Source organism: Tachypleus tridentatus, chromosome 2, assembly GCF_004210375.1.
Source record: "Tachypleus tridentatus isolate NWPU-2018 chromosome 2, ASM421037v1, whole genome shotgun sequence".
Lineage (NCBI taxonomy): Eukaryota > Metazoa > Arthropoda > Merostomata > Xiphosura > Limulidae > Tachypleus > Tachypleus tridentatus.
The window spans coordinates 69,915,072-69,977,578 of record NC_134826.1 but is presented as its reverse complement, the minus strand read 5'-3'; the positions used below and the strand labels follow the sequence as shown (position 1 = coordinate 69,977,578).

Here is a 62,507-nt window from a genome sequence, read left to right as displayed (position 1 = left end):
GTCTTCTTCCGGTATTGCTACACAACTTAATGTGGCGAAATCTACTGTTCAAAGCATAATTGCCAAGTTTAAGCTTACAGGATCAACTGCTAACCTCCCTCGTTCCGGACGCCCCACCAACATTCCAGAGAGAACCAAGAGGAAGGTTCTCAGGGAAGTTAGTAGGAACCCTCGTTTAACACGTAATGACATAGAGAAAGTGGTAAAGGAAATTGGGGTTAAAGTAAGCACCTCTACAGTTAAGAACATGTTACGTTCTTCTGGGATCAAAGCATGCCGTCCTCGTAGAACTCCATATTTAAAGCCTGTTCATTTAGAAGCACGATTGAGGTATGCAAGAAAGCATGTAGATAAACCCTTTACCTATTGGAAGAGTATTCTTTGGTCAGACGAGACTAAAATCGAGCTTTTCGGCCACAATGATGTTCGCAATATTTTTCGTAAAAAGGGGGAACGAAATCTTACAAAGAACAACGACCCTACAGTTAAACATGGAGGTGGTTCGATCATGCTATGGGGTTCCTTCAGCTCTTCTGGTGTAGGCAGCCTTCACCGCGTCAACGGAATCATGAAAAAAGAAGAGTACGTTGATATATTAGGCACTTATATCAAGAATGATGCTCGGAACTTGCGGTTTGGACGTCGTTGGATCTTCCAGTACGACAATGACCCTAAGCACACATCGAAATATGTGCAATCCTGGTTGCAGAGGAACCATATAAGCGTTCTGGAGTGGTCATCGCAGTCACTCGATCTCATCCCAATTGAAAACGTTTCGCATGAGTTGAAGACCAGGGTTCATCAGCGTCATCTGAAAAAGTTGCAAGAGTTGGAGGCCTTCTGTAAAGAAGAATGGAAGAAAATACCAGTCGAGTACTGTCAAACGATCATGGAGGGCTATGAGGAAAGATTGCGCTAAGTAATTCACCTGAAAGGCTACACAACTGACCATTAAAGTAGACGCACGAACACTTTCTGACCCTCCTATGTTTGTTTATTTGTTTATAAACAGTTTATTTGTCGTTCAATTTACATAAAAATTTATGTAGATGTGTGTTGGTATAATATTTATAATATACTGTACTTTCATTATCCTAATCGTGATACTTTTTAAGTTATGAGGAAAAACTACGCACGACGCAGGGGTACGAACACTTTATGTCGTAACTGTGTATTGTAACGTCCCCATGGCTGAGAGGACGAGCATGTTTGGTGTGACGGGGATTTGAACCCGCGACCATAAGATTACTACAACTCGAGTGCCAAAACCACCTGGCCATGCCGGCCCCAGTGAGTATTGGTTAAATATATTCTGTTCTTTTTTCTGCCGTCATTATTTTTGCAGTTAAATTGGATTTACTATTTATAGAAATATATTTGTCTTTTAAGTGCAAAATTCTTCTCTTTAAATAATTCTCATGAAAAAATAAATTCCTGTCTTTTTTAATATTAAAATTTTGGAAACATTTACTAAATACTCTCACTTTTTTATATAAAAAAGGTGTTAAATATGCAGGTAATCTTTTAATGAATTTAGGGTTAGGGTCAAATTATTACAACCCAAAGAATATTGGAAATGCAGACAAATCAACTTTGTGTTTCACAGCTCTTCCCAATAAAACGTTGCAGATTAAATGAGAAAAGTGTTCCGGAGGTCGCTATTCGAAAGAACGATTGACTGTACTTTTGGTCGCATTTGCTGATGGAAAACTAGAAAAACCATGGGTAATAAGTAAAAGTGAAAATCCGCGGTGTTTCAAAAATTTAATAAAGAATCAACTTCTTGTGAAATGGAAAGCGAATAATAAAGTGTGGATGACAAGTGTTATATTAAACTAAAGAATAGAACAATAAAATTGAAATATTCTACTTTTCCTAGATAATACAACTTGCCACCCAAAAGTTCAAATTTCAAATGTTCGTTTAGTCTTCCTACCTCCATGTACAACATCAGTTCTACAGCCACTAGATAATGGAATTATACAGTGTATAAAATTGAAATACAGAAAATTAATGCTTCAGCATATTATTACAAACATGGACGACTGTGAGAGAACATCTGAAATGACCATGAAAATTGACGTGCTAGATGCAATTGCATTTTTAAGTCATTCAATCAAATGCGTAAAAGATGAATATGTAATAAAGTGCTTTTGAAACTGTGGATGTATTCTTGATAATGGCAGAGATTGTGGAGAAGTTGTTTGTTATGACGATTCTAGTAAAATCAAAACTCTGATTGAGAAAATTGATGCAGATGATTCTGTGAACACGAAAAGTTTTGTGAACGTTGACAAGAATGTTTTAACAGAAACTGATGAAATTGATTTAAAATTTATAGTAGAATCACAAGATTGTAACAGTGTGAGAGATTCATAAGGTGAGCAAATTGGAAAAGATAGTGAGGAAATATAAATTCCTACTTCATCACACATGTTAAGTTATATTAACACTATCAAATTGTATGCAAAAATGAAGGGGGAAAATGAACTTCATGAAAAGGCCGTAGAATTGGCCTTCTCTTTTAACCACACGAAAAAGACCATTGAAAAAAACGAAACAGTTGAAATTGGACACTTTCTTCAAATAAATTTGATTAAGATTTTGTGTACATATGTATATTTTGAATGTCTATTTTTGTTCTTATTCTAATAAATATTGCATAAACAGTATAATAACTTTATTCACAAACGTCTTACTTTCATTGAGTCAAGCAAGTATAACGTTCTGCTAAAATATTATATATAATTAAGGAAATGCATGATCACTGTCTAAGTCGGAAATTTTACTCGGTTCCGTGCGATTCAGCCTTAGACAGGTTTTACTGTATGTGTGTATATATCAACATAGTTTACAGAAGTATATATATTCGATAAACCTTGTTGTATATGATATAAGGAACTTTGTAATTTAAATAACCAAAGAATTCCAAGTGGGTAACTGAAAATTATTAGGTTTAGGAATAATTCGTGAGCGTTTTTAAATAATTTCATTCAAGCATTACATGCAAGACTATACAATACTTCAATGCATGAACACATTACACCCAAAACATTTATTATGATACTTTATTTCATGTAATACCTAGGTATATAGTATGCATTGTTGTAAACGAAATTCAAGAAATTAAATGCGAAAAGCAGATGGTGTCGAAAATGCTCGATTTTGTCCACTTGACATTCCATTTAATGAGCTGAAAATGAAAGCAAAAAGTAAAGACATGAAAATCAAACACACCATCTATTAGAGCAAAAAATTATCTACCAAATGACATGAAATAATTTGCGAAAGCGTTTCATTTATGAATATATTTTTTTAACTAGAAAAAACGCTCACGAATTATTCCTCAACCCAATAATTTACAAATATCATATTACTTTTCATTTCATATATAAGCGAAATGTCTTATTTGTGGGTGTACACTTAAGGAATGTATAAACTAATAATATCTGTTAGAGTTTCAGTGAATCAGAGTTACCATCACATAGTTATATCAAACTTCCAAAAACTCGGTCGATCAATATGTAAGTTCATGATTCTATAGACTGATGAAACTTTATGTACTAATTAGCTGTTCCAAGTCCCTGTAGTGCATGGATCATGTGCTGGACTTCTAATCCAAAGGTACTGTATTCGATCCTTTGCAGCGATGAGTTATTAACTTTTAATGTAACCCAAAGCTGGTAAACTGTCTTATAATATGTCTTGGGGAACAATTATTAGTTAGGTTAGAACCTAAAATCAATTACCTTATAGCTTCAGATAACTTGCTTGAAACCAGTGGTTCGTGTACAAGAAGCAGACTTCGTCAACAAAATATTGACACATGACAATGAAAAAATAGTTAACAGTATCTGAACTTCTAATTCCCCAGTGTACACTTTATTGGTTAGTTAATACAAAAAACAATAATTTCACGACTAGACGAAAACCAAGGTGTTTCCGTCAAAAGGTGTCAACTTTTCCAAATGTCGAATAAACCATTGAAACTAAATGTTCATAAGTTTAAATTATCAACTTTGTCACTTCGTGTTTAATCGAAAACAAATAAACTTTGTAAAGATATACAAACTACCTGTGCTCTTTACCTTTAATGCCGTAAATAGAGGAACTTCGAAATACAACAATATATATACACAGCACACATTACAAACAATAATACCACAGACACATAGGTTGTAGCTTTAGTGATAAATATTTATTTATATAAACTAGATGTACTGTCGCAGGGTCCCTGAAAGTGTTCTGTTTCAAAAGTAAATAAAAAATTAAGAGCAACAAATATTTTTATTTCTAGCTTTTGAAATTCATACGTCATGCTGTGTCGTAGCTTACAGAGTGCATAATTCTTCACGTGATTCATGGCATGCACACGTTTTACTGACGTCATACAAATTTCAACGTTCAGCGTCCCTTATGAGACGTCATTTTAGTGTTTCTGACTGACTGGGAGACAACACACAATTGTATAAAGGTGCGACTGGTTAAAACAAGTGACCCTGCAGGTGGTCTTTGGCTCCCTATCGGGGAGTTCATTCATTGATGTCAGCGCGTGACCATTAAAAACAAATTATTATGACTAAAGACGATCATAGAAATTATGGTTACACAATATATATTCATAAATTCAGTGTGGATATGGAAATACTAGCTTTATATAAAGATACAGGTTTAGGTATTCGCTATCTGTATACAGTTGAATTGTAAGGTTTGTAACCTTTAGGAGTATACAGTTCGGTTTTTTTCTCTCAGTAAAAAGAGGGCCTGCTAGTGATATTCCAATACGTTTGTACTTTCCATCCACTTGTATTTTGTAAAAGGTACAACAATAGTTATTGTACACGAGAAATCCTTTTTAGTCGTTTTGATCCAGCTAAATGACATTTGTTCTTGACCCTCGTCAATGTCATCACGAGCTCCACTACCACAAATAGCCCTAACTAACCAGGTGTTTGCTTCTGTCGGAAGCAAGCACTGAAACGTCATCAGAAGATACAGAAGTGGCCACGTGTTGGATATTGTTACATGTCACCATTGTAGCGTCATCTACAGATCCTGAAGACACAGTGGTAGCTAGATGTTTTTTGCCATCAGGGGTCACCACAATCGCACGGCTCAGAGTTGCTTCCTTATCTGAGGACCAATTCCTCGTCAGTCCTTCTGTTCTGTAGGTTTTTCTTCCTTTTGAATCTATGAAAAACATTTTCGTCAGTAATATTCATAACAACGATTAACAGTGGTTGTTAAATACATTTTTATAAACATTTCAATTATTAAAACAATATTATCTTCGTTATTAAATAAAAAAATCAAATTTAATTTTCCAATATGTTACACTTATTGTGAAATGTTGACCAAATACATATCATACTTAGGTTACATTTAGTTACATTGTGAAATGTTGACCAAATACATATTACACTTAGGTTACATTTAGTTACACTGTGAAATGTTGACCAAATACATATTACACTTAGGTTACATTTAGTTACATTGTGAAATGTTGACCAAATACATATTACACTTAGATTACATTTAGTTACATTGTGAAATGTTGACCAAATACATATCACACTTAGATTACATTTAGTTACATTGTGAAATGTTGACCAAATACATATCACACTTAGGTTACATTTAGTTACATTGTGAAATGTTGACCAAGTACATATTACACTTAGGTTACACTTAGTTACATTGTGAAATGTTGACCAAATACATATCACACTTAGGTTACATTTAGTTACATTGTGAAATGTTGACCAAATACATATTACACTTAGGTTACATTTAGTTACATTGTGAAATGTTGACCAAATACATATCACACTTAGGTTACATTTAGTTACATTGTGAAATGTTGACCAAATACATATGACACTTAGGTTACATTTAGTTACATTGTGAAATGTTGACCAAATACATACTACACTTAGGTTACATTTAGTTACATTGTGAAATGTTGACCAAATACATATTACACTTAGGTTACATTTAGTTACATTGTGAAATGTTGACCAAATACATATTACACGTAGGTTACATTTAGGTACATTGTGAAATGTTGACCAAATACATATTACACGTAGGTTACATTTAGTTACATTGTGAAATGTTGACCAAATACATATCACACTTAGGTTACATTTAGTTACATTGTGAAATGTTGACCAAATACATATCACACTTAGGTTACATTTAGTTACATTGTGAAATGTTGACCAAATACATATCACACTTAGGTTACATTTAGTTACATTGTGAAATGTTGACCAGATACATATTACACTTAGGTTACATTTAGTTACATTGTGAAATGTTGACCAAATACATATTACACTTAGGTTACATTTAGTTACATTGTGAAATGTTGACCAAATACATATTACACTTAGGTTACATTTAGTTACATTGTGAAATGTTGACCAAATGCATATTACACTTAGGTTACATTTAGTTACATTGTGAAATGTTGACCAAATGCATATTACACTTAGGTTACATTTAGTTACATTGTGAAATGTTGACCAAATACATATTACACTTAGGTTACATTTAGTTACATTGTGAAATGTTGACCAAATACATATTACACTTAGGTTACATTTAGTTACATTGTGAAATGTTGACCAAATGCATATTACACTTAGGTTACATTTAGTTACATTGTGAAATGTTGACCAAATGCATATTACACTTAGGTTACATTTAGTTACATTGTGAAATGTTGACCAAATACATATTTCGAATTTATACAGACACAGAAACTTTTCTCGCTGGTGTTTTTAAAGTGGTCGTGTACTTCAAGTGTTCTTAATAATTCAATGATCCGTTAAGCAATTCAAGAATGAAATAAAACTGAATGTTAGATCAATGAACTAAATACAGTGACGGATTTAACTCAGTAACATTACTATTTAATATATTAGTTATAAACAACTAAGATTTCAGTACGTGTTTCATACTACAGAAACTACTTGTTTCACACTAAAGAACCCGCGTCTTTCATATTAGAGAACTCACGTATTTTATACTGAATAAATCACGTGTTTCATACTAAAGAACTCGTGTTTCACACAAGAGAAATCACTTGTTTCTTGCTAAATAAACCGCGTGTTTTATATCATAGAACCCACTTGTTTCATACTAGAGAACCTATTTCATTGATACTAAATAACCCACGTGTTTCATACCAGAAAAAAACACGTTTACTACTAAATAATCCACGTGTTTCGTACTAACAATTTACGTTTCATACTAGAAAATCCATTTTTATACTAAAAAACCCACTTGTTTCATACTAAAGAAATCACATGTTTCGCTACTGGAGGAACTTGATTGTTTGTTAAATGATTTTCTTTCTAAAGATAGTTTTAAAGCTGCTTGTTGTCCACATTAAACTTCCATAAAGAGATCAAATCGTGACATATTAAACTCATTCAGATATTTAATTGTATATTCTTGTTTTGAATTTCGCCCAGAACTACTTCAAGGCTATATCTTCCAGTTGTTCCTAACTAAGAAGTGACAGACTAGATGAAAGACACCTAGTCAACGCCACCCACCAACAACTCTTGGGCTAATCTTCACCAATAAACAGTAAGATGGACTGACCACTACATTATATAATGCTCCCTACTTGAAGGGAGAGTATATTCTGTGATGGAACTCGAACCTGTGACCTGCAGATTACACTGCTGGATATAACTTTTGTTTCGATATTAAAGGAACCGAGTGTTGCAATAATATAGCTAAAGGAATGGAATAAGTAAACACATTAATAAAATCCTTCTGAACTGTATAGTTTGAAAACAATGATTATAGTGCAGGAACGTAATATGAAAACAAAATTACCAAAATGTTCTTCCACGATTTCCTGGACAATCTCCTCTTTTTTTCCTGTCAACTCTGAGTCACGAAGGATCCTTCTGATGGTTCTCTTAGTTATTTTACTTGGTTCTTTGGGGAAGGCTCCCGTGGTAAAATGTTTATGTTTCTCCTCTTGAGAATTTGATTCATTCATCTTGAAGTGCTCCACATCTCTCAGGAGGAGATCATTTTTGTCAAAAGAATGAATAATTTCGGACTTCTTTTCCTTTGTGGTCTCATTGTCAAAATATGCACTTGCTCTGGTATTTGATCTCATGCCAAATTTCTTTTTTTCTTTATGAGGGAACTTGATGAAGTTAGTTTTATGACTAGTCTGTACTGCAGTATCAACCTTTTGAGAAGGGTTTGAGACACTCTCTGCACCGTTTTTTACATGATATTCTTTGGTCAATGGATTAAAATGTTGATTTCCTGCGTGTCCAGTTGATAAAAGTCGTTCAAAGAAAGCTCTTCTGGAATCTTTGTGGTTTGCAGTGCAGCCTGAATAACTGTAAGGACCATGAGGAAAATTAAAAACGTGGGAACCAAGCTGATGATCACTCGGGATTTCTTCAGTTTTCCCCACATTTTTTTTGTATGACTTTATTACATTCTCGGGCACTACTGTCGTTTGTTGTCTTTCGAGGGCAGCCTTTCTCACGAGAGACGATGATGTACCAACAGTACCGATTTTCTTTCTACAATCATCAAAGTAAACCTTCTTTGAGGTCATGGATTTATCTTCATTTGAAGGTTGAGTGCTGAAATCGAGAAGAGTCAGATCAGGGACTGAAGCGGAAATATTAAGTAACAAACCAGAGGATGTTTCAGTAGAGTTATCTTCTGCTTCACCAATAAAATCTGGATTTGACAAAGAATCAACAGAACTAAGGTTGGTCGATGAAGGACTCATATCAGGAAATGACAGAACTGATGTGGAATTTTCAGCAGCTCTGCTGAATTGTTTTCGTAAATCCTCAGTACCACCCAGAGATCCTACAATACCTTGTATTCTAGAGGCTATTTTTGCACCTTCTGGGTCATCATCTGGTGCATTTATTGTAACACTGGACTTTGTTAAAGGGAATTCAGGAGTTAAAGACACGCTCATTGCCTTTTCAGTAGGTCTAAGCTGAAAAAGGGTGGGAACCTCTTTGGTGTCTTTTGACTGAAAATGGGTGGGAATCTCTTTAGTATCTTTTGTGATATTTTTTTTTTCAAATATACTCTTATATTCCTGAGAATAATAATTTTCGTTTCTCGTGGAAGTTTCCTGGTCACCTGTCCAGAGTGATTCATCCTCTAAGGTGATAGTAGCAGTAGACAAAAAACAGGTATTGTTACCAACCGGAGATGTTGGGATCCTGAAATGGTTCGACTTTTTTGAGCTATTTAACGATGTAGGACATGTTTTATCAAAATCAATCAGCTCTTGTGCCTGTTCATTTACAGAACTCGCACTGATTTCTAAAGCATCAGTTTTATTTTTATTTTCACACATTTCTTTCTGATTTGAGAAGTTTTCAGAAGATTCCGTGACATTAGAAAAAGAGGTTTCAAAGTCCACTAGTAACAGTTTTACGTCTGCTTGAGATGACCCAGACTTTTGGACGGTGTCTGAATCATAAACAGTAAAACCAGAAAGTGGTTTTGTCAGACATAAATCTCGTATTAGTTCTTCACGTTCAAGATCTGTACTAGCAGGAGTTTCTAATCCAAGAGAATGTTTATCCTCTTCGGTAATGGCAAGATCATCACCTTCTTTTTCCAGATTCCTTTTAAGTGAGAAATCTTCTATTAAAGAGTCTGGGTCATATTTCACTAACTGAGGGGTAAAGGTTTCTGTCTCGCTAGAGATATTGCTTCCATCTCTTCCCATATCCATTAGTACATCAAAATTTAGTTTTAGTTTACTACTAACGTAACGTCTTGGATCGCTGTCTTCACATAACCAGACTTTCTCTTCTCCACGCTGACCTAAAATTGCAAAACTAAATGAATTAGAAATTAAAGTGCTCACAGATATATGAAAAACAAGATAGAAAAAGTAAACGTAGATACACACTAAAACATTAATAAACATCTTTCTTAAAACTCTATATATTTTTACCTGAAATATGGCTAAGTAAATGAGCTTTCTCCTTTTTCCTTTTTGTACACTTTATTCCATCAATCTTACTACAGTCGCCACCGAGATCGACACTTGTTTCATTGGTGTAATCTATTGAATTTAGATGTCTTTTTGTCTTTTTTTCATCAAACACTTCCATGAGATCTGGTTTCGACGACGACTCTAAAGTGGGAGCATAGAGAAATTGAGAACTGGATGATTCGTTAAGCCCAGGAAGATCCTGCAGTTGGTCATCTTTAGAAATCTCTTTTGCTTGGTCATCCACTTGATTAGTGCCTGTTTTGTAAGACTTAGTACACTCAGCATCACTATCTAACTTAAGAACCGGCAACCATTTTGTAAGGGAAAACTCATTATTAGGACTTTTGTCTAGGTTTTCGTCTTCAATCTTATTGAAGTCATATTTTGTTTCGAAGGCTCTTTGAAAAGGATAATGTTCTTTGTTAAACTTTTCTTCAGAATCATGACGTTTTGGTCGATTATCCGATTATTGTTCTCCTCATAAATTCTCAGTGAATCAGTATATTTTTGAATCTCAAGATGACTTGGAAAGTCTTTAATTGAGCTTTCCTTTAACTTATGATAGTTTTCTTACTGGTATCTTCTATCTGCCACACGTTCAAGTCAGAAACTCCTTGAAATCTCACCAAACAACTATTTTCAGACAAATCGTGCGCTGCATTTGGATCTGGTTGTTGGAAAGCGTCTATGGGCTTTTCTTTCCGCCCCCTTGCACAATCTGGTTGTTGGAAAGCGTCTATGGGCTTTTCTTTCCGCCCCCTTGCACAATCTGGTTGTTGGAAAGCATCTGTGGGCTTTTCTTCCTGCCACCTCGCGCAATCTGGTTGTTGGAAAGCATCTGTGGGCTTTTCTTCCTGCCACCTTGCACAATATGGCTGTTGGAAAGCATCTGTGAACTCTTGTTCCTGCCATTTTGTACAATCTGGTTGTTGGAAAGCATCTGTGGGCTTTTCTTCCTGCCACCTCGCGCAATCTGGTTGTTGGAAAGCATCTGTGGGCTTTTCTTCCTGCCACCTTGCACAATATGGCTGTTGGAAAGCATCTGTGGGCTTTTCTTCCTGCCACCTTGCACAATCTGGTTGTTGTAAAGCATCTGTGGGCTTTTCTTCCTGCCACCTTGCACAATCTGGTTGTTGGAAAGCATCTGTGGGCTTTTCTTCCTGCCACCTTGCACAATCTGGTTGTTGGAAAGCATCTGTGGGCTTTTCTTCCTGCCACCTTGCACAATCTGGTTGTTGGAAAGCATCTGTGGGCTTTTCTTCCTGCCACCTTGCACAATCTGGTTGTTGGAAAGCACATGTGGGCTTTTCTTCCTGCCACCTTGCACAATCTGGTTGTTGTAAAGCATCTGTGGGCTTTTCTTCCTGCCACCTTGCACAATCTGGTTGTTGGAAAGCATCTGTGGGCTTTTCTTCCTGCCACCTTGCACAATCTGGTTGTTGGAAAGCATCTGTGGGCTTTTCTTCCTGCCACCTTGCACAATCTGGTTGTTGGAAAGCATCTGTGGGCTTTTCTTCCTGCCCCCTTGCACAATCTGGTTGTTGGAAAGCATCTGTGGGCTCTTCTTCATGCCACCTTGCACAATCTGGTTGTTGGAAAGCATCTGTGGGCTCTTCTTCATGCCACCTTGCATAATTTGAAACTTTTCGCAGCTGAATACCTGATATCCAATCAGGCTTACTGGGTTCTTGTGTAGAACGTTTGTCTAAGGAAAGCACAATTATAAAAGGTAAATAACATTTCGCTTTAAAAATGAACTTTTATAGCTGTTTGTACAATAAACTTAATAACGACTTAATAATGGATACTCTAAGATGACTATTTGTTTGTTTCGTTGTTAAGCACAAAGCTACACAATAGGTTCTCTATGATACCATAGGTATCGATATAGGATTTTTATCATGGAAAACTCCTATCCTTACTGTTGAGCTTATAGAAGTGGGGAATTACAAAACTAGTACATCATCCTATGAAATTAACTTTACCGAAGAAATGAAAACTTACGTTGGATGGGATTCAGTCTGACAAGATACTTTAAATAGTTATACAACCACGCTTCGAATGCTACAAATCTAAGCTTTCACTCCATTGACCGAAAAATGACTTGTCCCTTGAGACATGCCAAGCAAAACACCACTTACAGCATTCAGCTTTTCCAACAACAACGACATAAATGTGATATGGATTTTGATATATATGTAAGCTTGATGAAACAATTGAAACATCTAGTCAAGTTCTGTTGTTCAAACTATATAAAACGTAAAATCTAGAACTGTAGAAATCAAGACGTTTGAGTTCAACTGGCTAAAGGATCGAAATTCTAAACCATTTGTATGTATTTGCTATATTGAATTTACGACTGTCTGTCTTAAATAACTGTTCTTGAAAAAATTAATATCTCATAATAATAATAATAATAAAACACCCACTACAATAAAAGATAGTGCTTTTAAATTCCATGGAATCTTATTTTTAATTTCTTCGAATATGTATGTATGTATGCTATCTTATAGCAAAGCCACATCGTGCTATCTGCTGAGTCCACCGAGGTGAATCGAATCCCTGATTTTAGTGTTGAATTTCTTCGATAAAAATCAAAACCTGGATACCATGAGCCGCTTTCCTAGTCGTACACACAAAATCTATCTTTAAATAATTATGTGGGAATTTATCGTATCTGCCTATCTGAGAAACATTATTATTGTGCTTACATTTTTAACTCATAAGGGTTATTGAAATACGTTGTTACTTGTGTATCTAATTCTGTAAGACAAACATCTTAGAACACTCATAGAACAAATTAGAAGGTAATAGTGTACCAATCTAATAAAGTAAGTAGAAAAGTTAACTTGAAGTATTAAACAAAATCCTCCATTTACACACCAAGGCTATCCCAGTCAATGCTTCTTCGTTTGAACTTGGAAAGCTTTGGAAGCCACAGTGGATTCTTAACTACGTCTTTTGTCTGCTCTGCTACTGTGAAGGTCTTTCTCTTCCCACGTTGCGTGTTTGAGACTGACGTGGACTTGTTTTGACGCCACTTCAGGAAGCTCTGGTTATGATCTATTGTTTCTCCTGTTGTAAGCCTCCCACTTGTCTTCGGTTGTAACAAACTGGGTTGCTTTGGTTTTGAAGCCCATGAGTGGTTTTTTGTAGGGTTTTCAGGTTTACAAGTAGCTAAATAAATAAATTAGTAAATGAAGTTAGAGGAAGCTGAGTAGCAGTAAAACATCATTAGAAATTCTAAAATATTTGTGTTGGTAACGTGGACGTTTTTATTTGATTATAACGAAATATCATAATAAAGACACGACTTATCTATAACAGGAAAAGTAAGATCTGGTTGTTCAATGATGAACACTGATGTACTGTTACAGAACTGGTTAATCAATGACGAACACTGATGTACTGTTAGAGAACTGGTTAATCAATGATGAACACTGATGTACTGTTAGAGAACTGGTTAATCAATGATGAACACTGATGTACTATTAGAAAAGTGATTAATCAATGATGAACACTGATGTACTGTTAGAGAACTGGTTAATCAATGATGAACACTGATGTACTGTTAGAGAACTGGTTAATCAATGATGAACACTGATGTACTGTTAGAAAAGTGATTAATCAATGATGAACACTGATGTACTGTTAGAAAAGTTATTAATCAATGATGAACACTGATGTACTGTTAGAGAACTGGTTAATCAATGATGAACACTGATGTACTGTTACAGAACTGGTTAATCAATGATGAACACTGATGTTCTGTTAGAGAACTGGTTAATCAATGATGAACACTGATGTACTGTTAGAAAAGTGATTAATCAATGATGAACACTGATGTACTGTTAGAGAACTGGTTAATCAATGATGAACACTGATGTACTGTTAGAGAACTGGTTAATCAATGATAAACACTGATGTACTGTTAGAGAACTGGTTAATCAATGATGAACACTGATGAACTGTTAGAGAACTGGTTAATCAATGATGAATACTGATGAATTGCTAGAGAACTGGTTAGTCAATGATGAACACTGATGAACTGTTAGAGAACTGGTTAATCAATGATGAATACTGATGAATTGCTAGAGAACTGGTTAATCAATGATGAACACTGATGAACTGTTAGAGAACTGGTTAATCAATGATATACACTGATGTACTGTTACAGAACCGGTTAATCAATAATGAACACTGATGTTCTGTTAGAGAACTGGTTAATCAATGATGAACACCGATGTACTGTTAGAAAAGTGATTAATCAATGATGAACACTGATGTACTGTTACAGAACCGGTTAATCAATAATGAACACTGATGTTCTGTTAGAGAACTGGTTAATCAATGATGAACACCGATGTACTGTTAGAAAAGTGATTAATCAATGATGAACACTGATATGCTTTTATGGGACTGGCTGATCAATGGTGAACCCTCATGTAATTTTATGGAACTGGTTAACCAAGGGCAACCAACAATGCACAGTTAGATATTCAATTAACCAATGACGAACAATAATGTAAGTTAGAGAACAAGTTAACCAGTGATTAACAATAATTTATAGTTAGAGATGTGGTTAACAAATGACGACCAACAATATATAATGAGATATCCAGTTAATAAACCTCTATCAAGAATGACCAGTTAGAGTTATGGTTAACCAACGATGAATTTTAAAGCGCTGTTGCAGATATGGTTAATAAATGACTAGTTAGAAGTCTGGTTATTCACTGTTTAGAATACCGTGATTGTCTCTACACAGACCTGATGATTCCCACTTCTGGCTAAATTTCTCTACTTTAATCATCCACTCAGGACGATCAGAATACCCAAACTGAGACCTGACCTTGAGGTCAGGTTCAGGAAAGGTCCGACTGGACGCAAGTGTTACCGATACTGTTTTCTTCAACTCCTGCAAGACGTCGTCCATCTGGGGCTTACTTAACTTACGATCACAAGTTGTTGACTTGGTCGTGGCCTGTCTTCTGGAAGAGTGTTTGTTAGTGCTTGATAAAACACTCTTTCCTCTTGTCCGTATCTCTTCTAGTAGCTTCTGATGGCCAGGAGTTTCTGTAAACACAGAGAAACATTCCTAATAACTGTATACACTGTGGGAAAATAATTAATTTGTTACGATTAGTATTGTATTCATGATGCCTAAAGATTCTTACCTTGTTGTTTCAAAGCTGATAAAGAGCAGGTAAAATCGGCTGAGACTTGGTTGCTCACAGTGTTTGGTGCTTTAAGATCAAAGCTTTGAGAACAGTAGGTATTGGAACTAGTAAGAGAAACAGTGGTTGAAGCTTGGTTACTCATATTGTTTGGTACTTTATTATCAGAGCTTTGAGAACAGTAGGTATCAGAACTGGTAAGAGGAACAATGGTTGAAGTCTGATTGCTCACAGTGTTTGGCGCTTTAAGATGAGAACTTTGAGAACAGTAGGTATCGGAACTAGTAAGAGAAACAGTGGTTGAAGTCTGGTTACTCATATTATTTGGTACTTTAACATCAGAGCTTTGAGAACAGTATGTATCGGAACTGGTAAGAGGAACAATGGTTGAAGCTTGGTTGCTCACAGTGTTTGGTAGTTTAAGATCAGAGCTTTGAGAACAGTAGATATCGGAACTGGTAAGAGGAACAGTGGTTGAAGCTTGGTTGCTCACAGTGTTTGGTACTTTAAGATCAGAGCTTTGAGAACAGTAGATATCGGAACTGGTAAGAGGAACAGTGGTTGAAGCCTGGTTGCTCTTAGTGTTTGGTGCTTTAAGATCAGAGCTTTGAGAACAGTAGGTATTAGAAATGGTTAAAGGGACAGTGGTTGAAGCCTGGTTGCTCAAAGTGTTTGGCAATTTAAAATGAAAAGTTGAGGACTGGCAAGTATTAGTGTTGGTTGAAGAAACGGTGGTTGAATTATGGTTGCTCACAGTGTATGGTGGTTTAAGATGAAAATTTGAAGAGTGACAAGTATTAGTATTGGTTGGAGGAATGACTTTGTTGTTAGCATAATTAAAAGCATCAGGAAAAGAACTGGATGGAGGTTCAGTTTCTTCGTTATGTTTTCGAACAAGAATGTTGTGAAAACCATTCAGATCAACCGAATCATCAAATTTTGAAGTGGTCGAACAGATATCTTTAGTCACATAACTGGTATCAAAATGCTCCGCGAAAAGTGTGTCCTGGTTTTTGGGGTCAACTTGACAAATGTGACTGCCCCAGTTATTGTCAAACATTTTAGAAACAGTCTTTTGTGATTCATTTTCACTTTGACACAAATTTGACAGTTCGTAATATTCTTTAGTATCTGTTGGACAAAGAGAGTCTTTGACGTCGAGTTGTCTAGATTCAGGACAAGTCTGGGAAAAAATATCTTTGACGTTACGATGTGCAGGAAACACACCAAATTGTTCAACGTTAGTTTGACAGTAAACATTTTTTATATCAGGTGTTTCGGAAGGTTCAGAGAAATCGATTTTTTCCGATTCTTCTTGAATTATCTGTGGAATTAAAGGAACAATTCCATTGTAGCGTTGACTGGGAGTTTCGGGAAAAATACAATTATTGCAGTTAAGTTGGGCAGCAGTAGAAATACCAATCAGTGAAGGTAGAGGACCATCTTGGAGTTCTATGACATCTGGTTGGTTGGAAACTCCACCACTGCTTAAGAGTTCCAGAATATGGCTACTGGAAGCCACTTCTTCATCCTTCTGGGAAGGCATCAATATAGTCTTGTTTTGTTTATCTAGATTGTTTGTTTGTACCTCATTTCCTTCAGATCTATCTTGGAGAACTTGAAATTCGAGCTCGGAAACTACTGTTAAAAAAAAAGAGAGTGATGAGGAAATGGAATCGGAGCTTAGAAGTTTAATTTTTATCATGACGTGTAATTTTAATGGATATTCTAGCAATAGCAGAAAATAAGTATTTGCTTCTATAGTTTTTGTTTTTATCATAGAATGATATATGTTCTTAATAACTGTAGCGGTAGATGGATACATAAAGCAAACACTGCACTTTAAAAATGTGATTTTACATACTTATAGGTGTGAAGTACTGACACAGATGTAACACCCAAAAAATGTGTGACTTTGTTTATGAATTTCGCGCAAAGCTACACGAGGGCTGTCTGCGCCAGCCGTCCCTAATTTAGCAGTATAAGACTAGAGGAAAGACAGCGAATCATTAACCCCCCGCTAACTCTTTGGCCAATCTTTTACTAATTAATAGTGGGATTGACCGTAACATTATAACGCCCCAAAGGCTGAAAGGGCGAGCATGTTTGGTGTGATGAGGGATTCGAATCAGCGACCCTCAGATAACTAGTCGATCACCTTAATCACCTGGCCATGCTGGGCCTAAAAGGAAAAAAGTGTGAATTTGTCAGAGATTTCACATCCCCAACAGAAATGTAAGATAGTAAGTATTAAGAAGGCAAACTACACTCCAGTAAGCCTTGTTTTCAAAGTACATGTTTAGAAAAGTCAACTTTCTTCTAAAAAAATCATAAAGTTATGTCAATTTAAGTAATTTTAGTATTGGTTCTGCTTTTCAAATGACTCTCCTATTCTGTTTACTTTTGTATATGTATATATATACACTTTTAAAATTGTCATCCAGTTAACAAGAAAGGAGTGTTTGTTCGAATCATACTTCCATTTGTGTAATATAGTAATTGCAATACATGATAAATGTAATTTTAATACAGTTGTCATGGAAGGACAACACTGTTTATTGTTCAGTGGTAATACAACAATACGTATGGTACAATGGAGACACAACAATATGTATTGTACAATGGAGGTAAAACAACATGTATTGTTCAATGGAGGGGCAATAATATGTATTGTTCTTCCAGCTACAAAAGAGAAAAGAGACTTGTACTCCCATACAATCGGCACGTGACTTGATTGTAATACGTTTAATATTTATATTTAAGTGCTGTTAGTTTTTTTTTTTTAATATTTCTACTATAACAACAGCTTCATAAAGATAACCTCCATTCTATGTTTAGCAAGTAGTACATGTTTTATCACAATCAGTACAACAGATAACAAAAACAAACCTAGGTTTTGATGTGTTTCTCCAAGTTTGTTTGATGTTCCAGCATCTCTGCAGTCAACTGTCACACACTCGTATTCCACTTCATCCACAGTGGGGGGTGGAAACACACAGAAATCCTTCGAGGTCAGCTCTACGTTGACAGAAATGTCCGTAAACTTTTCTTGACCTTTCAAATCGACACGAACATCCGAACGCTCACTTATTTTCTGTTCAAAATGTTTCTTTTTAGCCGACATACTTAGCTGTGGTTCTGTAGAAATATCTTCCTTGTCATTTGCAATATTTTCTTCGCGTGACCTCTTCGTGACCATAAATATAGACCCAGATGGATCTATAGGAGTAGAACAGAGTGTGCGATCATCAGGGGCTTTGTTATTGTGGGTATCTAAGTTTTTCAGTTCAGACACTGCTCGTTCTGTTCTTGAGTTTTCTTGACTGTTGTCATTCATCAAAATGAGTTCTTTCTCCTGTGTAGCCTCCGAGTACAGCTCAGCACACCTGTTTCGTATTTTTTTAGCTTTCAATATCCACTCTGGTTCTTTATTTTCGGGAATCCCGGTGGAATTCGCAGCACGTTTAGAAATGGGGTTACATCTACTGGAAAGTTGTTTGTACGTCTTACTCGCTGCTTTAGGTTCATAAGCATTTTGCTGATTAGTGTTAGTAGATCGAGTCATCAAGTCATCAAGTCCATCATGATAACAATCTTTATAATTTTCTGAAGACTGGTGTTTCATTCGGATTCTCTCGGCTTTTATTATCCACTCTGGTTTTTCTTGACTGACGAGGTTTGCAGAAATTCTTTTATTGACTTGGCAGACTAATGACTTTTCACTACTCTCCCCAACTTCTTGTTTCTGTTGCAATAGGTCTACTGTACGGAGTTTTCCCAGGTTTCCTGTGTTAAGTCCTCTGACAGAAACCATGATCCCACTGTCTGTAGACCCTGCCTCAGAGGAATCGTCCGGAAGGCTGGAAGACTCCTGAACTCTGGTGTCTTCGTTCCTAAAGTTACTGGCTAGTTCTTCCTCTTTGGTGTAACTGCTTTCTATGCAAGTGAGCAGAAGAATGGAACAAAACAATGTTAATACGAATAGATAAACACTATTAATATTTTTACTTCATTTTGTAGAATTACGAAGCATCGATAATGTCAACAGAACGTTTAAAATATTTCTCAAACTGTTCCATCCATAGAATTAGTTCTTTCTATTTACTATTAGCATTAAGGTTAGTAACAAAAACTAAGTCAACAAAAAATATAGTGGTAAACCCCAAACCAACAAAAAGTGATAATAACAAAGCCAAAACTAAGATAAAAAATAGTAACAAAACCAAAACCAATAAAAAATGGTAACTATTGGTTTTGGAACATACAGATATGCATATAAAAACATTAAGATTTCGTTCTTCGGAGAACACGCTAGGCACATTAGTAGAAGACACTTTCAAATAATCCTGTTTGCTTGTTTTCAGATATTTGCTCTAGCTGGCTCTAGTTTTGATCTGATAGATTCATAAGAAGTCAATAATCCAACAGCATCAAACAGCAACTCTTGGACTACTCTTTCTTCCCACGTCGCTCGGTGGTACAGCGGTAAGTCTACGGATTTACAATGCTAAAATCAGAGGTTCCATTCCTCTCAGTGGACTCAGCAGATAGCCCGATGCGGCTTTGCTATAAGAAAAAACACACAAACACTTTCTTCACTGAATGGTGGAATTTGATCGTGAATATCCACGATTTTTTCTTCGCGGTAAAGAGAACGTAAAATCAACGTGCTAACTTCTGAACCACGTGCAACACTGTTTTAAAAATGGGTGTAATTGTACTTTTCGCGAAGTGTTGTTTGATGATGATTGTAAATAATTTAACACCTTCAAACAGAAGGAAGGATAAATCAAGTATACCATCATTAACACTATCAGCTAAGTGAGACGTTACTACAGCTACAGCGAAGATAACTACTACTCTGCCAAAAAGTTGAACACATGCAATAGCTTCAGGAAGCGTAAAGTTCTGTATGCAAAATGTATTATTTTCAGTGATAATTCCTGTAAAACGATTTGTGATAAATCTTTAAAATTAATTCACGTTTATTTACAAATAAATAATCTAATCGACTTGTTTATTGATTCGACTCTGCGCTGCAGATTTTGTTTTAAAGCTTCCATTTTAACCTAAAATATTTCAACGTTGGTGGCCATTTGATAACTCTGTTTTCATCTTCACTGTTCCAAGCTTTTTAGGGTCGCGGGTTCGAATTCTCGTCACACCAAATATGCTCGCCCTTTCAGCCGTGGAAGCGTTATAATATGACGATCAATCCAACTATTCTTTGGTAAAAGAGTAGCCCAAGAGTTGACGGTGGGTGGTGATGACTAGCGGCTAGCGCAGATAGCCCTCGTGTAACTTTTCGCGAAATTCAAAACAAACTAAATCAAACCAATCCAAGCTCATTTTCTCTTCGATTCAAACTCCTTGAAATAAATGTGCAATTTTTATCATTTTAGTTTATCTTGCTTTTTAAACAAACGGCTCTGGAACGGACTGCTGGTTAGGGTACATGACCCGCAATATATCGTTAGTTGTGTGTTTTAATTCCCTCACCGAACATAATCGCTCTTTCCATGAGGGCGTTTTATTGTGATAGCCAATTTCACTATTCTTTATTAACTAGTAGCTCAAAAGTTGGCGGTGTGTGATGTCATGTAGCTGTCTTCCCTCTAGTTTATCATTTAGAAATCAGAGACAGCTAAAGAAGCTAGCCATCGAATAGCTTCGCAAGAAATTCGATAAACAAAGAATCCTTTTTATAAAGTACAGGTTCGATAACCTGACTAACACGAATGATCAATTCCTATTCTTTCACTATGTCCACTTTACACGTTTAACTAATCAACATATGAGGCTCGGCATGGCCAGGTGGTTAAGGCACTCGACTCGTAATATGAGGGTCGCGAGTTCGAATACCTGTCACACCAAACATGATCGCCCTTTCAGCCGTGGGGGCGTTATAATGTGACGATCAATCCAACTATTCTTTGGTAAAAGAGTAGCCCTAGAGTTGGTGGTGGATGGTGATGATCTAGTCTTACATTACCAAACGAGAGACGGCTAGCGCAAATAGCCCTCGTGTTGCTTTGCGCGAAATTTAAAACAAACCAATCAACACATGCACTTAATATACTAAACAAACGGATCAGTAGCACTTAAGCTAATGGTCAAGTATCTCAGTTTAAGAACCACTTTGATTGTCAAAACCTGTACAGTTTTATTTAGTGGTATCTTTCTCAGAAGAATAATATAATGTATTTAACGGTTATCGTCTCCAACGTGTACAGTAATACAAACTCAATAAGACTTACCAAGACCACAAATGACCTCTTTACTTTCTCTTTGCCGGTCATGTTCCAACCATGACAGTTTGTCAGGTGCAAAAAGTGTACTGTTCTCTCCATCGTTTGGCTCACTCCATTTCTCAGAAAGACCATAACCCACTGCAGGAGAGAGGGCCGCACTTCTGATTTCTTTTCCTTCTCTTCTAGTGTCATCAGCAAGAAACTGCGGATCTTGAGATCCATTTGATAGTGGATGTCCGCAGCGGTCCATGCTCTCTGTACTGCAGTTTTCCGTGAAAGCTACAGAGCGAGCATTCAAACTAGCTCCTGCAAAGTGGACTTTACGAAATTGCGACTTAAATGGACTTTTATAGCTCTGGGCTGTATCTCTTGAAGAGTTGGTAACGGACGAATAGCAAGTGAGGCGTTCACATTCGTTCTTCCCTTTGATGTCAAAATTAGTACAATATTCTGTCGGATCGTCAAACCAATGTGCTAATAAATAAAGAAACCTTATTTAAAACAACTGCGTCTTGGAGTTAGGAAAAGAAACACCAACTATGAACTACAATAGTGACGTTGTTAAGCCTAGATATCGAATGAGAACACTCTACGGTGCCAGCAGTGCCAGTTTCGTTTCAGTACGAAAATTTCGAAATAAGCAAAATTTGACGCTACGTGTACAAACGAATTCCTGTGTGTCTTTTCTATTTGGTGATGAGGAACTCTATTGTCTGTGTAGAGCTCAATAGGAGTGTATTAAATCCAACAGGACGTAGGAACAATTGAAACAACCAAGTAAGTCTATTGTTTTGTTCTCGGTGAAAGGCCTGTTAAACGGTACCGGAACAAAACTGTTTTATGTACATCACACGAAACTATTTATTTGGAAATCCCTTTTGAGTCCATAGTTCTGGAATTTATTCTGATTTAATACCAAGTCTATATCAGGACCAGAATTTTAGGAACTACAGGGTGGTCTACTAAAGTTAGTGTGTGTTGAAAAAATGAAATGGAAAATGTCACGTGCACCAAGAGCTCCAGTTTACTTGTTTTTACATTACTATAAAATACGCTGATTTGGATATTAGTGCACCAAGTTGAAGACTTGGCACGCGTCGAACAGTTACTAAGAGATATAACATCGATTGTGCAAGATATCGTTTTAGTATTCGAAACACCTTGTCAGGCTAAATACTTAACGAGAATAAATTAGCAGCACCAGTATTAGCTGTTCTTGAAATTCCTTTATAAATATAGAGTTACTGTGTGAATAAAAACACAATATTTTCCTTACACCACTACACGAAGCTTACACATCTTTCGATTTCCTCGTTGCCCGTGGTAACCGATCATTGTTTAACGATATATGATGTATGTCTGAGCTCTACCGTCAAATGTTTACACATTTCATGCACTTTCATAGCACCAATGTGTTTTTATTAGAATATAATAGTAATAGAATATTTAATAAAATATATGAAAGCGAAAATTTCATAAAATTAAGCAAGGAAAATAGTAATTTTAACAAATCCTCAAATTCACCTTTTTATTATTATTATTTTGTGAACTTTCTTTATTAGATAATTTTGAAACATTTTTAATGTTAATATTCAGTCATTCTTGATGACGAGAAACCCATTTGAAATAAAAGCGTATCTCAGAACGGCTGGTATGGGCTTTAACTTGAAGATGACCTAGGAAGGGCGAAATATTGTTTTCTCCTTATCAATAGTGTTAATACCCATACCAGCCGTTCTGAGATACATTAACATTCAGTTATATTTCAATAAGTTGGAATTTCGTTACTTAAATATTTTTCTCAATTCGCAGCTTTTCATTTACAGGAAAATTTTCAGCTCTAACTATAACTTGTTTTTATTTACTTATTTTTCACCTGAACTAAAACAAGTTTTGAACTATTCTGTAGTGTTGAGAGTCGTTGGGCCTCTCACATACCTCAAGAGATGGCAGCACTTGTATAGTGTACTTTTATTATAATTTGAACTCGACATTTATTAACGAATGTGCTTTACTTAAAAAAGTAATACTATTTTTCCCATTTTGCTGTAAATAATATTTTATTTACTTATACAATTAATTTCTTAAATTTAATCAATTTTTACAGAATGATATAGAAATACAGTAGCAATGTTTCAAGTGCAATAAAACCGACACAAATGAGCTTACCTTTACCACTACTGTCAAAGTTCACGTGCTGCCGACTTCCGCTAACAGCTTTCACTCTGCCCTTACGATTATTTTGTTTTATAGTCAAAGGTGTTCTTCCGGAGAGAAACACAAATTTAATTTGTTCCTGAGTTCCAGGATTCTGGTCAGATACAGGACTCTCTAAGCGACTGTTGTTAATCTGGTGATTTACGTCTTGAGTTTCTTTTCCATTTAATAGGGTAATAAAGGAGCAATCAGTAGAGAGTGATGTTTGTTCAGGACTTTTTGGAGCTTTACCGTGTTCAAAAGATGGCGCTGGTGTTGGTTCAGAGTTGTTTGGTGGACTGTCGTGTTTAACAGATGGCGATAGTGTCGGTTCAGGGCTTATTGGTGGTTTACCGTGTCTTACAGATGGTGCTGGTGTTGATTCTGAGTTTTCGGCTGGTCTACCATGTCTAACATTTGGCGATGGTGTCGCTTCAGGGTTTATTGGTGGTTTACCGTGCTCAACAGATGACGCTGGTGTTGATTCAGTGTTTTCTGATGGTCTGCTGTGTCTACCAGATGGCGATGGTATTGATTCAAGGCTTACTGGTAGTTTACCGTGTGTGACAGATAGAACTGATGTCGGTTCAGAGGTTTTTGGTGGTCTACCATGTTCAACAGGTGGCGATAGTGTTGGTTCAGGGTTTATTGGTGAATCCATGCCAACAAAAGCATTTGCGGGGACAAATTCTAATTGTCCTGTGATCGATGACGCTCCAGTCTTACGCTGTTCTTTTTTCTGGTTGATTTCTAATCGAGTGACGGGAAGTTTTCTCGTAGCTGGGTTTACCGGTACACTGTTATCGCGCATGTCTTCTACTGCCCCGCTTTTTACATTCTCTTCGCTATTTCGTGGATCAATGTTTAGATTGGTTTGATCACTAGCAGTTCCAGATTTATCAACAGCTGTTTTATTTTGCCCTCGTCCACACTCCTGAACCACTGGACTAGCACCTTGAAACATGGTTACGTCTTGGTCTTCCTCTGTAGTCCATGTTTTTCTTAAAACGTGTTGTAGCCACAAAGGTCTCTTCTCTTCCATTTCCCGAGAGGTTTGATGTTCTGGAATAACAAACCACAGAAAAACAAATGAACAAAATAATTAAAGCACAACAAGAGCTTTGGATTCAAAAATTTTGTGTTATCAGCATTACATTTCATCCACTAACTGGACACGTGTGTGTCTTACCTTTATCATACGAATCCTAAAGTTAAAAGTCTCCATGACATGAAAGTTATCAACTTTTTAAATATAAGCCACCAATTTTTCTCGCTCGGGAATTTTCAATCGAAGCAGCAGTTATTGCTACACGTAACCTGGTCAGATAGATGTAAGGTCAAGTATAGTCATCTCTAATTTAGAACTGATGACCAATGGAAAGGTAACCAGTCAGTAGTACCTCTTTGTGGCTATTTTTAGCGAAAAAAGAAATTCAATATTACCGTGGTAAACTGTCTATACAGTTACGACAGAAAGTGTTCGTACTCCTGCGCCGTGAGTAGTTTTTTCCTCATAACTTAAAAAGTATCACGAGTAGGATAATGAAAGTACAGTATATTATAAATATTATACCAACACACATCTACATAAATTTTTATGTAAACTGAACGATAAATAAACTGTTTATAAACAAATAAACAAACATAGGAGGGTCAGAAAGTGTTCGTGCGTCTACTCTAATGGTCAGTTGTGTAGCCTTTCAGGTGAATTACTTGGCGCAATCTTTCCTCATAGCCCTCCATGATCGTTTGACAGTACTCGACTGGTATTTTCTTCCATTCTCCTTTAAAGAAGGCCTCCAACTCTTGCAAGTTTTTCAGATGACGCTGATGAACCCTGGTCTTCAACTCGTGCCAAACGTTTTCAATTGGATTGAGATCAGGTGACTGCGATGGCCACTCCAGAACGCTTATATGGTTCCTCTGCAACCAGGATTGCACATATTTCGATGTGTGCTTAGGGTCATTGTCGTACTGGAAGATCCAACGACGCCCAAACCGCAAGTTCCGAGCATCATTCTTGATATAAGTGCCTAATATATCAACGTACTCTTCTTTTTTCATGATTCCGTTGACGCAGTGAAGGCTGCCTACACCAGAAGAGCTGAAGGAACCCCATACCATGATCGAGCCACCTCCATGTTTAACTGTAGGGACGGTTTTCTTTGGAAGATTTCATTCCCACTTCTTACGGAAAATATTGCGAACATCACTGTGGCCGAAAAGCTCGATTTTAGTCTCGTCTCACCAAAGAATACTCTTCCAATAGGTAAAGGGTTTATCTACATGCTTTCTTGCATACCTCAATCGTGCTTCTAAATGAACAGGCTTTAAATATGGAGTTCTACGAGGACGGCATGCTTTGAACCCAGAAGAACGTAACATGTTCGTAACTGTAGAGGTGCTTACTTTAACCCCAGTTTCCTTTACCAGTTTCTGTATGTCATTACCTGTTAAACGAAGGTTCCTACTAACTTCTCTGAGAACCTTCCTCTTGGAGTCTTGGTTCTCTCTGGAATGTTGGTGGGGCGTCCGGAACGAGAGAGATTAGCAGTTGATCCTGTGAGCTTAAACTTGGCAATTATGCTTTGAACAGTAGATTTCGCCACATTAAGTTGTGTAGTAATACCGGAAAGAGACACACGAGACTTGTATTTTACAATAATTCGGTTTTTTAAATCACTGGGCAGTTGTTTCCTGTTCGCCATGATGACCAAGCAGATAATGACGGAGACGGCGCTAAATTGTCAGAAGTACATTTTTTGCTGGCTAAATTACAATAATTATGAACCCAGGGTCTAGTTCTGGAATGGTATAATGTAGTTTATTCACCAAACTAAACAAGATTTTTACGGGAATATCAGTTTTTCACACGTTCTGAAATGTACGAACACTTTCTGCTCCTCCTATTTTTAGTTATTTGTTTATAAACAGTTTATTTGTCGTTTAATTTACATAAAAATTTATGTAGATGTGTGTTAGTATAATATTTATAATATATTATACGTCTATTTGTCTACTCGTCATACTTTTAAAGTTATGAGCAAAAAACTACTCTGTCGTAACTGTACCTGTTTAAATGTAATAAGACACCATTGACTATGGGCCCGGCATGGCCAGGTGGTTAAGGTACTCAATTCGTAATCTGAGGGTCACGGGTTTGAATCCCCGTCAAACCAAATATGCTCATCCTTTCAGCCATGGGAGCTTTATAATGTGATGGTAACCAAACAGTTAGCGGTAGGTGGTGATGACTAGTTGTTTTCCCTCTAGTCATTCACTGCTAAAATAGGGACGGCTAGCTCAGATAGTCATTGTGTAGATTTATACGAAATTCAAACCATTAATTCTAATTTTCCATTTCCACGAGACCTTGTGTCCCACGCTGATGCGGTGGTTAGCCTCTGTAGTAACGATGCTAAAATCAGGGATTTGATTTCCCTCGGTGAGGTCAGCAGATAGTCCGATGTGGCTTTGCTGTGAGAAACACACCCAAACACGAGACCGCGTCAAGTCCGGCTTTTTTTCTTTCTCATATAATACCAAAATTATAACATGATTCGTGGTCCAGCTAAATTCAGAAAATAAAGGTTTTGTTTCGATTTGTTTATTTAGAATTTCGCGCAAAGCTACAAGAGGGCTTTCTGTGCTAGTCATTCATAACTTAGCAATATAAGGCTAGAGGAAAGGCATCACCACCCACCGCCAACTCTTGGGCTACTATTTTACCAACAAATAGTAGGATTTACAGTTACGTAACAACGCCGTCACGGCTGGAAGGACGAGCATGCTTGGTGGATGGAGATTCAAACCCGCAACCCTCGAGTTACGAGTCAAGAGCCCTAACTATGCCAGTCCTATAAAGTAAATATCAAAAATTAGAGTTATAAAGTAAAAAACAATATATATATACATGTAATAGTTTTAGAAAGTAAAAACAAACAAACAACAAAGTTATAAAATAAAATAAACACAACACCAAGGTTATTCCAATCGATTATAGATCTTCTTGTGTCAAAGTCTGCAACCCAAGGCTTAATGACATCGCAGGAAGGCAGAACACATTTAAATGACGTTTCTGGTACATCTGAATAATTCCACTGGTCTTGTTTCTTTTCATTTCTTCTCGTTCTTGAAACTCTGTTTTTTTTCTCGTCCTCTTGGACCATATGGTTAGGTTCTTTCGTCATCAGCGTTTCCTTGTCCAATCCCTGCTGCTCAACCTTTTTCAACTTTCCGTACGCCAACCAAGACGGCAGTGTGTTATCTGTCCAGTAAAATGTTGTTGAAACGTTCTTTTTTAAATAAACACCTTTAACAACACAGACCAATTAAAACATCCCACTGCACTCAGTAATAAACTGTAGTCTTAGACATCTGTAACTCAAATGTTAATGTTTAATGAACATATGCCAGTGTTAAATATTAGCCTTAACAACCTGTGTCTGGGACACAACACTCACGCAATCGTTTCTTAACACTTCCCGTGACACTCTAACAAATTAGCTTTCTTTCAGTTCACAATCCGGGATGCAACACTCACACATTCAGCCATTCTCCAATTATTTTATTCCACGTGTTACTCAAACACACAAAACGTGTTACCAGTTTTCTCCTGGCCCATCTTTCTGGAGGTCAGGTTATAGGATTTCATATTTTTTACTTTTAAATGGTTTTCAGAATCTAGGTGTTTTCCTAACATCCAGAACAAACATTTCATGGATATTCAACAGATTTGATGTCCTTAGAATTTATAATTTATATAAAACGTTTACAAAATATTTTCATTTTTAAACGTTCTCAAATCTCACTTTAACAACTAAATTTGTTTAACTTTATTTGTCTACTTACGTTGTTTATCACATTCCGAAACCTTTATTTCTCTTCCTTCTGGTTCAGGCCGTTTCTCAAAAACTTGATGATTTTGTCTTTTTTGTAATTTCTCTATCGACAAATCTTTCACTTGAGAACAAGGTTTATTAAATGAAATCTTACAAGACATGTGAGGTTGTTCTTGTTTCTGAAAAATTTCAAGAAGTGAATGAAATGAGTGAGATGTAAGAGAAGTATCTTCACCCGAAGAGTCAAAAACTTGACTTTCTGTTTTGGTATCGTCGTGGTTCTCGTAGATTGGATTGTTCAGGAACACAACATCCTTTATGATATCTTCACTACAGGAGTTTCCTGTAAGCTCTTTTCTCGGATGGTGTTCAACTTTCTCTCTTCTTGAACAGAAGACTTCTCCAGGTCTACTACTGTCTTTAAAGAACTTACTTGGAGATTGTTTTAGGCAGGTTTTGTTGAGAGCATCATTCTTGAAAGGTTTTGAAGTTGAAATACTTCCTGTTAAAGGTACATCGAAACAAGATTCTGGACAAAATGAATTGGATTTGGCCACCTTCCGTGTTCCTGAACATTCTGTCTGGACATTGTTTGTTCCTGGGTGTAATTCCAAGTCGGATTTATCAAAGCAGGCCACCTTTATTGGCTTTTCCCTTTCTGCAATGCTTTGTTCTTCTGTGGTATCTAATCTTGGGGAAAAACTAAGTTTCTTCATTTTAATTTCTAACCAATCTTTCAAATGGGGGATTCTGTTTCTTTCAGATTCTGTAACAAATGTTAAAATAAGAAGTTTTATTCGAATTATTTTTAAAATAGATATTGAATAATTCTATATTTTAGTAAAACTAATTAATATGTGTACATAATATTGTGAAATATCAGCTGATATTATATCAAATTTATTCTGTTCTCAAAATGTAATTATTTTCGTTGTTTCAGTCCCACTCTCTGAAATCACTTGCTAATCAAACTTCTAAAACATTGCCAATTAAATTCAAAATTATTGTTAATACCATTCTAACCATTGCTAATTTAATTAGAAAACACTGTTAATCTAATTCAAAATCATTGCTAATTTAATTTTTAAACCAAAAAGGGTCACATGACATTACAAGTGAGAATTGTGCAAATTAAAAATAACCATTATAATCCTTGACATATTTAGTAATCTAATTATTAATTAATTACTAATTAGTGTAGATAGCACACTAGATTCTCAGTCAGTAATACCCAGGATCGAATCCTGCCTCTAAACACTATATAAATAATCTTTTACAAGACTTCTTTGAAGATGACAGCAGATTAGAAGCCAAAACAACGGGTGGGACCTTGTTAGTAATCAGAAGCTAGTAACTCAGAGACATGGTCATTCTCATAATATATATTACACGTAGAGGCAAGATAAATAAATGATATCAACGCTCTACCTAGGAAAACGTAAAAGCAAGGTTGAGAGATACATTAGTAATTAATTCATAATTAGACTTATTTGAATGTATAGGCTAGTACCTATGACAACAGTTTATATCTGATCGCCACAACTTTAGTGTAAATAATGAAACATAGTTTTCAGGGTGCAAATGTCTTAAGAGTTAATGATTCCCCTCATATGTTGCTAATTCTTTTTTTCTTTCGGTTGCATGTCATTAAATTTTAAAAATAAAGAAGACACTAATTAAATGATGAGGTGATAAAAGAAAACTTTACAAAATAAAGAAGACACTAATTAAATGATGAAGTGATGAAAGAAAACTTTACAAAATAAAGAAGACACTAATTAAATGATGAAGTGATGAAAGAAAACTTTACAAAATAAAGACGACACTAATTAAATGATGAAGTGATGAAAGAAAACTTTACAAAATAAAGAAGACACTAATTAAATGATGAAGTGATGAAAAAAACTTTACAAAATAAAGAAGACACTAATTAAATGATGAAGTGATGAAAGAAAACTTTACAAAATAAAGACGACACTAATTAAATGATGAAGTGATGAAAGAAAACTTTACAAAATAAAGACGACACCAATTAAATGATGAAGTGATGAAAAAAAACTTTACAAAATAAAGAAGACACTAATTAAATAATGAAGTGAAGAAAGAAAACTTTACAAAATAAAGAAGACACTAATTAAATGATGAAGTGATGAAAGAAAACTTTACAAAATAAAAAAACTAATTAAATGACGAAGTGATGAAAGAAAACTTTACAAAATAAAGAAGACACTAATTAAATAATGAAGTGATGAAAGAAAACTTTACAAAATAAAGAAGACACTAATTAAATAATGAAGTGATGAAAGAAAACTTTACAAAATAAAGAAGACACTAATTAAATAATGAAGTGATGAAAGAAAACTTTACAAAATAAAGAAGACACTAATTAAATGATGAAGTGATGAAAGAAAACTTTACAAAATAAAGACGACACTAATTAAATGATGAAGTGATGAAAAAAAACTTTACAAAATAAAGACGACACCAATTAAATGATGAAGTGATGAAAGAAAACTTTACAAAATAAAGACGACACTAATTAAATGATGAAGTGATGAAAGAAAACTTTACAAAATAAAGACGACACCAATTAAATGATGAAGTGATGAAAGAAAACTTTACAAAATAAAGAAGACACTAATTAAATAATGAAGTGAAGAAAGAAAACTTTACAAAATAAAGAAGACACTAATTAAATGATGAAGTGATGAAAGAAAACTTTACAAAATAAAGACACTAATTAAATGATGAAGTGATGAAAGAAAACTTTTCAAAATAAAGACGACACCAATTAAATGATGAAGTGATGAAAGAAAACTTCACAAAATAAAGAAAACACTAATTAAATGATGAAGTGATGAAAGAAAACTTTACAAAATAAAGAAGACACTAATTAAATAATGAAGTGATGAAAGAAAACTTTACAAATAAAGAAAACACTAATTAAATGATGAAGTGATGAAAGAAAACTTTACAAATAAAGAAGACACTAATTAAATGATGAGGTGATAAAAGGAAACTTTACAAATAAAGAAGACACTAATTAAATGATGAGGTGGTAAAAGAAAACTTTACAAAATAAAGAAGACACTAATTAAATGATGAGTGATGAAAGAAAACTTTACAAAATAAAGAAGACACTAATTAAATGATGAGTGATGAAAGAAAACTTTACAAAATAAAGAAGACACTAATTAAATGATGAAGTGATGAAAGAAAACTTTACAAATAAAGAAGACACTAATTAAATGATGAAGTGATAAAAGAAAACTTTACAAATAAAGAAGACACTAATTAAATGATGAGGTGGTAAAAGAAAACTTTACAAATAAAGAAAACACTAGTTAAATGATGAAGTGATGAAAGAAAACTTTACAAAATAAAGAAGACACTAATTAAATGATGAAGTGAAGAAAGAAAACTTTACAAAATAAAGAAGACACTAATTAAATGATGAAGTGATGAAAGAAAACTTTACAAAATAAAGACGACACCAATTAAATGATGAAGTGATGAAAGAAAACTTTACAAAATAAAGAAGACACTAATTAAATGATGAGGTGGAAAGAAAGAAAACTTTACAAAATAAAGAAGACACTAATTAAATGATGAAGTGATGAAAGAAAACTTTACAAAATAAAGAAGACACTAATTAAATGATGAAGTGATGAAAGAAAACTTTACAAAATAAAGAAGACACTAATTAAATAATGAAGTGATGAAAGAAAACTTTACAAAATAAAGAAGACACTAATTAAATGATGAAGTGATGAAAGAAAACTTTACAAAATAAAGAAGACACTAATTAAATGATGAAGTGATGAAAAAAACTTTACAAAATAAAGACGACACTAATTAAATGATGAAGTGATGAAAGAAAACTTTACAAAATAAAGACGACACCAATTAAATGATGAAGTGATGAAAGAAAACTTTACAAAATAAAGAAGACACTAATTAAATAATGAAGTGAAGAAAGAAAACTTTACAAAATAAAGAAGACACTAATTAAATGATGAAGTGATGAAAGAAAACTTTACAAAATAAAGACACTAATTAAATGATGAAGTGATGAAAGAAAACTTTTCAAAATAAAGACGACACCAATTAAATGATGAAGTGATGAAAGAAAACTTTACAAAATAAAGAAAACACTAATTAAATGATGAAGTGATGAAAGAAAACTTTACAAAATAAAGAAGACACTAATTAAATAATGAAGTGATGAAAGAAAACTTTACAAATAAAGAAAACACTAATTAAATGATGAAGTGATGAAAGAAAACTTTACAAATAAAGAAGACACTAATTAAATGATGAGGTGATAAAAGGAAACTTTACAAATAAATAAAACACTAGTTAAATGATGAAGTGATGAAAGAAAACTTTACAAATAAAGAAGACACTAATTAAATGATGAGGTGGTAAAAGAAAACTTTACAAAATAAAGAAGACACTAATTAAATGATGAGTGATGAAAGAAAACTTTACAAAATAAAGAAGACACTAATTAAATGATGAAGTGATGAAAGAAAACTTTACAAATAAAGAAGACACTAATTAAATGATGAAGTGAAGAAAGAAAACTTTACAAAATAAAGAAGACACTAATTAAATGATGAAGTGATGAAAGAAAACTTTACAAAATAAAGAAAACACTAATTAAATGATGAAGTGATGAAAGAAAACTTTACAAAATAAAGAAGACACTAATTAAATAATGAAGTGATGAAAAAAAACTTTACAAATAAAGAAAACACTAATTAAATGATGAAGTGATGAAAGAAAACTTTACAAATAAAGAAGACACTAATTAAATGATGAGGTGGTAAAAGAAAACTTTACAAAATAAAGAAGACACTAATTAAATGATGAAGTGATGAAAGAAAACTTTACAAAATAAAGAAGACAATAATTAAATGATGAAGTGATGAAAGAAAACTTCACAAAATAAAGAAGACACTAATTAAATGATGAAGTGAAGAAAGAAAACTTTACAAAATAAAGAAGAGACTAATTACATGATGAAGTGATGAAAGAAAACTTTACAAAATAAAGACGACACCAATTAAATGATGAAGTGATGAAAGAAAACTTTACAAAATAAAGAAGACACTAATTAAATGATGAAGTGATGAAAGAAAACTTTACAAAATAAAGACGACACTAATTAAATGATGAAGTGATGAAAGAAAACTTTTCAAAATAAAGACGACACCAATTAAATGATGAAGTGATGAAAGAAAACTTCACAAAATAAAGAAAACACTAATTAAATGATGAAGTGATGAAAGAAAACTTTACAAATAAAGAAAACACTAATTAAATGATGAAGTGATGAAAGAAAACTTTACAAATAAAGAAGACACTAATTAAATGATGAGGTGATAAAAGGAAACTTTACAAATAAATAAAACACTAGTTAAATGATGAAGTGATGAAAGATATTTGAACATTTTTTTTCAATTCACCTAGTCAACATTTATCGTATTGTTTTAAATTTTGCACAAAGCTACATGAAGACTGTCTGTGGTAGCCGTCCCTAATATAGTAGTGTCGACTCGTAATCCGAGGGTCGCGGGTTCGAATTCCCGTCACACCAAACATTTTTGCCCTTTCATCCATGGGAGCGTTATAATGTTATGGTCAATCCCACTATTCGTTAGTAAAAGAATAGCCCAAAAGTTGTGAGTGGGTAATGATGACTAGCTGCCTTCCCTCTAGTCTTACACTGCTAAATTAGTGACGGCTAGCGCAGATAGTGCTCGAATAGCTTTACGCGAAATTCAAAACAAACCAAAAAATCTAGTAGTGACAGAGTAAAGGGAAGGCAGCTAGTTGACACTACTCACCGCCAATACTTGGGCTACTCTTTTACCAATAAATAGTGGGATAAACTGATTTATAATGCTATTTTAGATTTATTGTTAACTTCAAATACAGAAATGACGGGGGAGTAAAAACTGGAGAATATCTGGATGCAAAAGATCTTTGCTCTATTAGGTTCAATGTTTTGCTACATATGAAGATAAGGAATAACGATATTTTGGTTAGAAATTTCAAAAAAGCAAAATTTGAAGATATGAGTCAGGAGTTATCTCTTTTGAAATAGGCAGCTGAGTTATTTGGAGACACTGATCAGATGTGGAAAGTTTTATAATAATAAATTTTTAAATGTTCAAGACAAACATGTTCCTTATAGAAAGAAAAAGGTAGTTGCAAGTAAAGAAACCCGGTTGGATTAGAAAGAGTTAAATAAATAAAACTAAAGTAATGCACGAGAAATTTAAGAAAGTTAAATTTACTAGTTTGATGGGAGAGTTAAAAAATTATAGAAGATCAAGAAAGTTGGTGAAACAGGAAATTTAAAAAATGGTTGTCTGAAAAATTAGCAGTAAGAATTTTTAAAAATTCATTAAATTGTCCTAGTAATTATAGACCCATTAGTCTTACATCGGTTGAGGGGAACTTTTGGAAAGTTTGTTAAAAGATGTTTTTGTAAAGTAATTTAACAAAGGTTAGAACTTTATTGAATAGTCAACATGGTTTCACTGCCGGAAGATCTTGTCTCACTAATCTTTTGATATTCTTTGAGAAGGTTATTGCTTATGTAAATGAGAGTAAGTGTGTGGATTTGGTGTATCTGGATTTTCAGAAAGCATTTGACAAAGTTTCACACAAAAGACTTGTAAAAAATTGTCTTTGTAGGTGTGTTTTTGTTTTGAATTTCGCGCAAGGCGACACAAGGGTTACCTGCGCTAGCCATCCCTAATTTAACAGTGTAAGAATAGAGGAAAGGCAACTAGTCATCACCACCCACCGCCAACTCTTGGGCTACTCTTTTACCAACGAAGAGTGGGATTTGCCGTAACATTATAACGTTCCCACGGCTAAAAGGGCGAACCTGTTTGGTGTGACGGGGATTCGAACCCGCCACCTTCAGATTACAAGCCGAGTGCCTTAACCACCTGGCCATACCGAGCCCTGTAGGTGTGTAGTATAAGTTAGTAAACTGGATAGAAGATTGACACGATGAAAAACAAACAGAGGGTTGTTACAAATGTAGCTTAGTCAAATTTGATTAAAGTTACAAGTGGGGTATCTCAGGAATCAGTCTTAGGATCACGGCTCTTTTTGATTTACATTAATAACATAGATGAAGGAATAGTCAATGAATTCGTTAAATTTACCAGTAATATTAAGGTTCTTGGTGTTGTTAGCTGTGAAGAGGATACTACTGATTTACAAAATAATTTAATTCAACTAGTAAGTTGGACAGATAAATGGTAGATGGGTTTCAATTATGAGAAATACAAGATAATGCATGTGGGTTATCATAATTTGAATTAGAATAACATTAACTGTATCATGACAGAAAAGAACCTTAGTGTAATGGTTGATTTGTCTCTAAAGCCATCCAATCAATGTGTTGTTGCCAGTGGTTGGGTAAACAGGAGTTTAGGTTGTAACTACAGAAATATTGAATACAAGTCTAAAGAGGTTGTACAGGTCACATTCGGAGTATTGTGTTCCGTGTTGGATTTCTTGACTTAGTAAAGATATTGAATTCTCGGAAAGGGCTCAGAGGTTAGAATGGTGCCTGGGATGAAAGAGATGTCACATGAGGAGAGGTTGAAATCCCTCAAGCTGGTTTCTCTATAGAAAACTTAGTGGGATCTGACTGAGTTGTTTACATTTTTAGAGGGAACCGATAGTGTTGATGCATCTACATTTTTCATATTTAACAATGATAATATCAGGACAAGGCGACACAAATACAGATTTTGGTAGGATGTAAGTCATCTTCAACTAAGACAGTTTTATTTTTCTAACAGGATGGTTGGCCTTTCGACCTGAAGACGAAAGGTGGAAGACTTTCGAAACGTCGTCCTCTACACTTGTGTCTCCATAACAGGCAGTTGCCGTCCATTCTACAAAGTTTCATCATTGTTTTTGATATTTTAACGTTAGTTTAATTTAGAATGTGAAACAGCCGACATGGTTCAAGTAGGGTCTATGTTGTCCAGAAACGTTTTATTACAATAAAGTCCTCATGTCTAAGAAGCCGAGGATGTTCTGTTAAGGAGATTCGAACCTGCGACAATCAGATTGCAAGATAGTAAGCGCCCTAACCATCGGACCACAATTTTTAGCTTATTAATAAGAAGTTCCTTGCTAGTACAGCGGTATATCTACGGATTTACAACGCTAAAATCAGGGGTTCGATTCCCCTCAGTGGGCTCAGTGGCCTTGCTATAGGAAAACACACATTAATAAGAAACTAGAAGTTCTAGAACGTTCGATTCTTTGTTTACGCAATGGTAAGAGCAATATAGTTTTCATTATCAGCTACATTTCCCTTCCTTGTTATAGATTGTTTTAATTTGATTACATCTTCCATTCAAGTTATCTAAAAATTTATTTTGTCTTGTAACGCCCAACATTAACTTCTTGACATAAATGTATATTTTTAAATTATAAACGATATAGATACAATTTTTTATCTCTGTGAGTGTGTTTTACCTTTATCTTCTCTCTTCTTTGTTTCCACCCGCTCTTTCTCTTGATATCTGTCTCCAATACGTTCTGATTGATCAGGGTAATTATCAGAAGAAGAACCAGGTGTCTTTAATTGTTCGTTTTGTCTAGAGAGGAGAGGTCCAATCATGACGTGGCCTTCTTGTCCTGTTTTAGATCCTTTTACATCCGATCTACGATTGAACGACAAGTTTCCACTACTTATTTCACTGCAGTCTACGCCCATGGAGACTTGTTGGAGTTTCTCTAACTCTCTGTTATTTAGAACCTTCGAATTCTTACCTTGTGAAGAGGGTTTACCCGCAGCACTCGTTACGTTATCTTTTTCACTTACTTTGCTCGTAATCTGTGCATTACCTTTATCTTGATGATGAGATGACGAATATTCCTGTAAGTTCAGTCCTGCTTCATCCTGTTTCATGTTGTTGGCAACTTTCACGTTTTCTTGAACAGGACTCTCATGTATTTCTGTAAAACACACTAGAAGATTCAACTTCCGGTTACAACCTAGTTTTCACCTGAATTCGTTTAACACATTCTTTTACCTAAAACTAAAAATAACGTTAGTTCGAGTAACAACAATGCTGGTTTAGATAATAACAATTTTAATTGGAGTGACAATAATGCTGGTTTGTGTAATAACAATGCTAGTTCGAATGACAACAATGCTGGTTTGGAATAAACAATGTCAGTTCTAGTGACAACAATGTTGATTTAGATAATAACAGTGTTAGTTCTAGTGACAACAATGTTGGTTTGTGTAATAACAATATTAGTTTCAGTGACAACAATGCTGTTTTGGATAATAACAATGGTACTTCGAGTCACAACAATGTTGGTTTGTGTAATAACGATGGAGGTTTGAATAACAACAATGCCGGTTTGTGTAATAATATAACGATGTTAGTTCGAGTAACAACAATGCTGAGTTGGATAATAGCAATATTAGTTCGAATGATAACAATGCTGATTTCGATAACAACAGTGTTAGTTCGAGTGACAACAATGTTGTTTTATGTAATAACAATATTAGTTCGAGTGACAACGATGCTGATTTGGATAATAACAATGTTAGTTCGAGTGACAACAATACTGGTTTGGATAATAAAAATGTTAGTTCAAGTGACAACAATGTTTTTTTGTGTAATAACAATATTATTTTGAGTGACAACAATGCTGATTTAGATAATAACAATGTTAGTTCGAGTGACAACAATGTTGGTTTGGATAACAACAATGCTGTATCGAGCTTGTTCATATATAATGAGAAAGAAACAATGCTCACGTGCTTATTGCATTAATAAAACCAAAACACAAATAAAAACGACATCTGTATTAACATTACATTAAACACTTGGAATTGTTCGTAAGGTAGTGAATACGTTATTTTGTGAGCTAGCTCTCCCAACCCCCTCTCGCGGGAGTTTAAGGGATCTTTCAGTTAAATCAGTGGAGTGTTTTTGATACTACAGGGTGTTCGGAAAGTCACTGTGCAGTTTTGTATGTTAATAAATATATAAATGCACAGTGACTTTCCGAACACCCTGTAGTTATGTTTATTATTAGACTAGTACTTAAACTTCGTGAAAACTGATTGATCAACGCAGTGCTTTCGGTGTCCATAAAATCTGAGTTACAACTCTCTCATCCTGCAATATGTGTAATAGGTGGCACCAAACAAACTGAAGGAGTAATAGTCTGATATACATAGTTAGTTAAGTGCATTGTATTTAAACTAATTGTAACCTCATGGCGTCGTTACAGTTTTGTCACCATGTCCAGTCATGCTATACCTAAATATCGTGCACCTGGTAATAGCCATGAAATGTAGTTTTCATTAAAAAGGCTCCGTCATAAGGTCTTTATATCTGAATCTTACCCTTCTTCCTTGATTGGTTTCCATAATCCGTCTAGTGGACGAGAAAGACACTTTCCCAGATCGCGTTTCAACAGCACGCGATCGCTCAGGAATTCACAATTGTTGCTTGAGGTATACGGTGGTTGGACGTGAGGCACGAATTAAAGTCTTATCTTGATAAACCCATATCTTTCTGACCTCGTTTCCAGGGTGCTATTCTTCTTGATTATGTTCCGTACTGATGTCTGTGGTACATGGACGACTTTTATCACTAATATTCGTGTTCGTAATTTCTCCAACTATATCAAGACCAAATGTTCCTCACTACAATTGGATTACGACTTTTTGAGGTCTCTTTCTTTATGGTCTTAGTTCCTCGAATTGATTCATACTTCTTTGTTTTCTAATGCTGTTAAGCGCAAGAAATATCCCTATCTTGGAAATTCTAAATATCTGACCTCAGTATATGTACACTTTGCGTCGGAAGGGGCTATTAACAAAAATCTATCAAAATCATTAATTTTTGGTTGCATCACACCATCCTTGTAATGCTGAACAATCAGAATGTAGTTTTGATACATTCCGTTTCATATCGATTGTGGTTGTCACGCGAGTTGTTTATTCATTCATTCAACATCAATGTAGCCTATCATGATCGACCTTGACCTTCTCCTTCTTCTGACCTTATGTACTTCGACATATTCGCATATTTTGCTATCACAGCCTTTATTTTACTGACAAAATATATAACTGTTTACTTTTTTAAGGGTTAATACAAAATAGGTGCATTCACTGGACTACTGGGACGTAGTATCTTCATATTGTGAAACTGACTACGTGTAAATTTATTTACCCTAAAATATATAAACTCGACTAATGAATAATATTCAGTATTCAAATCTTAAGTCTATTGAAGTTAACAAAAACGTCAGTCAGTCAGTTTATATTAAAATATAAATGTATTAGCTAAGTATGAATCTCACAGATAAAACTTTTCGGTTATATCATAAATGTGTTAAGTGTATCAACATATCCTTACGTCTATTTCAACTATGCAACAGATTTGTTATTACCATAACTATCCCAGTCAATACCATCCTTGCGTGTTTTCGCCAGCTTCGCCATCCATTCAGCATACGTTATTGTGACTACATCTCGTTGCTCACGATTTCGCGAGACTTCAGATTTTGTATAGAGACCTTGGGTTAATTCGTTGTGTATATTTTCGCTACAGTTTCCTGTATTTTTTCTTTGATAATATTCTAAACATTTTTTGATGTTGCTATGGTTACCTTCCTCACGCTTGTCGTTACGTGTCCCATGATAACCTTCCACACATCTCTTGGCAACAATGTCATTTCGTATATCATTGTTGCCTTCCCTATTGACAACACTCTCATTACGTTTCATGTTTTGTGCACGTCTTTCCCACGTTTGAATTTGAACTGGTCGAACTTTTCTTCTGCTGGCCGGTCTGCTAGATAATGGTGCAGGTGATGGTGCTTGTTTTGGTTTCTGTCGTGAAGAGTCACGTGTAACATTTGGTAAGAAGACAGAGGGCGCAAGAGTCGGTCCTTGTTTTGGCCTGATATCTTGGCGGTGAGAGGGTGTGAAAGGCACTAAAAAACACAAATACAATAAAATATATTAAATAAACTATTAATCGTATTTTTAAAAAAATATGAACGATTATTGCAGGCCCTTTTTGATAGTTTTAGTTTTAATTAAGCCAAATTTAATCACAATATCATTATCTTGTATTTCTTGACATTTGAGGTATACTAAACAAAGCAAAATATTATATATATTTATTTATCATGTAAACAAAACATATTGTATATTAGCTAGTGTATCCTTCCTGCAAATTTACGATTAATGTCAGGTCATCTTAGGAGATGAAATGTTGCTTTTCTTAAATGTAGACCCGGCATGGCTACGTGCTTAAGGCACTCGACTCGTAATCCGAGGGTCGCGGGTTCGAATCCCCGTCATACCAAACATACTTGCCCTTTCAGCCGTGGGGGCATTATAATGTAACGATTAATCCTACTATTCGTTAGTAAAAGAGTAGTCCAAGAGTTGGCGTACGGTGGTGTTGGCTAGCTGCCTTCCCTCTAGTCTTACACTTCTAAATTAGAGACGGCTAGCGCAAATAGTTCTCGTGCAGCTTTGCGCCAAATTCAAAACATACCAATCCTTCAATGTAATTGTAAACAAACAATAAAAAACCGCGAAAACGTTCATAAAAACTGAAAATAACGAAAGGCGAAGCCTATCTCCTCTTGAACCCAATGAACCTTTATACTAAATTTGGTGAAAATCCATTCAGAGGAGGCGAAGTAGTAAATAATGTAAACAAAAATCCAGAAAAACCCCAAAGACAAAACTAAATATTTGTATCTACACCTACATGGATCCAGTGAACTTCCACATAAATTTTGGTGAAGATCCATCCACACCCTGCAAAGTAGTTACATAAATGTACAAGTCTAATTATGTAAACAAACATACCATTATCTAATTGCTTTTGAGAATTTTTCATTCAACATTACTGTTAACATGAACCACGAACACTAACTACAATTGAATAGTATTACCTCGTGATTGTTGAGACTCGATGGCTTCTTGTAGTTTGACATCTTGTCGTGTTAACCGAACTCTTGATGGTATTTCAGACAATTCTGTTATTGCCTGGGTATCCCATAGTGCTGGACTTACTGTTGAACTTTTGACCTCTGACAGGATATCGATACCAGATACTCTGTTTGATGCTTCACTTATGTCGGAAGAAGCCATGTAAACAGTGGTGCTCCCCCTAGCGGACGATTCAGTATTCGGGAGGCGTAACTTGACTTGCTTCAGCCAGAGGGCGTCTTTGTCGTTGCCTTTAAAAAAATTGAAAGATTTGTAAACATATTTTCGGTGTTCTTATTAATGTCAGATTAAAAACAGGTTAACTGGCGCTTGTTTCGTTAGCCTGACCTAGTTGTTTTATCAGCATGTTCTTTCATCAGCTTATTAGACACGTCATTGAAAACATGCCTTTAAGATTAACTGTTTCCTTTTCACTTTACTTATTCATTATAAGTATTATAATACCTTTAAGCTACTGAATACCTACTTAGGGCCAATTAGAACAGACAGGTGGCAGAAGGGCCATTTGGCCCGGGCCTCAAGCTCAAAGAGGAACTCAAATTTAGACACTTTTTTTGCGTTTCGAGACCTGTTTCTATGTGCCTTCCAATCAAACTAAAATGTGACACACACTCTCAGCTCAGAGCTGTAAATTATCTATACAGATTAAATATTCATGTTGTGTTTCACGTCCTTCAGAAGATTAATAATTGTCTCATTTTGTTCTCACGTGTTATCATATTTTTAATATAGGCAGAGACTTCAAAAGATAGAAATGGCCCGGGTCTCTCTGGACCTCTGAGAGGGTCTGTAAAATTAACATCCCTATAACCATAATCCAGCGACGGTGCGGCAGGTTTGAAGTAAACGGGTGCTGGTTTTAATTAACACAATAAGAATAACCGAGCACACAACTTTCATCATGTACACGGTTTAGTTTTGTCAGATAGCTCTCAGCTTGCCCATATTAACTACTGTAAACCAGTTGTTACGATAATCTTTAAACGTTCTCATGGACTGGCGGTAAGAGTATTCGAGTCTCGGGTTCTAATCTCGTCCTGGAACACGTTCGCCTTTTCAGCCATAGAGGCGTTATAATTGACGGTCACGCCCACTTTACGTTGGTGAAGAGTAGCTTAAAATTTAGTGGTGGGTGATGTTGACTAGCTGCCTTCCATCCAGCCCATTACTCTTTAAGTCAAGAAAGACCAGCGCAGATAGCCCTTGGGTAGATTTACGTGAAAAAATATAAACAAAGATAAGTTTACCGAGATTTCCGGCCTCATAAATTACTGAAACTGCTTCCTGTTTTCTTCCACTCATTATAGTCTTCCGCCTACCGTCCTTTCATAGACTTGCGTCCGATTTTTAAAATATCGAAAACTATTTATCAGTGATACAGTTCCTTTTCCTAAAGAGAGGAAAAAGTTCCTCCAGTAACATCTTCTGCTAAAATATCACAAAAATAGTTCTTCCCGTAACGACTTCTGTTAAAATATTATAAAAAAGCAATTTACTTAGGTTTCTGTCAGATTAGTAAATTAAAAAACAAAACAAAAAACTCTCATTTCCGCAAAGCCAGCATATCACACCATTGAAGGCATAACTCTAGCATCATATGGTTGGTCAAATACCATAAAAACGAAATCCTGAATAAAGGTTCCTCACAATCAACAGAACATTGGATACTTGCCTTCAATAATATCTTCCTTTGAGCCAATACACCGTTTACCACTCAGAATGTTAACTGAAGAGGTTGATTCAGGCACTTCCTGATTCCCATGGATCCGGACGCAAACTTGTTCATTTTTAGAATCATCAGCAGTGATTGGATAGGATTCCGGATGAATCTTGTGACGTGCGGCTGTCGAGTCCCCAGATATGGTTATGGTGGTGACACCACCTCCTTGTAAAATTACTGACCTCAGACCACCCTGCAAGACAGATGCTACAAGAGAAGCCAGAAAAACATATTCTAATTATTATTGTGTTAAAAACTCTCAGGAGAGACATAACTTGTGTATATATGAAAACACTTCAGGCTAAACAAAGCTCAGAACGAATGCTTATTGTGAGATTTCAAATTAAAAGATAAAACACACGTTGGATGTGAGAGAACAGGTTTCGTTACTTTCCTGCACTCTTTGGTTCTAACGAAAAATATGTTTCGTTAAAAAGACTTTTTAATTTGTGTTACCATGAGATCAGTTCCGTTAATTTTCAGTACAATAACAACAAACTGTCGTTTTCCCACAGTCTTACGGTTTGTTATCATTTCCCCATTAGGAAAGAAGAGAGAAGGCTCTTAGGACAAACAAACTAATCAGATGGTTAGGAAAAAATGTTTACAAACGAATAATTGTGAGAGGCATCATGTGCTTTGACTCTCCCCTGGCCTGGCGTTCGACTCGTAATCCGAGAGTCACAAGTTCGAATCCCCGTCGCACCAAACATGCTTACTCTTTCAGCCATGGGGACGTTATAAAGTGACGGTCAATCACCACCCACCGCCAATTCTTGGGCTACTCTTTTACCAAAGAATAGTCTTACACTATTAAATTACAGACGCCTAGCGCAGATAGCTCTCGAGTAGCTTTGCGCGAAATTCAAGAAACAAACAGAATGTCACCTAGCGGCCTCTACTTGAGTTTATACAAGTAAAATTGAAACCTCCAATATTATATTTCTTTTTTCTTTTTTTTTACTCGACTAGTATTCTCATTTCTTTAGGTTTCAGATAAGGGTGGGCAGCAGTTACTTTCAATTACGTTACCCTAGCGGTCGTGCTTTTACAAGTAATGTGTTCAGTGTAGTTATACATTAGAATTGTTCAAAATCAGAGTCCATTTTGTTAAAAATGATGTGTCCAACTACTAGAAGACTAAAAAAATAAATTTTTATCTCAATGATTTGCTCACTTACTGTAAGACCAAAATAAATTTTAATCAAAATGATTTGTTCACTTACTAAAGACCAAAATAAATTTTGATCAAAATGATTTGTTCACCTACTAGGAGACTAAAATAAAATTGGTGAACCATCCCCAAGTTCAACTAATTGTTTTAACCACTGATAAGTTTTGAACAGTTTTTACTTACTGCTTGATGTACAGTAATTGTTTGTCCTCGAGTCGAATATTTCTTTCTTTGCTCCACTTGACTGTTCGTCTTTTCCTGTCTTACGTCGCTAACAAGTAAAATGAAAATAACCTTTGAAACACACACTTTTGTCTCTATCTCTACCAAGACAACTTTAGGGTTTTATATTATTACAGAGACTCTTTAAAGAATCATAGCATTAAGTAACGAGCACGTTAAAATAGTTAATTTATACACATAGACGTGGGAAGCAAAGTTTTGGTTTGTTTTGAATTTCGCGCAAAGCTACTCGAGGGCTATCTGTGCTAGCCGTCACTAATTTAGCAGTGTAAGACTAGAGGAAATATAGCTAGTCATCACTACCCATCGCCAATTCTTGGGCTACTCTTTTTACCAACGAATAGTGGGATTAATGGTAACATTATAATGCCCCTACGGCTGAAAGGAGAAGCATGTTTGGTGTGACGAGGATTTGAACCCGCGACTCTCGGATTACGAGTCGAGTGCCTTAACCCACCTGGCCATGTCCGGGCCAACGGGTAGTAAAGTTTGTAGGAGAAAGTAAAATTAGGAAAACTCCAGTTTCTTAGAGAGGTGAAGTGGGAAGTTGGGGCACTTATTCCCCGCCACGAAAAGATGTACACTTGGAATGAAAAGTTGTGCCTATTGTGATGTGGGGTAACATATGATGTAAATGAACCGAAATGACCGTGTCACTTAATGACCGCCTCACATAGCTTGCTACTGTTTTCTTTAATAACGTCTTTATATTCTGCAACCAAATCCATTTTACATCTTTATTTGTTTATATAATGAGTGGTAATGAACAGAAATAATTAATGTTTTTATCTTTCTCTTTGAGAATGTACAGGTATTTTTAAAGTAAACATGTGACACCTGGAAACATGAGAGACTCCTAGGGGTCAGATACAGCCGTTCACAATTTTTAACTACTAATCAGAGGGAAAGCAGCTAGTCTGTAGCACCCACCCCTCCCCCACCATAAGGATTTTGACCAACTTTTAACCGATCAACGGGACTGACTGTCACTCTTTTAGTGCACCCACAGTTAAAAATGCAAATCGTATTTAATACCTTCCGATACTCAGGCCGAAACGATAAAAAATTATTGTGTTCTGAAGAAAATCGAATCATTTAAGTTTTTAGTTTTATGGAAAGATAAAATTGTATAAAAATGAGATCTACCACTGCATAACGCCCCCAAGTAGCACAGCAGCATGTCTGCGGACTCACACAATTAGAATCCTGGTTTCGATATCCGCGGTAGGCAGACCACAGATAGCCCATTGTGCAGTTTTATGCTTAATTCTAAACAAATAAACACTGTATAAGATGAATGATGAACGTTTTTTTATTATACAAGTATACACACACATATATATACATAATATTTCTAATACTAACGGATGTCATTAGGCCCACGGGAAGTACCACAACCGCGTGTTTAGGTAGTACTGGTTTTCTTTCCAAAGATCGCTCGTTTTGACCTTCTCTGGGCTTGCACGTGTCCTGACGATTAGAGGTCGACCACTCTATCAAGGAAGAAAAAGAAAAAAGAACACAAACATAGACAATATGACCATGAAGAAAATAAACAAACATTTACACCGTAGTCAAAAATACTTTCGTATAACATTTAAAATACCATTAAGAAATTTAGTTAAAATTCAAAAACAGCTGTAAGCTGTCTTATAATAAAACGTACCTTTCAGACAAGTATCATGTAAATCAAATACACGAGCGTTTACGTTAGGTTTTAGTTTCAGTTTGAGTCCTAAAGTGTCAATATTATATTTCTAGGTACATTAAAACGAGAATAATTAAAGACAAAAATCTTCTTTATTCAACTTTACTATTAATTTTAAATGAACTTAGTTTACAGCAGTGTCTAAGCTCACAGTAAAGGGCGATGTTAATTTCATAGATGATACAGTTGGCTTAATATCATATCTGATATCTACATTATAAGTTTACACCCATTTACCTTCTTTAAAACAAAATTCTGGTAGAATGTAAAGTCTGTATTCTCAAGTAAAACTTATTTACCCAAAGAGTTACAAGACTAACAGGAGGCACTAACAGGTAAATAACTATGAATTATTTGAACTTGGCCTAATTTAAGTAAGAAAGAGACAGGGCACAATGTAAAAATACAATAAACACAATCTCTCATTCACTGTCACAAAACCACAGTATGTTGACACAACGGACAGAGGCCTTTACTGGAGGTAAATCTTGAAAAGTCTTTATTCTGTTTGAAAAAAATGGTAACACTTTATATATATTTTATAGTATAATACCTTGTTATTTTTTAGGATACTGATGGTCATTCATATTCAACATAAAGGCCTCAAGATACCAAATGACCAGCTAAAGAGAAAAGTTACTGCTTATCTCCACACACATAGGATGGTTAGCTTTGAAGAAACCTTCCCCACAAATGTGATATCTTAGATAAATGACACACAACAACAGGTAACTAGAGCGAAAGATATTTAAAGATTTTCTTCACCAACGCGTTATGTGAAAACTGCACATATACTTGAATAGGTTAAAGTATTTGATAATTTGTGTACTTACATAGGATGGGATGATTAGGGACACTTGATATATTTGTAAACAAACCTAAACCCCACGATCTTACTAATTTATTTGGACTACATCACTGAAATAGAATTAAGCCACCTATCCACATGATAGGCCGTAGCTTGAAAGCTGAAAGCTATGGAGGTTTTAACATTTAAATAAAATATTTTAGAGCTGTGTCTGTGAATTTGTAATATATTTTTTACACTAACTTTCTAAAATTATTGGAGATTTTCCAAAATATAAAGTGGAAAAGCACTGAAGACATACTTTCAATATTATAACGTGGTGGCGGTGGTGGTATTTGGAAGAATTGTTCTGCGCTTTAACGTTGTTTATAGTCATTATTTCGAAAATCATTTTTACAGACTCAAATGGTTGGTTAAACGTGATTGAAGCTACTAGTGGTGGGCAGAGCACACATAGCACCTTTTGTACCTTTGTGCTTAGCTACAAGCAAATAAACAAAACAAAATATTAAAACAGATACGGAAATATAAACTATAGTGAACGAATTGGTCTGGTACAAAAATAGTATTTGACCAGTTTAGCTGCTCATGCCTCTATCACTTATCGGACTAATTTATGGGTGAAACATGTTTTTCCATAGACAATAGAAAAACTCTTCTGTTCATTAATGGAGAAAATAACATTAGCGAAACTGGAACACTTTTCTGACTTATCATGAAAATAGGTCTTCCACCAGGAGATCATTGATTTGAGTCCTATATACCTAAGTGTGGCTAATAGTCAGTGATATGGAAAAGGATTTTTCCCCTCTCTTCTTTTTATTTTCCTTTGAATTTCTTTTTAGTGAAGTGCAAAGTGACAGAAAGAATTGGATGGAAGTAGAATAAAAATTATTTAGGTAACATTAATATGAAGACATTTACCACTCGACCTGAAGGAAGAAAGAATACAGAGTTTTGTATCTCAGAACGGCTGCTGTGGGTATTAACACTTCTATTGATAAGCAAAAACAACGTTTCGACCTTCCTAGATCATCTTCAGGTTAAGAAAGACGAATACAGAGTTCCCACAAGACATTAATGTAGAAACATTTAACACTCAGATTTTGAAAGAAGGAATAGAAGATCTTTTATTAATCGTTAATACAATCACATTTAGCACGTGATCAGAAGAAAAAAAGAAAGAAAGGAATTTTTGACTTCGGTTGTAGAGTGAAAAGAAACTCCAATAGAAAAAGTCACCCGCAAGAAGTTAAAACAAAGACTGGCATAAAACCTGCGCAGAAAGCGTAGTTCAGACAAAGAAAAACGTAAGAAGATTCCTCACCATAAATGATCTATTTAATGCAATAATATTTTCAAGAGAGACTCAAAAAGGAAATAAAAATACAATCCTGAATTAAAGTACTAATTAGCGTTCTTAATTGAGTTAATCGGATTATCTTATAATGTCCCTGTAAAAGAATATCATATATTTTAAACAACGTCATAATAACAAGTCCTAAAAAAATAAGACATATATTCCAACTTTTCCACTGATACTGTGGCAGTATTGACCCAAGAAAAGAAATGGCAGATAGCTTGAAAGAAAGTTACGATGAGGTCAAACTATTAAATGGTGACCTGGGAGTGAGGGGGAAGAAGGAACCGTATGGGGAGAGGACTTTGATCTTTGACCAATATAGTGAGGTAGCAATCTTGCCTAGCGGCTTGCAGACAGGAGGAATAGGTAGCCCTGATGAAAGGCTTTGCAGTTGGAAGAGACCGTAGACTGTACCGGTAGGGACTTCTTCTTCGTGGTCGTTAAATACGGAAGAGACAAAGGCCCGTATGTTCGCTCTTGATGGACGGCGACGCTTGCCTAGAGAACCTTTCTGTGATAGTTCACTTCTTTCCTTCTGAAAGCTGTGGTCCAAAAGGGCAGTTGACTGTTGTAAAAGAAATATATATATTTGTATGTATAAAAGCTGGATAACACAGAACTAAGAGGAACTAGCCAGAGTTAAGGTTTAAAAGAAAATCATTTGTTCCGCGTTTTGTTTTGTTTTCAGAAAAGAAGTTCAGATTTATTGTTATCTAATTCACTACGAATATGATTTATTTGTAAAAGTCTATCTTCATTTAACTGACGCCCTGCGATAGTGAAATATTTCTGTACTTTGGTAGTAGTATGGAAGTAAACTCTGAGAGGCGAAACCATAACAACATAGTTTTGGAGCATATCTAGAATGAGAATCTTTTAAGTTTGGTTCTTCTACAGCGGTTGAGTTAGGTCTGGCATGGCCAAGCGCGTAAGGCGTGCGACTCGTAATCCCTCCCAGCCGTGGGGGCGTTATAATGTGACGGTCAATCCCACTATTCTTGGGTACAAGAGTAGCCCAAGAGTTGGCGGTGGGTGGTGATGACTAACTGCCTTCCCTCTAGTCTTACACTACTAAATTAGGGACGGCTCGGTGCAGTGGGCTAACAACCTACTCACTTAAAAACCTGTTGAAGAATCCACAAGCGATTGCGGCCCTATGTTCCTTGATGGAATCTAATGGTGATAACTAACTAAACAAACAGCGGTTGAGTATGTTATAGACAAATTATTTTGGAGCCTCACGACGTAATTACATTTCATGTAGTCACATTTGGACCTCCTGACAATATACCTGAACTCTAGTTTCCATTGTGAAAGGCTTTGTCATAAGACTTCCATGTCCAAAGCACACTCCTGCTCCCTTAGGCTTTCCATACGCCATCTAATGGACAAGGAGGATAGTTTTACAGTGCACATTTCAACAATCCTCTTGCAAAGAAATTCATAGGCTGATGTGTCTGGTAGTCTGACTGGTTTATCTTTGAATGAAACACTAAATACCTGTTTCATTTTCCAGTTGTTTGAGGTATGCAACAATTGAACAGATATATCATTAGAACAACCTCTATACATGTCGTTGGTGTCCCTTTTGCAGGTGATGATTCTTCTTTATTATGCCGGATACTTTTTCCTGGCCCACATGGATGGTCTTTACTTCTGACCTTTGTGCTCCTGGACTATCACTATTTACAAAACGGTTCACTTGGCTCACCACAGGTGGGATACACCTAACTGTAGGTCTCTATTTGGATGGTCATCGTATTATATCATAGTTGAACTATATTCCTTTGTTTTCCAATGCCAATAAGTAGAAGAGATATTCCTACCTTGGAAGTTTTATAACCCTAATCTGGATACCTCTTTCTGATCTAAATATATGAATATTTTGTATCAGAAAGGGCTGTTACATACCCTTCCCAAAAGCGGCATATTTTCGATGGTATAACACTACCTACGAACGAAAAAATTAACTCTGGCAAAAACTTTTTACTGCGACTCTATATCAGCTGTAGATATCACGTGACTTGTGGATTTTCGTATAATGTGCTCGATCATCTGCAAAACATTCATTTGGGCGCTTGATAACATGAAAATACTTTCTTGTACGTATTACCTGAGATAAAATGAAATAACTGCTGCCAACTACCAAGCAATAAAATTCCATCATCTCTCTTCTTTAATCTAGAAATACTCCCTCCCCCCAGAAAGAACAAACAAACGTTGCTACTTCCAGCACTCCATGGACTTGTATTTAACAGCTTGAGTATCTTTCTGGAGTTTTCCTCAGTGGCTCAGTAGTAAGTCTTCAGGCTTGTGAGGTTAAGTATTAGGTTTCGACACCCATAGCGGGTAGAGCACCGATAACCCATTGTGTAGATTTGTGTTTAACAAAAACCTTTTCTTGAGATCCGGCATGGCCAGGTGTTTAGGTGTTCGACCCTCAAATTACGAATCCCCGTCATACCAAGCATGCTCGCTCTTTCAGCCATGGGAGAATTACAATGTGACGATCAATCCCGCTGTTCATTGGTAAAAGAGTAGCCCAAGAGTTGGCGGTGGGTGGTGATGACTAGCTCCCTTCCCTCTAGTCTTACACTGCTAAATTAAGGAGAGCTAAGGCAGATAGCCCTCGAGTAGCTTCGCGCGAAACTTAAAACAAACAAACAAAACCTCTTGAAAAATGAACTCTCTATATATTTTTAACACTGTCGATGGGGAGGTCCCATTACAAGAATACATAAAAATACAATATAAAATAAATATGCATGTAATATAAACACGGATGCTTTAGAGAAAAAAAAATTCCACTGCTTTCTTTCCTTCCATCTCTCTCTCTCTGTCTTTTTTTTTTTTTTTTGGCCTAAAACTTGTCTACGACTTCGGGTCTGAGATCGATATTTCAGTCTTATCAACACGCTAGAAGCTGAAGACATGTTTTTTTTAACCAAAATCACCTTAGGTTACCGCGGTAATTCTGACCTTAAGCTGCTCTAATAATGTTTAGATCATCATGCTGACATTGTTTTTACATATTTTCCCAATTATGATGTTGACCTTAGAAGATCCGTGCATTGTTAACCTGAGGTGCTTCTTGAATTGTTAACCTTAAGTGACCCTCTTAGCGTCAACTATCAGCGGCTCTTATAATGTTGACATGAGAAGTTCTCTATTGACAACACGAATGGTTGATCAACATTTAAGATATATGCGAACTTGCGACCTTCATTTGAGGTCTCTCTTCTTTCTTTGTTTTCACAGCCGAATAAAAGCGGTGAAAAATACTATTTAAACTAAATTGGAATCAAGTTACTGTTATGCACGAAGGTAGAAGTTCGCCCATTGGAGAAGCACTATTTTGATATTCTTATCTGCAACTGTTATTTGTTTTGAATAGAAGACTTTTTAGAAAGTTTGAATTTTGTTATATTATCCCAGCATTGGATAACTTAAAAAGTCCGCTTACGTTTTTCATGTAAAAATCTATTCGTGAATCACAATGATACGTCAACTGAAACCTCGCTGACAAGTTCGGAAAATATCGTCGACAAACATTTTTCAAACCATTGACCTGGCCTTGAAGTTTACTGACTGCTATAATTCGCCAATGTCTGTCAGTTGCTCTAATTAAAAGTTCTTTTCTCAAAATAGTATCGAAGTATTTACTCGAATCGCTGTGATAACAAAAATAATATTCTCCACCTTGGATTTATTTTGTCCTTCTTAGCTCGGGGCCTGGCATGGCTAGGTGGTTAAGGCATTCGACTCGTAATCTGAGGGTCGCGGGTTCGAATCCCTGTCACACCAAACATGCTCGCCCTTTCAGCCGTGGGGACATTATTATGTTACGGTCAATTCCACTCTTCATTGGTACAAGAGTAGCCCAAAAGTAAGCGGTGGGTGGTTATGACTAGTTAGCTTCCCTCTAATCTTACACTACTAAATTAGGGACGGCTAGCGCAGATAACCCTTGCGTAGCTTTGCGCGAAATTCAAAACAAAATCCACTGGCAATGTTACTCAAGAATACTCTGGTGGTATCATATGTAAACTTAGAATTTTTCTCTAACATCGAAATATCTGAAATTACGTTTAACTTTTTAGTGAAATAAAACGTATTACAAACTTTGCTTTTGCTTAAAAGTACATTATAAACAGTATACCAGGGAGAGACATCCCTAATTCAATAGCTACAAAAGAACCTTGAACTAAAGTGTGTAATATTATTTTAAAAATAATAATCTTGAAGTCAGTTTTTATTTAAAATGTTAATATGCGGTCGTATGTTTTCTAACAAAACTGTTTTTAGCTTATGTCGAAAGAGAGACAACTTCGAAAGAGTTTTATTCCCAATGTTAGGCTTACAATTTACACCGAAAAAAAAAGGTTTAACGTTATTTTTATTTCGACTGTTAGGCCTACTGGGTAAATTGTTTCGTTAGTTTTTAGCGTTAAACACTGTAACATGAATTTTCTTTACTCTAAATAATATAATTTTTGGCTGTCTGAAAGGCCTAATATAAGCAATGACACGGCTGTTTTACATATTAAATTCTCATGATATGAAATTCTTAATGGACTAATCATATGGAAATAAAATAATAATAATTAACTTACCTGCACACCTGGGAAGTCCATCAGTGAGATCCTAATAAATACCAAATACGATAACAAAAACTATAAGATCTTTTTTTTTTCTGTTTGAACAGAAAATTAATTCATTATCACATTCGTAACCTCCGTTATTTTCTTTAAATCTAGATGAATGGACGTTACACCATACGACGTATACCATAGTTTTACTTTTAATAGACACTAGGTTTATATCATTATTTTTTTTATATTATGTTTTGATAAACACAATAACTTTGTAAAAAGTATGTTTAGTTCTGATTTGAATAATTTTAATATTTAACTATCTACTTATTGCGATGATTTTACTCGTCAATCCTTTGAATAATAAATATTTACTTTAATATTGTAGAAACTAAATTATTACTTAAATTTTAAAGGCGTTTAACACATTCAATGTTTCATGTTTTGAAACAAAATAGTGTTAATACATGAGTCATATACACTGAGTAAAACAGTAAATTATTTATCGAATTACTAATAATGTGTATTCTTTTCCATGTCGGTAATACGTCATCTATTAAATGCACTAATTCAGATCCAGATATTTTACGCCACTCCATGAAAGTTTTTAAATAGTTATTTAATTTTGTGTGTTTGTGTGTGATGCAGAAGTTGTTTCTTGTTATAACAGATTAGTATTATTATTATGTTCTTTAATAGATATTTAATTTTCTCAAAAAAAGAGTAGTTTCTTATATCGTCGGACCATTAATATATATGTATATAAAAAGGCGTATAGGCATGTTTCTTTTACTTGTGTAAATCAATAATTTTTATCGAAAAACGTTTCACCAGTGCCTGATTACATATGTTTATCCGATAATTTTACGACTGGGTTTAGCCAAGGGCTTTTTTTTTTTCCATTTTCACACATTTCGCTTTTCATGTGTGTGTGTGTGTAGGCAGGTTCTTCTAAACAAGGTAAAAAAATATGTGCTTCGATTGTGTCGTGAGATCACTTACTATACAAGCAGGTAATGACAGAATAAAAACTAAGCCATGATTTAATGAATGAAAGAAAGAAATTATCACTTTCCATTAATAATAATAATATGAAACACGACTTTTATTATGATAAGAAGGTTTAACTTAGTTTATCATACTGTGTACAAAATGTCATCTTGAAAATAATGAATTAAAAATTTGTGTTCAACCTCATATTAAGAACGGAGACACCACGAAATTTTTAAGACAATTAAGGAAGTGTAGGAGACATATCACATGAAAGACACTACCCCATATTAATTCACGTTTCCACATATTGGTCGTGAAAAATATTATTCGAACGCAAATTAAATTAATATAAATCACATATAAATTTAGTGATGTTCTTGATGTATTATGTCTATATATGTGTACATACATGTAAGGATGAATTTTACAAATATATTACTAAAGACAACATGTTGAAATTGAATCAAAACTCTAAATATTACTTCCTGAGTATCAAAAACGTTTAAATTGTTAAATTGAAAAAGTAAATTATATTTTATGGACTATCAATAGCTCAGCAGTAACTCTATAAGTTAACGACGCTATTGGGCAGAGTAGAGACAGCCCACTTTGTAGCTTTCCGCTTAACAAGAACAAAACCAAAACCAATCTTATTTTAGGCTACATAATAGTTCAGAATTAGGAGTTGTAGGATAACTACTTACGTTTTTATAAGTAATGCTTTCTCTAATTGATTGGACGGGTAGACTGGAGTTTAGCATGCCAGGGTGTTAATCAGAGGATGGAGTGTTCGCGAACTGTTACAGAAAAATGCATACCGTGCTTTGAGGGTCGAGAAGACCCTACAAAAAAGTAGGGATCAAACACCGGTTTTCGATCAAATAAGAAGTAGAGACAGATATTCTTCACTTGAAAAAATTTGGAAGCTGTGAGTTCCATAATCTTGTAGGAGATCCGCAGGAGATGACTCCAATTATTAGAACAAAATTTGTTTCGTTTTACCACTTTTTTAATTTGGAAAAAAAAAAACTTGGCAGACTAGCCCCTCTTGCCCGTGGCTTAACGGTGCCCTTTAGAACACATAATACTAAAATTTGGTTTTCAATATGGCATTTGCTTTGGCACAAACAAACAAATAAAAAGTTTCGATATGGTTTTGAGAGAGGGCGCTCTCAAGTAAAAGTTTGAAAAATTTATTATTAAATATTATTGTTTGTTTTTTGGAATTTCGCACAAAGCTACTCGAGGGCTATCTGTGCTAGCCGTCCCTAATTTAGCAGTGTAAGACTAGAGGGAAGGCAGCTAGTCATCACCACCCACCGCCAACTCTTGGGCTACTCTTTTACCAACGAATAGTGGGATTGACCGTCACATTATACACCCCCACGGCTGGGAGGGCGAGCATGTTTAGCGCGACGCAGGCGCGAACCCGCAGATTACGAGTCGCACGCCTTACGCGCTCGGCCATGCCAGGCCAATTAAATATTATTAAATCAGACAATCTAATAGCTCATCTGTTACGTATATATTTGAACTGTTTCTTTACAAGTGAAATTCAAAATCGTGTGGTCTATATCAAAGTTTCTTTAGCGAACATTTCAGCTGTCGTACAGAAGCAAAATCATCCACGCCTGTCAGCATAATTGACTTTCAGTTTTGTATATTAAATTACGTATTTTGAATTAAAAACCAAAGTGAACAACTTGTCGCACGGTTGGTATGGATATTTACACTTTTACTAATAAAGCAGAATTTATAACGTTAACATTTGGGGTTTCATCACTGCGGTGGACGCAACCCTGATAGCCCCTTGTGTAGCTCTACGTTTTAACATATAAGTAAACTGAATTACTTGTAAGGAATAGATTTAATGGCAAGACAAATATAACAGTCTGGTAGTCTTTGAGAAAATTTAAAATCGTTTTCTTTAGACTCCATAAAGGTCGTTATCCTTACGTAATGTTAGCCAATTAATTATGTCTTCCTTGAAGGGAGTTTAGCCATTTCTTCGTATTTTAGTAATATGGACTTGATATGTGTCAATAAGTTCGTGGTATGCGAACCATAAGTCATCAGTCTATAGTCTGAGCACACTAACGACTAAGCCACACCCGACACACATGTTCAATAAGGAGGTTATCGAACGTGCATCAGTTTTTTGTTTTACAACTACAGTCAAAACTATAAAACTGTCTGTGCATAGTCGTCCGTAATATAGGTCTGACAGACTAGAGTGAAGGAAGCCATTCAACCAGCAACCGCCGTCAACTTTTGAACTACTGTTATCAAACTAAACAACGGTATTAACGGTCACACTTACAGTGCATCCATGGTCTTAAAATGCGGAAAATTTTATGTTGTTGCTGTTAGCTGGGCGTGAATAGGGAACCCTCAATTCACAGTCCAAACAAAGAAGCAACTAAGCCACACCCGATTATATGTTCAGTAAACAGGATAGTTGAACATGTTCTACTGTTGCGAGTAGTATATGCTAGAAAACGAAACATTTTTTAAATATATATTAATAGAAATCCTCTTGATCAGAATGTATATGTTAGGAAACAACATCGTGACAAAAGTGTATATATAAGGAAGCAAAACCCTTTTTACATATATTTTAATAGGAAACTTCTTGGACAGAATGTATATGTTAGGAAACGGCTTCGTGGGAAAACTGTATATGTTGTGAAACGAAACTCTTTTATATATTTTAATAGAAAACCTCTTGGACAGAATGTATATGTGGGTTAAGTCGTTCGACTCGTAATCCGAAGGTCGCGGGTTTGAATCCTCGTCGCACCAAACATGCTCGCACTTTCGGTCTTTCAGCCATGGGGGCGTATAATGAACGGTTAATCCCACCATTGTTTGGTAAGAGATTAGCCCAAGAGTTGGCGGTTGGTGGTGATGACTAGCTTTCTTCCCTCTAGTCTTACACTGCAAAATTAGGACTGCTAGCGCAGATAGCCCTCGTGTAGCTTTGCACGAAATTCAAAAACAAACAAACAAACAAACGAAACGACTTCGCAGGAAAAGTATATATGTGAAGAAACAAAACCCTTTTTATGTATGTTTTAATAGGAAACTTCTTAAACATAATGTATATGTTAGGAAACAAAACATTTTTATATATATTTTAATGTGAAACCTCTTGGATAGAATGTATATGTTACGAAACGACTTATGGCCAGGTGGATTAAGGCGTTCAATTAGTAATCCGAGGATCGCGGGTTCGAATCCTTCTCTCATCAAACGTGCTCGCTCTTTCAGCCGTGGGGCGTATAATGTTTCGGTGAATCCCACTATTGCTTGGTAAGAGAGTAGCCCAAGAGTTGGCGATGAGTGGTGATGACTAACTGCCTTCCCTCTAGTCTCACACTGCTAAATTAAGGACTGCTAGCGCAGATAGCTCTCGTGTAGCTTTGCGCGAATCTCAAAAACAAACAAACGAAACGACTTCGTGGGAAAAGTGTATATATTAGGAAACAAAACCATTTATATATATATTTAATAGAAAACCTCTTGGAAAGAATGTATATGTTAGGAAATGACTTTGTGGGAATAGTTATATGTTAGGAAACGAAACTCCTTTTGTACATATATTTTAATAGGAAACCTCTTGAACAGAGTGTGTGTTAGGAAACGTATCCCTTTTTATATATATTTTAATAGGAGACCTCTTGGTGAGAATATATATATTAGGAACCGAAACCCTTTTATATATTTTAATAGAAAAACTCTTGGACAGAGTTAACGCCTACAAGCTGTTTTCCAGCTGATTTACAATAATCGGCGGACATTCAGACTGTCTACATTATCTCACAGATTTTGCAAATAACGAAATGCACTGACCGGTTAAAAATAAGTTGACCACTGTTTGCCAGGAAGATATGATAACTACCAGTGAAAAAGAACTGACCACTGTTTGTTTGGAAGATATGATAACTACCAGTCAGGAAGAACTGACAACTTTTTGTTATGAAGAACCGATAACTACCGGTCAGGAAGAGCTGACCACTGTTTGTTTGAAAGAAATGACCACTGTTTGTTAGGAAGAACTGACCACTCTCTGTTAGAAAGAAATGACCACTGTTTGTTAGGAAGAACTGACCACTGGTTGTTAGGAAGAACTGCCCACTGTTTGTTGGGAAGAACTGACCACTGTTCTGAAATGTTTACACGTACAGTTTAGTTGCTACTTTTTCTACTGCTGCGTTACCAACGAAATTTTTATTCGCAGTTTATTAGAAACATAAATAAAACATGTCTAGTTTGATATATGTTTGTAGTTTATTAATTAAATATATGTATATTTTGTTACGTGTTTATAGTTTATAAATTGCATATAAGTCTAGTTTGATACATATTTGTAGTTTATAAATTAAATATATGTCTAGTTTGATATATTATTGTAGTTTTTAAATTACATACCTTTCTTTTATAAATTCCGAAGGGAACAGTTGGTTCTAGTGACGTAACTGCTGTGTTATTTTCGATTTTGGAAAAACAATTCAAAACAGAAGTCACTTAACGGCCATTTTGAATTGGCAGGTTTGAGAGGCGTATAGCACTTATGTCATATTAATCACTCGATAGGAAAATAGATAGAAAGTAACAGACATGAAGGTCACGAAGTCCAATTCTGGAGCTGTTCTGTGATTCATCTTCCTTTGTTGACGAGTATATCAATTTTCCACAATTATCATAATTATCCCAGAATTAAAAAAAGAATAAATTTTAATCGAGACGTCAGTAGTTCTTTGGTTATAAAGTTCTTTTAACGTAGAAACAAAAGTTATTGCGAAAATTGTAAGCCATCGAAATACGTTCCCTTCCGAAAACTTTTGTAAAAGAGTTCAAAACCAAGTTTTTGTCTTGCACAAGCCCTAACTCGTGTTCATATTTTCTAATGCTTAAACCTTCCACCAGGTGGGAGTGTGGACACAATATACTGCTCTCACGTGGGTTCGTCTTGAGGAATCTCCTATTATAATGTAAGTGAACGCAGCCTTCTAAGTCTCACGAGCTGTCTACCCAACTCCTCCAACAATCACTTATCCGACTTCGCTGTCCACAGAGATCACCTGGTAGAGACGATAAGCCACGTGACGTTTCGTATGATTGCTAAAATCCAACAGAGCGTGACCGATACAAAAGAACGGAAAGTCGGGCTTCCTTCGTTAGCTTTACTAATCCTTCTAGCAGTAAACTACTGGGTAAAGCAGCTCGACCATGGTACGTACACCTGTACTTGACGTCGGATGGATCATAATGGAAAATATGGTCATTAATATATTAGAGACACACGCCCGTGAATTAAAACCAATACATGGGTGTCTTTCGTTAAGTTCCGGTAGATGTGTATGCTCGTGAAGGTGTGCATACGTGGTAAGTGTATTAATTTCCTGGGATGTTCAGCCCCCTCTCCCTCCGACTTTCTAATGGTAGGTATGTTTGAAATACATCGTCATCTAATCACAACATGTTGCCAAGTTCGGTTCAGTAATTCAGGTTCTGAACAAACAGCTAAATGTTCTGTCCTGTAAACAGTTCCTGGTCCCTGTAGACATTAAGCATCCACTATTTAAACAGACAAAAAAAAAACTGTTAGCCAAGTGGAATGACATCCTCTGGTTTATATTCAGCTCTTGTTCTCCATAACACTGTGCGTCATCCATTTAGCTTGACCCACATAAAATAAAATACCCAGAAATATACAAATCAGTTGTTTTTTTGTTTTTTTTGCTGTTGTTTGTCGTTTTAAACAAGTATTCCTGTAAAATAGTTTTTTATACTCTTTGAAGTAAAGCTAATTTTATTGGAAGGTTTGGTTCTTCGAATATTCCGATAATATTGTAAATTAATAGATAAATAAGAACGTTGTGGTAGAGATTATAGAGTTACTCTAATGGATAACGTTGGTCGATTAAAATAAGTGACAGTAGAAAGGATTATAGAGTTAATCTACTGGATAACCCAATCCTGATCTACCTCAGTAGAATGGCTAAGAAAACAGTAATTTGTTTGTACCTTTCTATGTAATGATTTTATGCTTGAGCAAGAAATATTAAATCGTTAATAATCATTGTGGTAAACAGAACATCAGTTGCCGAAAAACTAATAGAAATCATAATGTTGGCTTCATGGTTCTAAAATACAAATATCGAATTACACGAAGACAAGAGACTCCAAGTTATGGATTTCTCCAATTAAATTAACTAACCAGATTTTACTAGAGTTTTAAGATTATGAATTAGAGGTTTCTTTTCCCGTAAAATCTATTTAATATTTCTATGCAACTAATTTACACACCAAACATGCTCTCCCTTTCAGCCGTGCGGGCGTTATAATGTGACGATCAGTCCCACTATTCGTTGGTAAAAAAGTAGCCCAAGAGTTGGCGATGGGTGGTGATGAGTAACTGCCTTCCTTCTAGTCTTACACTGCTAAATTAACCCTCGTGTAGCTTTGCGCGAAATTCTAAAACAAACAGTAATGAATGTACTTTAAAATATTGTAGCACGAAGACACTTCATAGTCGGGTACTCGTGCGTTGCGCATGCGCTGGCTGTTTGCTAAGTGCAGTAGTATTGGCACAGTATATACAGTTTTAGAAATATTCCACCGGAGCAGTGGTATATATGCTGTATTGATCTGATTTTCAGTTTTAAGGGTGGGTAAGGGTAAAAAACAAATCGCTGATTAGGGTCCCCCACTGGTTAGCACCGCTCCCCCCCTTTTTTTTTTACATTACCTCATATCCCGCTAGAATATTGATGTCACGACGTGACGTGACTGTAAAAGGCTTCAAGTAATTAGTATTTACATGCTGGACGAATATTCTAAGCATCGAACCTTTTGTTCTCTCACTTTTATTTAAATATTGATGTCATTACTTTGATCTGTAGCAAATATTGTTACATTTCTAACCTGATACACGGATTACAAAACTGTGCGTTTAAACACAATATTATCGACTACATTGGCACGTTTCTGTTTCTCTTCATAAGACACACCGTATTATGGGAATCAATATATGTATCAAATTCCACAAATATTTAAAACAGTGATACTTTTGAACCAAAAACCATAGTAATTTACATATTTTTTATGTATTTTTCCCTTCTGTACTTTTCTTACGGTAATGCAGTACCAATCAATAAGTATTCTGATGGTAATGCAGTACCAATCATTAAGTATTATGATGGTAATGCAATACCAATCATTAAGTATTCTAATGGTAATGTAGTACCAATCATTAAGTATTCTGATGCTAATGCAGTACCAATCATTAAGTATTCTGATGGTAATGCAGTAGCAATTATTAAGTATTCTGAGAAACATCGTTTTTAATCCACAGAATTCTTCGAATCTCGCTGAATTCTCTACATCTAGTAGCATCACCAAACACACATTTTAGTTCAATGATATTCATCCGTCCAAGGAAAAGTTAAATATTAGTTTACAAGCTAGGAATGAAATTTCCCAAATACATTTGAAAACACTTCACTCGACTTAGAAAGCCTGTGTTCAACAACAGAGAATAAATTCTACATCTGAAAGTCTTCAAATCCAATAAGAATATGGCTACACAGGGATTAGAGAAGCTACACACAGTTTTCCGCAAATGACAAGAAGGATTTTAAACGCGATCGGCAGTATTATAAATGTTTTAATTGTACGTCTCAATGTGTGGTCTCTGACACCAAAGTTATTTTTTGATTCCTGCTACGTAATTTATTTTAAAACTGTTCATTTAGTTTTATTTCTTACGAATATTCGCACAAAATTAAATAAGGGCTATCTGTGTTAAACGTCCCTGATTTTGAACTTACAGACAAGAAGAAAATCAGCTAGTCAACAGCACTATCCGCCAATTTTTGGGCTACTCTAATCAAGTAGTGGTATTTGACTGTCACTCCTACACTGTACCCACAATGTGAAACGAGACTTCGTGGGAGGAGGATACGAACCAAGAATCCTTGGGTTTAATCCGACGCGCTAACTACTGAGTCTTGCTTTTTTTTCTTCAAATCAGGAATTTAGTCCAATGGTATCCCAAAATGTGTTTTGGGACACGTAAAAAAACATGTATTTTAAAACTTGACAAAAAGCAAGTCTTTTATGTCATTCGTGACACAAAATGCATTTTTAAAACATGAAATTATCTCAGTAGTGGCTCAAAATGTACTGCATGGCTCGTAACACAAAATTTATTTTCAAAACTTTGAATCAGCATCAGTGATAAGAACCTGGTCTTTACAGCAATAGCAATCAAATACATCATATATGCATTAGTCTATATTACCAAAATATTTAATAACAAACAACTATTAGACCCAATAATTTCGTAATCTTTGAAACAAACA

At 35.3% G+C, this 62,507-nt stretch overlaps 4 protein-coding genes across 6 annotated transcripts in view; all 4 read right to left on the bottom strand.

The window, feature by feature from the left end:
* Nucleotides 1-3,626: 3,626 nt before the first annotated feature.
* On the bottom strand, nucleotides 3,627-10,560 carry LOC143244163 (uncharacterized). The gene is made up of 3 exons (XM_076488338.1): nucleotides 9,980-10,560; nucleotides 7,855-9,846; nucleotides 3,627-5,190 (listed from the first exon to the last, which is right to left on the bottom strand). The coding sequence occupies exons 1-3, from the start codon at nucleotides 10,137-10,139 to the stop codon at nucleotides 4,937-4,939; spliced, it is 2,406 nt and encodes an 801-aa protein (XP_076344453.1). The 5' UTR covers nucleotides 10,140-10,560; the 3' UTR covers nucleotides 3,627-4,936.
* Nucleotides 10,561-10,572: 12 nt separating this feature from the next.
* Nucleotides 10,573-41,773, bottom strand: LOC143244162 (uncharacterized). Its single transcript, XM_076488337.1, has 12 exons — nucleotides 41,480-41,773; nucleotides 39,956-40,501; nucleotides 37,010-37,492; nucleotides 28,497-29,252; nucleotides 27,625-27,912; nucleotides 23,619-24,707; nucleotides 21,456-21,923; nucleotides 18,088-19,134; nucleotides 15,199-16,839; nucleotides 14,792-15,097; nucleotides 12,905-13,198; nucleotides 10,573-11,726 (listed from the first exon to the last, which is right to left on the bottom strand). Exons 1-12 carry the CDS (start codon nucleotides 41,676-41,678, stop codon nucleotides 10,573-10,575), a joined length of 8,271 nt encoding a protein of 2,756 aa, XP_076344452.1. The 5' UTR covers nucleotides 41,679-41,773.
* Nucleotides 41,774-43,186: 1,413 nt separating this feature from the next.
* LOC143245526 (uncharacterized) lies at nucleotides 43,187-60,042 on the bottom strand. The gene is made up of 6 exons (XM_076491889.1): nucleotides 58,570-60,042; nucleotides 53,167-53,197; nucleotides 48,968-49,118; nucleotides 46,040-46,167; nucleotides 44,615-44,702; nucleotides 43,187-43,464 (listed from the first exon to the last, which is right to left on the bottom strand). The coding sequence occupies exons 2-6, from the start codon at nucleotides 53,185-53,187 to the stop codon at nucleotides 43,187-43,189; spliced, it is 666 nt and encodes a 221-aa protein (XP_076348004.1). The 5' UTR covers nucleotides 53,188-53,197; nucleotides 58,570-60,042.
* Nucleotides 60,043-62,438: 2,396 nt separating this feature from the next.
* Nucleotides 62,439-62,507, bottom strand: part of LOC143244161 (uncharacterized) — a 17,201-nt gene continuing 17,132 nt past the window's right edge. For all 3 annotated transcript variants that reach the window (XM_076488334.1, XM_076488335.1, XM_076488336.1), the window contains exon 7: nucleotides 62,439-62,507. This exon is cut by the window's right edge and continues 3,657 nt beyond it. The gene's annotated coding sequence lies outside the window, so the exon portion shown is untranslated.

Coding starts and splice junctions, on each gene's coding strand:
- LOC143244163 (XM_076488338.1), bottom strand. CDS start 10,139: ATGGAAGTGTTTGATGAAAAAAAGACAAAAAGACATCTAAATTCAATA. Junction 9,847..9,979: donor TTTACTTAGCCATATTTCAG/GTAAAAATATAT, acceptor TTGCAATTTTAG/GTCAGCGTGGAGAAGAGAAA. Junction 5,191..7,854: donor AATCGTGGAAGAACATTTTG/GTAATTTTGTTT, acceptor TGTTTTTCATAG/ATTCAAAAGGAAGAAAAACC.
- LOC143244162 (XM_076488337.1), bottom strand. CDS start 41,678: ATGGCTTCTTCCGACATAAGTGAAGCATCAAACAGAGTATCTGGTATC. Junction 15,098..15,198: donor ATCAGCTTTGAAACAACAAG/GTAAGAATCTTT, acceptor CTGTGTTTACAG/AAACTCCTGGCCATCAGAAG. Junction 11,727..12,904: donor CATTGACTGGGATAGCCTTG/GTGTGTAAATGG, acceptor TGCTTTCCTTAG/ACAAACGTTCTACACAAGAA.
- LOC143245526 (XM_076491889.1), bottom strand. CDS start 53,187: ATGGACTTCCCAGGTGTGCAG. Junction 49,119..53,166: donor TGGACTTCCCAGGTGTGCAG/GTAAGTTAATTA, acceptor CTTTTACAACAG/TCAACTGCCCTTTTGGACCA. Junction 46,168..48,967: donor CGAAGAAGAAGTCCCTACCG/GTACAGTCTACG, acceptor CTTCCTTGATAG/AGTGGTCGACCTCTAATCGT.